The following is a 72,089-nucleotide window of genomic DNA, read 5'->3' as shown; positions in this document are numbered from 1 at the left end:
CCATAATACACTGGGCAGCTCCTCTGGCCAGGTGTGTCGAGCTTTCTCCAGTGGCGCCAATAAGCGCTTCTTAATGCCGTTGCAGATGATTCCATTAGCTTTCTCGACTTGGCCATTGGTCTGGGTGCAGAATCGACGCAAAGTGTAACTTTATACCCACTTCTTCGCAATAATCTTTAAACTCGTGGGATGTGAAGTTACTGACATTGTCTGTGACAATGCTGTGGGGCACTCCAAATCTGAAGACGAGGCCTTTTATGAATTTTACTGCAGATGCTCCGTCTGGTGAATTTATCGGCTTCGCTTCTATCCACTTTGTAAATTTGTCAACAGCTACTAGCATGTACTCCTTTCCTCCTGGCCAGGATTTGTGTAACTTGCCCACCATATCAAGTCCCCATTGGGCAAAAGGCCACGACAATGGTATTGGTGTTAGTTCTGCTACTGGAGAGTGAGGTTTTGCGGCAAACCTTTGACACGCGTTGCAAGTTCTTACTATTTCCTTGGCGTCCTCGATTGCTGTCAACCAGTAGAATCCTGCCCGAAATACCTTGGCTGCAATAGCTCGACTACTTGCGTGGTGGCCACATATTCCTTCGTGTACATCCTTCAGAATTATTCTTCCTTCTTCGGGTGTGACACACCTTTGCAGGACGCCTGAAATACTTCGCTTGTACAATTCTCCTTTGACCACCGTGAAAGCTTTGGAGCGTCGAATTACTCGCCTTGCCTCAACTGGGTCATCTGGTATTTCTTTCTTGAGGATGTACGATATGTACGTCTGCATCCATGGTATCTGTATCACCATGACCAGGTCCTGATCTTCTTCTTCCTCTTGCTCTTCCTTGGTAGCCCCCGAGGGTTTTTTCTCCTTCTTTTTTGATTTTGTCGATTTTGTAGATCTCTCTGTTATCTCTTCCCAAAATACACCTGGCGGAACTGCAAGGCATTGCGACCCGATGTTTGCAAGAACGTCGGCTTCGTCGTTGCTCAATCTACTAATATGATTTACTTCGCATCCATCAAACAACTTTTCGAGCTCGTTGTACACCTCCTTGTATGCTATCATGCTATCATTGACTGCGTCACATTGGTTCATGACTTGCTGAGCCACCACTTGTGAGTCGCCAAAGATTTTTAATCGAGTTGCACCGCAAGCTTTCGCCATCTTCATCCCGTGTATGAGGGCTTCATATTCTGCTTCATTGTTAGATGCGTTAGGGAACGTCATCCGAAGGATGTACTTCAACTTGTCGCCTTCAGGTGATATGAGTACTACTCCTGCGCCAGCTCCTTCTAGTCTTTTGGACCCATCAAAGTTCATGGTCCAGGTTCTCGACAGGTCTGGAGGTCCTGTGTTCTGCAACTCCATCCACTCTGCGATGAAGTCCGGCAGAACTTGCGACTTGATTGCTTTTCTTTTTTCATACGTGATGTCCCGAGGGGAAAGTTCTATTCTCCAAAGGGAGACACGACCCGTAGCTTCTGGATTGTTTAGTATATTTGACAAGGGAGCTTCATTGACCACTATGATCGGGTGTGCCGAAAAATAGTGGCGCAATTTTCGTGCTGCTGTGAACACTCCATATGCTAGCTTTTGGTACTGAGGGTACCTTTGTTTTGAGGGCGATAAAACTTCGCTGACGAAGTATACTGGCCTCTGCACGCCGTGGAGTTTTCCTTCTTCCTCCCTTTCGACAACTAGCACCGTGCTCACCACTTGGGGCGTGGCTGCGATATACAGCAGGAGAGGTTCCTTTTCCTTCGGCGCCACCAAAATTGGTGGTGTCGAGATTGTGCGCTTCAAATCCTCGAAAGCTCTGTCGGCCTCTTCGTTCCACTGGAATTTATCTCCTTGCTTTATCAGAGCGTAGAATGGTAACGCTTTTTCTCCCAGCCTGGCGACGAATCTGCTCAAAGCTGCGACTCGCCCCGTTAGCTGTTGTATTTCTTTCAACTTTGTTGGCTTCCTCATTGTTACGATAGCTTGTATTTTATCGGGATTTGCTTCAATCTCTCTTGCTGAGACTAGAAACCCCAGAAGTTCTCCTGCTGGGACGCCAAAAGAACACTTCGTCGGGTTCAACTTCAGGCAAAATTTGTCGAGGTTGTCAAAAGTTTCCTTGAGATCCTCGATCAGTGTTGTCCCCTTTTTTGACGTTATGACAACATCGTCGATGTATACTTGCACAATTTTCCCAATCTGTGTCGCCAAACACTTCTGCATCATCCTCTGATATGTTGCTCCCGCATTTTTTAGACCGAAGGGCATTGTTCTGTAGCAAAACACGCCGTAAGGTGTAATAAACGCGGTCTTTACTTCATCTTCTTCTTTCAATCTGATCTGGTTATAACCAGAATATGCGTCCAGGAAGGAAAGACGTTCACATCCAGCCGTGGAGTCGATAATTTGATCGATCCTCGGGAGGGGAAAGTGATCCTTTGGACAATGTTTATTGAGACACGTAAAGTCGACGCACATGCGAAGGACGTTAGTGTTTTTCTTCGGCACCAACACAGGATTTGCTACCCATGTGGCTTCTGTGAATATCTCTTTGATAAAACCAGCTTCTCGTAGTCGATTGATTTCTGACAGCATGGCTTTGCGGTTTGGTTCCGAAAAACGCCGCAAAGGTTGTTTGATTGGTCTCGCTATTGGATCCAAGTTTAGGTGGTGCTCGGCAAGTTCCCTGGGTACTCCTGGCATGTCAGCTGGACACCATGCGAAGATTTTCCAGTTCTCACGGAGGAACTTGACGAGCGCGCTTTCCTATGCGATATCCATGTCGTTTGCGATAGATGTCGTCTTTTTCGGGTCTGTCGGGTGAATCTGCACCTCCTTAGAATTTTTCTCGGTATTGAAAGTTGATTCTTTGTTTGGCCTTCCAACGTCTGGCAGTACGTCGTAATCAGTCATGCTTTTTGATGCCAAATACTCAGCTTGCATCCCGAAAGTTTCTGACAGTCGGTGAAAATCCTTGTCACACTTATCGGCTAAGGCAAAGCTTCCTTTGACTGTGATTGGTCCCTTTGGTCCAGGCAACCTCCACAACAGGTATGTATAGTGTGGCACCGCCATAAATCTAGCATATGCTGGTCGTCCCAACAGAGCGTGGTATTGCGACGGAAAATCCACGACTTCAAATTCCAGCCTCTCGATTCTATAATTTTCTCGGGTCCCAAACTGAACGTCGAGATTGATCTTCCCCAATGGATAGCTTGGTTTCTCCAGTGTGATGCCGTGGAACCTTGTGTCTGTTGGTTTCAAGTTTGCTAAGGATATGTTCATCTTCCTCAATGTATCTGCATACATAAGGTTTAAGCTGCTGCCGCCATCTATGAACACCCGAGAGACATCAAATCCCGCGATAACTGCTGGCAGAATAAGTGCTGACTGCCCTGGTCGAGGAACTTGCTGTGGATGATCTGCTATGGTGAAGCCAATATCTTGTCCTGACCAATTAAGATACTCAACTGTTGGTGGAGGCATTTTTTCTGCCATAAACACCTATCGTGAGATTACTTTCTGAGCTCTATTGGACGGCCTTCCCTTCTGAATCATCGACACCGCTCCGTTGGAGTTAGGATCAACATAAGGTGGTGGTGGGGGTGCTGCCGCTATTCTGAGCTGATGCCGATTGTCGTCTGTAATCGCGGGAGGAGGTGGCAAGTGAATCTCGCTTCTGGGTTCTCGAGGATTTCTCTGTGTTGCCCGTGCGTTAGCGTGCTCCGCATACCTTAGCATTGCCTGAAAATTTCGACAGTCTTTTTGCAGGTGTCCTGACTGTCTTTTACCGTTGTTGTCGAGAAAAAAGTGCATTTGACACGGCCCATTCATCATCTCTTCAGGGGACACGAAAGGCCTTGGGAACCTAAGCCCGCTATTTTGCCTGTTGTTGCGAGAATCATCCCTGTTATCACCTCGTTGTTCACTGCTTCTCTGATAATCATCTCTGTTGCTTCCGCCTGTGTTTGACCGAAAACCTGCCGAAATTTGCCCTGGGGCGTCATAGTTCGGGTACTGCCGAGGGAATCGTCGCCTCGGTTGATAGTTTCGACCACGGTCCTCCTCTGGCGACCTGTGTCGTTTGTTGTGGACAGCATCTTCTCCATCTGCCCATCTGTTTGCTATCTCCATTAACGCGGATACTGTCTTTGGATTGGTCCTTCCCAAGTCCTCTACAAAATCTCCACGCCTGATTCCTGCGACAAATGCATCTATTGCTCTCTCGTCAGATATATTTTCTGCCGAGTTTTTGATGATATTCCACCTTTGGATGTACTTTCTCATTGACTCATCTGGCTTTTGTCGTCATGCTCTCAACTCCTCTAACGACGCAGGTTTTTTGCACGTGGATCTGAAGTTCTTGACGAACACATCCTCGAAACTTTCCCAGCTGTCGATAGATCCTGGAGTGAGTTTCTTTATCCAAGATCGTGCGGCTCCACTCAAATGCACCTGGATGCTTTGCATAGCTGTTGCCCTGGTTCCTCCTGTGAGCTTCACTGTCTCGAGATAATCCACTAGCCAATCCTCTGGATCTTGAAGGCCGTCGAATTTCTTGAAGTTGTCGGGTAACTTGAATCCTGAGGGGACTCGAGTTTTTTGGACTCTCCTCGTGAAACATGGTAAGCCGCACATATCTTCGTCGTTCAGCTCCGGAGATTGCCGATGATCTCTTCTGCTTTGCCACGCTCTGTCGACCCTTGCTTGTGCTGCTGTGTCTCTTGCTCCACTTGGTCCTTCAGGTGCTGCCGCTGTTGCTGCTGCAGGTCGTGGACTATTTTGCCTTGCCGCTCCTTCGGGAGGCGTTGATACAAACGCTGTCCCCATAGCTCCAACTCCTGCTACCGCCATATTGTACAGTGTTTCCCTTGGATCACCTGGAGGTGGTTTAGATGCGAGGATAAAAGCATGTGTCGCCATATACCCAGCCTCTGGTGTCTTAGGGATGATATTTCCTCTTGTATCTATCGACATGAAGGACATGTCGAGGTTTTGGATCAAGTGCTCTCTTTCTGCTTCGGGTATATGTTGCAACCTTGATCTTGCTCTGTTCCGCGCCTCCCTGTGGCTATCACCCGAAGTTCTAGATTGTCGACTTAGATCTGCCCTCCTCCTGCTAGATGCAGAAGCTGCCTTCTTTCTTCTGTTTAACTCAGCTGTCTGTTTTTCCAATTCTCTTGCAGCTCGTGCGAGCCTATATTGATATGCTTGCAATTCCTCTGGTGTGGCTGTGGTGGCCATTGGTTCTGAACCGTTCATAGCCCTCGTGGCTCTGTCCCACGCTGCTTGCGAAAGCTGAACTCTGTCTCGCGGCTGCGGCCCGACGTATTTATTGCCCAGGCCTTGTCGCAGATTGGAGGGATCGACGTATGGATTTCCCAGATCGTCGAAAGCCTCAGATGTTTCCTCTTGATCTTCAATGGCATAAATCTGATGATACTTTGCGCTCAGATCTATGTTGGGTTTGGTGACATCATCGTTGAGATTGATGAAGACCTTGCCCACTGTGATAGATTTGTCGATGAAGTCGTAACTGTCGACATCGCTTGAGCCATCGCTTATATATGAGTCCGCAGATGACTCAAACGACATGTCGTTGAAGATCTTGGCGAGTTTCTCCCTTGCTCTGGTGCTGACGTAGCGTGTCGACGAAGTTTCTTCTTCTCCTGACTCGGTTGACGATGTATAGCTTGAAAAATTGGAGTCGACCGCTGACGATCCCGACGAAATCGGAATCTCGACACGATACGATCCCTCCTTCTCGACGCGAAAGTGAAACCTTCCGAACGTCATCTCCATGGGCTCCGCCAGATACGCATATGCATCCAAACGGGAGGGTGGGTGAGGAACAAAATCGACAAGACCAGCAGCGATCTGTTTACCTCGATCCATTGTGTTGCTTGCGGTTGACGATGTCGAAGATCTTGAACGTGCCATCGAGATCAGATCCTTACGCCTCTAGTTCCCACAGACGGCGCCAATGTCACCTACCTTACAATTGGGTAGCTCCTCGACTCCTCTTTTGGATGATGTAAGTCCTTGAATACTTTCTGATGCTATCGATGTTTTCACTGTTTTCTCCCTTTCATTTTGTGCTATCGCACTTTTTCCCCTACCGATGCTTTCTTTCTCTATCTTTCTTTAACAGCCCTTGATTAAGGAATTCATCCGCTTCGGCGCCCAATTCGTTGGGTACCGCGAGTATGCTAGCAAAGCTGAAGGTAATGTCATTCTGCTTCTCTTTACCCTTGCCTTCTCACTCCTTTCTTGTCATGATTTTAACTAGATTTGACAATCTTGGCAGAAAAACTGGCGGAGGCCAACGAACGTGCCAACACACTTGCTCAAAAATTAGAGCAAAGTGAGGAGGCTCGTAAGAAGGCCGAATCAGATGCTAGTAAGGCTAGGGCAGAGGCTGACAAGGCCAAGGCCGACGCTGCTGGTGTCGAAGAACTTCAAAAGAGGCTTCATGATGCTGAGACTGCTTTGAGCGAGCATAAAACCGCACAATCTGCTCGTGAAGAAGCGATTACCAAGCGCTTGGAATCACAAAGCCGCCGCTTTGTCAGTAAGTGCCCGAGCTATTTTGCATTCTTTGGACTTGCTTTTCTTTACTTGTTTGTTGACAAATAATTTTTTTTGCCTCGACAGGGAAAACATCTCAAGAATATGAACTTGAAGATCCCGACAATGATCCTCTTCTTGACACACTTGCTTTCCTTGAGTTTCACGGAGAAGAAGCACGCGACGGCATTGATCAGGCCAAGGAAGGATTGTCGCGGCTCTTCCCCTACTTCTTCCCGAAGGAAAAGGAACCCGCGACTTTTCTTACTCTTGCCAAGTGCTTTAATCCCCCAGAAGATCTTGGACTGACGCTTCGCCAAGAAAATATGAAGGTTGCCATTGAAAGCACTGTCGCCCTGGTTGCTGACAGCCAGCAAAACATCGACTGGACCAAAGTTGGCGACACACAGGAGATGGAGACCACGAAGTGGTGATCGCTGATCAGGGCTGCGAAGCCCAACACAAAGAAGATCCTTGCTTATCTTGGATTCAAGCCTACTCCTGCTCCTAGCTCGTCAAAGCCGGAGGTCTAGTAGAATGCCCTATCTTTTTCTGTTTTTCATTTTTCTGTTTCTTTTGAGGTTGTCGCCATAGTAGCTTTGGCGACAACTGTTGTAGTAATTCTTTTGAAGACTCCTTCTGTAATATCTTGTATAAATGTCCCGAAGATCAATGGAATTATATTTTGCGCGACCATTGATACTGAAATTTTCTTTTCCAGTTGATATTTGATAACTACTCCGCAAATCCTCATCCTGCTGATACTTTTCCTGCTTCCTCCGTCTCGAAGAAGACACTTGTCGATGATGACCTTATTGAGGGTTCTTCAAGCAAACATTCCTCGCAAGATTTGCAAGAACTTCGCCAACAACTTCAGTCCATGAAAAGGCAAACTCTTGCGATGATGGAGCAATCCCGCAAAGCATCCGAAAGAGAGAAAATTGCCCTTCAACAAGCTAAAGAGGCCATAACTGCCAAGGAAGCTGCTATTTCGGAAGCTGAAAAAGCAACTACTCGAGAAAATAGTATGCTCGAGCTAATGACTGAAGCTAGTGTGGATATGTTAGGTATGCTTTTTCAACCCAGAATTTCTTCTGTCTTTTGCTGTACCCCCTTGTTTTTTGAATTTCTTGTTCTTTCGCTTGATAGGTTCTGTTCTCGACACTGCTGCTGAAGATGAAAGGGTTAATGTAAGAACGAACCTCCTCGTTAACCTTTCTCTTAACCATGGATGTCTATTCTGGGCCACTCCCGAGCGAACTCAACAGATTGTCAGGTTCCAAGACCGCGTCTGTCACGTTCGCGAATTCCTTAACTTCTGCACGAGAACCTTGACCCTTGTTTACAAGACTATGTTCCCTCGAGATGAAGCTCCCGATACTCTTCTTGGATTGATGGAAAAGTTTCGAGATGCCCCTCGTATTCATAACTTTGTACGAGCTCGGTTGACTGCTGGAGCAAGATTCACCATGATCATGATACATATTTGCCATCCAAAATTAGATCTGACGAAGATTGTCTCTGACTGCCTGGCCAAAAAATCGCGACGAAAGAATAACGTCGACAAAATTAATGATATGGTGACTCCTGTGGCCGAAGCGATGATGGATGAACTTCTTCGGATGGATTCTGAATTCTTCGTCAAGGGGAGCTATGCTGAGCAGAAGACAACTGCTGCAAATAACAAAGGTTTATCCATAGATAGTATATTAGGCCTTGACTGAGTTGTACTATATTGCAAAAAGTTATGTCTATATTTTTTTGTCGAATTCTTTGTATTGATGAATTTGTCTATATTGCAAAGTGTAATCTATATTGCGAAGCCCCCGAGCCTTTGGCTGGAGCTTATACTATTTTGTCTTCTCGAAGAATTTACTGTTTTGCGAGAATATATGTATTTTGCTGTCGTGGGTTATGAGCCCCCAAGCCTGTCGAAGAAAAAGGATGTATATCATCACTATCTTTTATTATATTGCAGCACCGCGAGCCCGCCTCATTAAAAACCTTTCCAGCCCCACTCGGTGCCCTGAAAAGGAAAAGAGTGCGTCTGAAAACTCACGGGCGTTTCAGTACATTGTATTTTTACAAAGGAGGACTATATTTCTGCTCTAAGCGTAGAACCGCCTGAGCTGCGCCACGTTCCAGGGGTTTTTCTCGGGAACCCCTGTCTTCTTGTCCTTGATCCTGTACGCTCCTCCTTCGATTACTTCTGTGACGACGTAAGGGCCCAGCCAAGGCGACTCGAGCTTTTCGGTACTTTGTTGATTGAGCCGTAGGACCAAATCTCCGACCTGGAAAGATCTTGGCCGCAATCGTCGACTGTGGTAGTTTTTTAGGTCTTGCTGGTACTTGGTAACCCGTGAAAGTACTTCATCTCGAGCTTCGTCGAGTGCATCTACATCGTCCTCCAAAGCTTTTCTTGAGGTTTCTTCATCATACTCTCTGACTCTTGGGGAGTCATGCTCTATTTCGATCGGTAGTACTGCCTCAGCTCCATGGACTAAGAAGAACGGAGTTTCTTGTGTCGCCGTGTTTGGTGTTGTTCGAATACTCCACAGGACACTTGGCAATTATTCTGGCCAGGTATGTCGAGCCTTTTCAAGCGGTCCTAGCAGGCGCTTTTTAATACCGTTGCAGATGATACCATTGGCTTTCTCGACTTGACCGTTAGTTTGCGCGTGCCCAACTGACGCGAAGTGCAATTTGATGCCTACTTCTGCGCAGTATGCCTTGAACTCCTTGGACGTAAAGTTACTATCATTGTCTGTGACGATGCTGTGAGGTACTCCAAACCGAAAAACGATGCCCTTCATGAATTTTATTGCTGATGCTGCATCTGGTGAATCTATCGGCTTTGCCTCTATCCACTTGGTGAATTTATCGACAGCAACCAACATGTACTCGTATCCTCCTGGCGAAGCCTTGTGTAATTTTCCCACCATATCGAGACCCCATTGGGCGAAGGGCCAAGACAATGGTATTGGCATCAACTCTGCTGCTGGAGAGTGGGGTCTTGCGGCGAATCTCTGGCACGCGTCGCAGGTCCGTACTATTTCTTTTACATCCTCGATTGCTGTCAACTAGTAAAATCCAGCCCAAAAAACCTTGGCCGCAATAGCTCGACTGCTCGCGTGGTGACCACATATTCCCTCGTGTACATCCTTTAAGAATATCCTTCCTTCTTCGGGTGTAACACACCTTTGCAGCACGCCCGAAATACTTCGCTTGTATAACTCCCCTTTGACCACTGTGAAAGCTTTGGATCGTCGAATAACTCGCCTTGCTTCAACTGGGTCGTCGGGTATTTCTTTCCTTAGGATATACGATATGTACGCTTGCATCCATGGGACTTCTATCATCATCACCAGCTCCTGGTCCTCTTCTTCGTCTGGAGCTTCTTTGAGAGGCGCCGAAGTTTTCTCCTCCTTCTTCTTCTTCTGCGCCTTCTTTGGCTTTGTAGATCTCTCAGCTATCTCTTCCCAGAACACACCTGGCGGGATTGCAAGGCACTGCGACCCGATGTTTGCAAGAACATCGGCTTCATCGTTGCTCAGCCTACTGATGTGATTTACTTCGCATCCATCAAACAGCTTCTCAAGCTCGTTGTACACTTCCTTGTATGCCACCATGCTATCATTGACTGCATCACATTGGTTCATAACCTGCTGAGCTACCAATTGTGAGTCGCCAAAGATTTTTAGTCGAGTTGCACCGCAAGCTTTCGCCATCTTCATCCCGTGTATAAGAGCTTCATATTCTGCTTCATTGTTAGATGCGTTTGGGAACGTCATCCGTAGGACATACTTTAATTTGTCGCCTTCAGGTGATATGAGTATCACTCCTGCGCCAGCTCCTTCTACTCTCTTGGATCCATCGAAGTTCATGGTCCAAGTTCTCGACAAATCTGGGGGTCCTGTATTTTGTAGCTCCATCCACTCTGCAATGAAATCTGGCAGAATTTGCGACTTGATTGCTTTTCTTTTTTCATACGTGATGTCCCGAGGGGAAAGTTCTATTCCCCAAAGGGAGACACGCCCTGTAGCTTCTGGATTGTTCAGTATATGTGATAGAGGTGCTTCATTGACCACTATTATCGGGTGTGCCGAAAAATAGTGGCGCAATTTTCTTGCTGTCGTGAATACTCCATATGCTAACTTCTGGTACTGCGGGTACCGCCGTTTGGAAGGCGATAAAACTTCACTGATAAAATATACCGGCCTTTGCACTCCATGGAGTTTCCCTTCTTCTTCTCTTTCGACGACTAGCGCCGTGCTAACCACCTGAGGTGTGGCTGCGATGTATAACAGGAGAGGTTCCTTTTCTTTTGGCGCCACCAAGATTGGTGGTGTCGAAATTGTGCGCTTCAAATCCTCGAAGGCTCTATCGGCCTCTTCGTTCCACTGGAATTTCTCTCCTTGCAATGATTAAAGCATAGAACGGTAACGCTTTTTCTCCCAGCCTGGCAACGAATCTGCTTAAAGCTGCGACTCGCCCAGTTAGCTGCTGTATTTCTTTCAACTTTGTTGGCTTCCTCATTGTTACGATAGCCTGGATTTTTTCAGGATTTGCTTCAATCCCTCTTGCTGAAACTAGAAAACCAAGAAGTTCTCCTGCAGGGACGCTAAAGGAACACTTCGTCGGGTTCAATTTGAGGCAAAACTTGTCGAGGTTGTCGAAAGTTTCCTTCAGATCCTCGATTAGCGTTGTCCCCTTTTTTGATGTTATGATGACATCGTCGATGTATACTTGTACATTTTTCCCAATCTGTGTTGCTAAGCACTTCTGCATCATCCTCTGGTATGTTGCTCCCACGTTTTTCAGACAAAAAGGCATTGTTCTATAGCAAAACACGCCATAAGGTGTGATGAACGCTGTTTTGACTTCATCTTCTTCTTTCAATCTGATCTGGTTGTAACCAGAATATGCATCCAAGGAGGAAAGACGTTCACATCCTGCCGTGGAGTCGATAATTTGATCGATCCTCGGGAGGGGAAATTGATCCTTTGGACAATGTTTATTGAGACACGTAAAGTCGACGCACATGCGAAGGACTTTAGTGTTTTTCTTCGGCACCAACACTGGGTTTGCTACCCATGTGGCCTCTGTATGCAGCTCCTTGATAAAACCAGCTTCTCTCAGTCGATTGATTTCTGACAGCATAGCTTTGCGGTTTGGCTCCGAAAAACGCCGCAAAGATTGTTTTATTGGCCTCGCTAATGGATCCAAGTTTAAGTGGTGCTCGGCAAGTTCCCTGGGTACTCCTGGCATGTCAGCTGGACACCATGCGAAGATTTTCCAGTGCTCACGGAGGAACTCGACGAGCGCGCTTTCCTATGCGAGGTCCATGTCGTTTGCAATGGACGTCGTCTTTTTCGGGTCTGTCGGGTGGATCTGCACCTCCTTAGAATTTTTCTCAGTGTTGAAAGTTGATTCTTTATTTGGCCTTCCTACATCTGGCAACACATCATAGTCAGTCGTGAGCCTTGACGCCATGTACTCTGCTTGCATCCCGAAGGTTTCTGACAGTCGATGAAAATCCTTATCACACTTATCGGCTAGCGCAAAGCTTCCTTTGACTGTGATTGGTCCCTTAGGTCCAGGCATCCTCCATAACAGGTACGTATAATGTGGTACCGCCATAAACCTAGCATATGCTGGGCGCCCCAACAAAGCGTGGTATTGTGATGGGAAATCCACGACTTCAAATTCCAGCTTCTCTATTATGTAGTTTTCTCGGGTCCCAAACTGGATGTCGAGATTAATCTTCCCCAGCGGATAACTTGGCTTCTCCGGTGTAATACCGTGGAATCGCGTGTCGGTTAGTTTCAGGTTTGCTAGGGATATATTCATCTTCCTTAATGTATCGGCATACATAAGGTTTAAACTGCTGCCGCCATCTATGAACACTCGAGATACCTCGAATCCTGCAATTACTGCTGGTAAGATAAGTGCTGATTGCCCTGGTCGAGGAACTTGTTGTGGATGATCCGCTATTGTGAATCCAATATCTTGCCCTGACCAATTTAGATACTCAACCGTTGGTGGAGGCATCTTTTCTGCCATGAACACCTGTCGCGAGATTACTTTCTGAGCTCTATTGGATGGCCTGCCTTTCTGAATCATCGAGACCGCTCCGTTGGAATTGGGATCAACATAAGGCGGTGGTGCAGGTGCTGCCGCAATTCTGAGCTGATGTCGATTATCGTCTGTAATTGCGGGAGGAGGTGGCAGGTGAATCTCACTCCTGGGTCCTTGAGGATTTCTGGGCGCTGCCTGAGCATTGGCATGCCCTGCCCACCTTAACATTGCCTGGAAATTTCGGCAATCCTTTTGCAAGTGTCCTGACTGTCTTTTTCCGTTATTGTCGAGATAAAAATGCATCTGACACGGTCCGTTCATCATCTCCTCGGGAGACACGAAAGGCCTCTGAAACCTTGACCCTGTATTTTGCCTGTTGTTTCGAGAGTCATCTCTGTTGTCGCCTCGCTGCTCGCTGCTCCTCTGATAATCATCTCTGTTGTTTCCTCCGGCGCTTGCTCGGAAGCCAGCCGAAATTTGCCCAGGAGCATCATAGCCCGAGTACTACCGAGGAAATCGTCGCCTATTTTGATAATTTCGGCCGCGGTCCTCCTCTGGTGACCTATGCCGTTTGTTGTGAACAGCATCTTCTCCATCTGCCCATCTGTTTGCTATCTCCATTAATGCGGATACTGTCTTTGGATTGGTTCTCCCCAAATCCTCGACAAAATCTCCTCGCCTGATTCCTGCGACAAACGCATCTATCGCTCTCTCGTCAGATATATTCTCTGCCGAGTTTTTAATGATATTCCACCTTTGGATGTATTTTCTCATTGATTCATCTGGCTTTTGTCGACACACCCTCGATTCCTCTAGCGATGCGGGTTTTTTGCAGGTGGACCGGAAGTTCTTGACGAACACGTCCTCGAAACTATCCCAGCTGTCGATAGATCCTGGAGGGAGCTTCTTTATCCAATATCGCGCGGCTCCACTTAAATGCACCTGGATGCTTTGCATAGCTGTTGCTCTGGTTCCTCCTGTGAGTTTCACCGTCTCGAGGTAATCAACTAGCCAATCCTCTGGATCTTGCAGGCCGTCGAATTTTTTGAAGTTATCAGGCAATTTAAACCCCGACGGGACTCGAGTTTTTCGGACTCTCCTCGTGAAGCATGGCAAACCGCACATATCCTCGTCGTTTAATTCTGGGGAATGCCGATGTTCCCTTCTACTTTGTCGTGCTCTGTCCACCCTTGCCTGCGCTGCCGTGTCTCTTGCTCCACTTGTTCCTTCGGGAGCCGCTACTGCTGCCGCAGGTCGTGGACTATTTTGCCTCGCTGCTCCTTCGGGAGGTGTTGATGCAAACGCCGTTCCCATGGCTCCGACTCCTGCCATTGCCATGTTGTACAATGCCTCCCTTGGATCTCCTGGAGGTGGCCTGGATGCAAGGATAAAGGCCTGTGTCGCCATATACCCAGCTTCTGGTGTCTTGGGGATAATATTCCCTCTCGTGTCTATCGACATAAAAGACATGTCGAGGTTTTGAACCAAGTGCTCTCTTTCTCCTTCAGGTATGTTTTGCAACCTTGATCTTGCTCTGTTCCGAGCTTCCCTGTGGCTATCTCCCGAAGTTCCAGATTGTCGACTCAGCTCTGCCCTTCGCCTTCTTGACGCGGAGGCTGCCTCCCTTCTTCTGTTCAGAGCAGCTGTCTGTTTTTCCAATTCCCTCGCAGCTCGTGTGAGCCTATATTGATATGCTTGCAACTCTTCTGGCGTGGCTGTTGTGGACATTGGTTCTGAGCCATCCATAGCTCTTGCGGCTCTATCCCATGCTGCTTGCGGGAGTTGAACCCTGACACGAGGCGTAGGTCCGACATATTTGTTGCCTAGACCTCGTCGTAAATCAGAGGGATCGACGTATGGATTTTCCAAATCGTCGAAAGCCTCAGACGTTTCCTCCTGATCGCGGCTTGGCTCTCCGATGGCATAAATCTGTTGGTATTTTGTATTCAGATCTGTGCTGGGTTTGGTGACACCATCATAAAGATTGGTGAAGACCTTGCCCACTGTAGTGGATTTGTCGATGAAGTTAAAGCTGTCGACACTGCTCGAGTCATCGCTTATATAGGAGTCCGCGGATGACTCGAAGGACATGTCGCTGAAGATCTTGGCGAGCTTTTCGCTTGCCCTGGTGCTGATGAAGCGTGGCGATGAAGTCTCCTCTTCGCCTGACTCGATTGATGATGTTGAGCTCGAAAAATCGGAATCGACTGCCGACAATCCCGACGAGATCGGAATTTCGAGACGATACGTTCCCTCTTTCTCGACGCGAAAGTGGAATCTTCCGAACATCATCTCCATAGGCTCCTCCAGATACGCATATGCATCCATCCGGGAGGGCGGGTGAGGAACAAAATCGACAGGACCAGTTGCGATATGTTTACCTCGATCCATCGCGTTGCTTGCTGTTGATGAAGTCGATGATCTTGAACGTGCCATCGAGATCAGGTCCTTGACGCCTCTAATTCCCACAGACGAAGCCAATTGACAAGGGATTAACTTGTCAATGCCTACGGGTTGTAGACTAGGGTTTAGTTGGAAGTAGAGGGCAAGTAGATCTCGAAGGTTTCAGCCGAAAAGTACTCGACGATATGAAAACTAGGGTTTGTGAAACAATGATTTGATGCTATCTTTGTCCCTCGACTCCCCCTTATATAGGAGTTGGAGCCGAGGGATTCGTATTGTACAAGTTACAGAGTCCGGGAGGGTTTCCAACTCATCCCGCAAGATTACAAATATTATCTCCTAATACAACTCTAGCTTTCCTTAATAACAACTTGGGCTTCCGATTCTTCTTATTCTTCGAGTCGTGGGCCTCCAGTAACCCCGGGTACTATCTTCGGCAGGCCCATTGGGGATGCCTATGTCAGGTAGTTCTCCACTAATAGGTTTAAACCACATGATGCAAGAGCTTAAACATGATATACTTGAGAGCTAAAAACAATTGCCAAGTATCAAATTATTCAAGACAACATACCAATTACCACATGAAGCATTTTCTGTTTCCAACCAAATAGCAATAAATGAATCGGCTTTCAACTTTCGCCATGAACATTAAAAGTAAAACTAAGAACACCAGTGTTCAATATGAAAAAGCGGAGCGTGTCTCTCTCCCACACAAGGAATGCTAGGATCCGAATTTATTCAAACACAAACAAAAATAAAAGCACACAGACGCTCCAAGTAAAGCACATAAGATGTCACCGAATAAAAATATAGTTTCACTAGAGGTGACCTGATAAGTGGTTGATGAAGAAGGGGATGCCTTGGGCATCCCCAAGCTTAGATGCTTGAGTCTTCTTAAAATATGCAGGGATGAACCACGGGGGCATCCCCAAGCTTAGACTTTTCACTCTTCTTGATCATATTATATCATCCTCCTCTCTTGATCCTTGAAAACTTCCTTCACACCAAACTCAAAACAATCTCATTAGAGGGTTAGTGCATAATCAAAAATTCACATGTTCAGCAAGGACACAATCATTCCCAACACTTCTGGAAATTACCCAAAGCTACTGAAATTTAATGGAGCAAAGAAATCCACTCAAACACAGTAAAGGAGGCAATGTGAAATAAAAGGCAGAATCTATCAAAACAGAACAGTCCGTAAAGACGAATTTTTTCGAGGCACTTAGCGTGCTCAGATGAAGAAGCTCAAATTGAATGAAAGTTGCGTACATATCTGAGGATTACTCATGAATTGTTTCAAGATTTTACGAATTTTCTACAGAGACAAAAACGCGAAACCGTGATAGATAGAAATCTGTTTCTGCGCAGAAATCCAAATCAAGTATCAACTTTCTATCAAAGACTTTACTTGGCACAACAATGCAATAAAGTAAAGATACAAAGGTATTGCTACAGTAGTAACAAGCACCTTGACTCAAATATAAAACAAAAATTGCATAAAATAAAATAATGGGTTGTCTCCCATAAGCGCTTTTCTTTAACGCCTTTCAGCTAGGCGCAGAAAGTGTAAATCAAGTAACATCAAGAGAAAAAGTATCAACATCATAATTTGTTATAATAATAGAATCAAAAGGCAACTTCAATCTATTTCTAGGGAAGTGTTCCATACCTTTCTTAAGAGGGAATTGATATTTTATATTTCCTTCTTTCATATCAATAATAGCACCAACAGTTCGAAGAAAGGGTCTTCCCAAAATAATAGGACAAGATGCATTGCATTCAATATCCAAGACAACAAAATCAACGGGGACAAGGTTATTATTAACCGTAATGTGAACATTGTCAATCCTCCCCAAAGGTTTCTTTATAGAATTATCAGCAAGATTAACATCCAAATAACAATATTTCAAAGGTGGCAAGTCAAGCATATCATAGAGTTTCTTGGGCATAACAAAAATACTTGCACTAAGATCACATAAAGCATTACAATCAAAATCATTGACCTTCATTTTAATGATGGGCTCCCAACCATCTTCTAACTTCCTAGGAATAGAAGCTTCAAGTTTTAATTCCTCTTCTCTAGCTTTAATGAGAGCATTTGTAATATGTTTTGTAAAGGCCAAGTTTACAGCACTAGCATTAGGAATTCTAGTAAGTTTTTGCAAGAACTTAATAACTTCAGAGATATGACAATTATCAAAATCAAAACCATTATGATCTAAAGCAATGGGATCATTGTCCCCAATACTCTGAAAAATTTCAGCACTTTTATCACAAACAGTTTCAGCAGTTTCAAACAATTTTGCATGCTTTGTATTAGAAGTAGAAACATTGCCAACACCAATTATTTTACCATTGATAGTAGGAGGTTTAGCAACATGTGAAGCATCAACATTACTAGTGGTAGTAAAAGTCCAAACTTTAGCTACATTATTCTCTTTAGCAAGTTTTTCTTCTCTTTCCCACCTAGCATGCAATTCAGCCATCATTCTAATATTGTCATTAATTCGAACTTGGATAGCGTTTGCTGTAGAAAATGACTTAATATCTTTAGTTTCATTACTCATAACTTTCAGTTTTAAAAGATCAACATCAGCAGCAAGACTATCAACCTTAGAAGCAAGAACATCAATTTTACCAAGCTTTTTCTCAACAGATTTGTTGAAAGCAGTTTGTGTACTAATAAATTCTTTAAGCACGACTTCAAGACCAGAGGGTACACTCCTACTATTATTGTAAGAATTACCATAACCATTACCATTATTAGAAGGATATGGCCTATAATTGTTGTTACCAAAATTATTCCTATAAGCATTGTTGTTGAAATTACTATTTTTAATGAAGTTCACATCAACATGCTCTTCTTGAGCAACCAATGAAGCTAAAGGAACATTATTAGGATCAACATGAGAGCTACCATTAACAAGCATAGACATAATAACATCAATCTTATCACTCAAGGAGGAGGTTTCTTCAACAAAATTTAACTTCTTACCTTGAGGAGTCCTTTCAGTGTGCCATTCAGAGTAGTTGATCATCATATCATCAAGAAGCTTTGTTGCAGCACCCAAAGTGATGGACATAAAAGTACCTCCAGCAGCTGAATCCAATAGGTTCCTCAAAGAAAAATTTAATCCTGCATAAAAGGTTTGGATGATCATCCAAGTAGTTAGTCCATGGGTAGGGCAATTCTTTACCGAAGATTTCATTCTTTCCCATGCTTGGGCAACATGTTTATTATCCAACTGCTTAAAATTGATAATGCTACTTCTCAAAGATATAATTTTAGCAGGAGGATAATATCTTGCAATGAAAGCATCTTTACATTTAGTCCATGAATCAATACTATTCTTAGGAAAGATAGCAACCAATCTTTAGCTCTTCCTCTTAAGGAGAAAGGAAACAATTTCAGTTTTATAATGTCCCCATCTACATCCTTATACTTTTGCATTTCACAAAGTTCAACAAAATTATTAAGATGGGCAGCAGCATCATCAGTATTAACACCAGAAAATTGCTCTCTCATAACAAGATTTAGTAAAGCAGGTTTAATTTCATAAAATTCTGCTGTAGTAGCAGGTGGAGCAATAGGTGTGCATATGAAATCATTATTATTGGTGCTAGTGAAGTCACACAACTTAGTGTTCTCAGGAGTATTCATTTTAACAATAATAAAAATAAGTAAAGCAAACCAAATTAAATAAAGTAATTCAAGTAACTATTTTTTTGTGTTTTTGATATAAAGAAAGCAAACAAGACAGAAAATAAAATAAAGCAAGACAATAAACAAAGTAAAGAGATTGGGTGTGAGAGACTCCCCTTGCAGCGTGTCTTGATCTCCCCGGCAATGGCGCCAGAAAAATAGCTTGATGACGCGTGAAGCACACGTCCGTTGGGAACCCCAAGAGTAAGGTGTGATGAGTACAACAACAAGTTTTCCCTCAGTAAGAAACCAAGGTTATCGAACCAGTAGGAGATGAAGGCCACGTGAAGGTTGTTGGTGAAGGAGTGTAGTGCGGCGCAACACAAGGGATTCCGGCGCCAACGTGGAACCTGCACAACACAATCAAAATATTTTGCCCCACCTTAACAGTGAGGTTGTCAATCTCACCGGCTTGCTGTAAACAAAGGATTAAACGTATGGTGTGGAGAATGATGTTTGCTTGCAAAGAACAACAGAGAACAATGATTGCAGTAGGTTGTATTTTAGATGTAAAAGAATGGACCGGGGTCCACAGTTCACTAGTGGTGTCTCTCCAATAAGATAAATAACATGTTGGGTGAACAAACTACAGTTGGGCAATTGACAAATAGAGAGGGCATAACAATGCACATACATATCATGATGACTACTATGAGATTTACTTAGGGCATTACAACAAAGAACATAGACCGCTATCCAGCATGCATCTATGCCTAAAAAGTCCACCTTCGGGTTAGCATCCGCACCCCTTCCAGTATTAAGTTGCAAAAGACAATTGCATTAAGTACTGTGCGTAATGTAAACAATACAAATATCCTTAGACAAAGCATTGATGTTTTATCCCTAGTGGCAACATCACATCCACAACCTTAGGACTTTCTGTCACTGTCCCAGATTCAATGGAGACATGAACCCACTATCGAGCATAAATACTCCCTCTTGGAGTTACAAGTATCAACTTGGCCAGAGCTTCTACTAGCAACGGAGAGCATGCAAGATCATAAACAACACATATATGATAGATCGATAATCAACTTGACATAGTATTCCATATTCATCGGATCCCAACAAACACAACATGTAGCATTACAAATAGATGATCTTAATCATGATAGGCAGCTCACAAGATCTAAACATGATAGCACAATAGGAGAAGACAACCATCTAGCTACTGCTATGGACCCATAGTCCAAGGATGAACTACTCACGCATCAGTCCGGAGGCGGGCATGGTGATGTAGAGCCCTCCGGTGATGATTCCCCTCTCCGGCAGGGTGCCAGAGGCGATCTTCAGAACCCCCCGAGATGGGGTTGACGGCGGCGGCGTCTCAGTAACTTTTCTCGTATCGTGGCTCTCGGTACTAGGGTTTTAGCGACGGAAGGATTATATTGGCGGAGGGACAGAGTCGAGGGACGCCCGAGGGGCCCACCCCATATGGCGGCGCGGCCAGGGGTGGGGCCGCGCCCCCCTATGGTGTGGCCGCCTCGTGGCCCCTCTTTGTATCCTCTTCGGTGTTCTAGAAGACTCCGTGGAAAATAAGACCGTGGACTTTTGTTCCGTCCAATTCCGAGAATATTTCCTGTGTACGATTTCTGAAACCAAAAACAGCAGAAAACAGGAACTAGATCTTCGGCATCTTGGTAATAGGTTAGTGCCGGAAAATGCATAAAAATGATATAAAGTGTATATAAAACATGTGAGTATTGTCATAAAATTAGCATGAAACATAAGAAATTATAGATACGTTTGAGACGTATCAAGTTACTCACTCGAGAACCCTCTTGATAGTACACCATATATCCTATAAACCGGTTTCCCAACTAAATCACAAGACCGGTAAGAAAGAAACCATATTATGAATAAACCTTGACCTTGTTTGAGCTAGATGATGAAGATCTTGACCACCTCAAGATGAAATACCTTTCTTGATTGAGCTTTCTTGATGAAGTCTTGCAGATTGCTCTCCATACTCCACAAAGGGAGAGCTTCTTCTTCGTCACATCTTCACATATCCATTATCATCGTATATATGGTAAGCTTCAAGCATATGATCTCTTCGAGATGGCTCATATTGAACTATCATTTTATTTCTTCTTTCTTCATAGTGTTGATGTCTTGAAGATATACGTGGGAGCCCACTATATCTTCTTCTTCAAGACATACTTGTTACTTTATCTTCTTCATTTCCTTGTTCATGTAACCTTGAAGCTAACATATGATTCAAGCATTTTTTATGGACAAATTCTACAACTATAACTCAATACAAACATTAGTTACTAAGAATTATCATGAATTAGCAAAATCACATGTGGAGGCTCCATGCACTTTTAGCGGCCGGCGTTCATGGCCACATTGTGGACCCCATCAAGCGGCCAGTTGATCTCATAGTCCGCTTCTTTGTGTCCAGTTTTTTCTCTCCCATGAATATTGATGTGGTCAAAATCCTCACTCTATTTGAGGTTTGTAAGGTTCCTATAAATTCTAAATACACAAGAACAAGTTTTCAGTTCAAACCTAAGTAAAGGAGGTAAAAATAATTCGGAAATCAATGTAAAACTATGATGGTGTTGCCTGCCAAAACCCACCGGCGAGCAGCGACGAGCAACACGAAGAGCCGGGAGGCTCCCAAGACTGCTGGTGGGCCCTGGTCCCTCGGGCGACGGCCCGCAAAACTCCGGCACACGTCCTAGCTGGTGCAAGGGCGTGCCACCTGACCTATACCTGGTCAGGAAGGTGATGGATTGCTTCGATTAATTTCCTGCATGGCAGACACGTAAACATTAAATTCGAGCCTCGATCGGCTCTCAGGTTATCCTGTGAATCGGCTCAAGGAGCCGATCCACCCATGATTCGTATTGGATCTACGATAACATGGTGGTCCTGCTTGATCAATACTAAGTTAAAACGATCTACGACGATTTAGGGTTTTCACCGTATAACCGGAACGTCTTACACGTAGTTGAGCCTGGTAGATACGAAAGGTAACAGAAAACCAACCCTAGCAAAGGCCTAAAAACCAACATAGAGTTGATTCCCGGAACATCTCTTCTAGGATCAGCAAACCGTACCTTACGCACTACTGGATCATCCAACCCGTTTGCAAGGCCTAACCATACGGATATCAAACTAATCCTTGAAGAACAAGGAACAACCATAACAGATCGAATCTACTAAATAAAGACTAAGCAAGATGCTGCCCTTACGCCTAAGATAGATGCAAGGGCAGCTAGATATCCAGGGGCAGCGTAACTAAGCAAATATACTAGAAAAGTATCGATGCTAGCCCTAACACATCTATGATAATGGTGTTACTCGCCATCAACAAGGCTTCAGTACGAGCAACACGAACAACGAATAAACAAGATGCTGCTCAGATCGCTAGATGCGATCTGGGCAGCATGGCGCTTACCCGGAAGAAACCCTCGAAACAAGGGGTGGCGATGCGCCTAGATTGGTTTGTTGTGAACGTGATCGTCCTCCTTTCTCAATAACCCTAGGTACATATTTATAGTCCGTGGACTTTCTATTTTCGGAATAAACCTAACTCCGTACGAACTAAACTCTATCTCTTAATTCTAAATCTACCATAATATACAGATACACGAGCAATTTAGCCCAAACTCTCGTAAAAGGCCGATTCAGATATATTTTACGTGCATATCCTCTAAGCCCATCTCAATCACGGCCCATCTCCCGACTTGGTTAAAATCTGGCGATAACACATGCCACCCTGGTTTTGATAATGATAATTCCAAAACCACTCTGTTTTTTCTTCGTCGGGTCACGTCGTGGCAGAGCAGAACCGCCACAGTATCTTTTCATCATGATGCCTTGCCTTCTCAACTTCTCTGTACTGCACGATTCGACAGTTTTTTGGCACCACCTCCTCGGAAACCGCCGCAGCATTGAATCATCTCCACTATATCACCTTTATTTAAACGCATCGAGCAGTTCGCCTCTTCATCCTCTTGCTCCGCACTAGCCATCGAAAAAAAACCCCTCCTCTGCAACCATGTCTTCCTCCTCCTCCTCTGCCTCATCGGGTCTTTCCTTCCAGTCCTCCTCCTCCAGCGAGCCGATGCCAGAGTACGACCAGATGGCGGCGTACGAGAAGCGCGCTCCCGAGTGGTGGGACGCGAGGGACTGGGATTTCACCGTCAGGAGAGACAACGCGCCCCTGACCGCCGTCGAGTCAGACGACGACGAACCCCTGACCGACGGGGAGGACGACCTCCGGTTCCTCGTCGACGGGGAATTGGAGGCGGAGAGTGAGGACGACCTCTTCTCCTGGGGCGACTTCACCTCCTCCGACGAGGAGGAGGAAGAGGAGGATGACACCTCCTCCGACGAGTACCCGCCGGCGAAGCACTTCCGCGCCGGGTCGGAGGACGACGATGACGACGAGGAAGAAGAAGCTCCTGCCGAGGGCTACGGCAGCAGCGACGAGGACTTCGCCGGCAGCAGCGCCGACGGCAGCTACGACGGCGACGACGAGGGCAGCGACGGCCCTTAGATTAGCATCTACTAGAATAGGACTAGTAGTAGTAGATTAAGTAGTAGATCCTTCTTTTGTTCTTCCTTTTGTGAGCAATCGGCTCTTCTCTGTAAAAAATCCTCTCCATCAATGAAGAATATTTTCAAGTTGATTTTGCCGATTGTCAAACTAGGTCAACGCTCAAAGAGCCGATGGCAACGCATCGGTCCTTTACCATAAAGCGCGAGTAAGGCCAAACTCAGTTGCCTATTCAAACGGTAACCTGCGACCCTTGTCTGAAGGAGCAAACTCAGATCCCCAAATCGCCCATCGAACAGATTCAACTCACAGCCACGCGAATCCCAGATCCCAATCGTGCAGATCCAACTCTGCAGTGAATCTGATGGCGGAATCATCCACCGCCAACGCTACGGTCTCTGGCCTGAAGGTAATCCTTAACTGCTCCTTATCATCCGAGCATAGTGTTTAGAATTAACAACAAACACCTGAATTAATGCCTTCTTTCACCATTAATTTTAGGTATCAGACATTCTGTTGCCGCATCCTTCTCTTCCAAATTCTCTTTGTCTTGGCCCCCGTTCTATTGAGAGTCCTGCTCATTTGATTTCTTGCGAGGCCAATAGGATTCCCTTCGTGAACCAAAATTTAGATCCAACCTCTTGGGCCGACTGCTTACGAGCCTGGCCTAACCCTCCTGAAGATTGGGTGTCATGGTACAGTAGAGTATCCAAGACTCACCAAGCTAAATGGGAAACCACATGAATAGCCGATGCTTTAGATTTATCACTGTCTCCCCTTGAGAAGCATGAAAACCTTCTGAAAACCATCGGCTACTTTTGGTCTGATGCTCTGAACTGTTTCATGTTTGGCCACGGTCCCATGACACCAACTCTACTAGATGTGGCCATGATCACTGGTCTAGACATTTCATCCCCCAGCCCCTGTGCTTTTATGCTGCCAAAGGTCCCTTTCAAACTCTCCTCCAAAACAGAGTGCACAAACTGGGGTGCCTACCTTAGACGCCACATGAAAAACAAAGGCCCCTATGTGAGAGAAAGAACACACGGCCTTCTTGAATTTCTGGTTGGAACACTTCATATTCTGTGGCCCTTCACTTGCTCCAACCAAGAACTACCTTTCCTTGGCCTATGAACTTGCCAGAGGTACCCAGCTTGGCATCGGCAAACTGTTCCTAGGAGAGGTCTATCGATATCTCCAACTGATGTCTGTCAATCTGTTTTCCCAAAAGACAGTCAAAACAGGAGGTCCCTGGTGGTTTATTCAGCTATGGGCTCGGCTGTATTTCCAGAACTACATCCCAAACTTCCCACCTTTGGCCACCTGCACCTTTCCAGATACCAATGGGAAGCAAATCCGATGCACTAGCTACGGCCAAGCTTTATATAGCCTTTCAGGTAGTAAACTGATCCCCAAGGAAGCATCAGAGTGGTTCAGAATTTTCTTCCAAGGCCTGGACAATCCCCTGTTCTTTCCTTACACTGAATCTGGAAATTTTGAAAATCTAGTGTCCTTCAGGCTAGACAGCTTTGCCGATGACCCCAGCACCCGGCACTTGTATTCCATCATGATCCGTCCTTGCTTCCTTCCAGTTGGCATGAGCACCTCAAACAGGATCATCAAACCTGGTTATGAGTGTTATCAGCCGGTCGTAGCAGCCCGGCAGTTTGGTCTTGGGCAGGTGTCTCCACACTTCTTCCTCCACCACTTGACAGAAAGCAGAGCTGATTTGCCCGATGTCCTCACCGGTCAGAGATGTTACTCCTTCTTTGATGCTCTGGCCATCCCAGTCCCTCACAACCTCTCTTTCACTTCATCAACTGATGGTTTTGAGAGCTGGTGGCCAATGTGGAAGACCCATGCCTTCAGGAGAGCTCTGGGACCGTTGCTGAAACAACTTGATGTTGAATATGACATCCCTGCAGAACAGGTACCACCACTCACAAATTTTCTTGCAGTGGCTTACAATGATTTTTTTATAACCTTGCTTTGTTTCCTTAAAGCAACAAGATGGTCCAGAACCTGTACATGATGACGGCTCCCCCTTCAAATTCCTCCCACCAGCTCCGGTGGTCCTCTTCTGCAAAAACTCACCACCCTTGAAAAAGGTTGTGATGCAGAAAAGTATCTTCCAGGCCAGCTGCCCCCCGAGCCTCAATCAAGGCGAGAACGGCAGTGAGGAAAGTAGCTGCCAGGAAGACCTTGAAGCGCCAAAACCCTACCCCAGCTCAAGAGAGTTTGCACGTAAGCTTATCCATGCCTTGACTGATTTTATCTACCCTCATGGGCTTCTGTAAATATGCTGGGGCTTACTAACTCCTCTTTTATAGGCCTCCACTGAGGACAACTCCAGCGAGGAAACCCAATCTAGTCGAGGGAATTCGAGTTCGGGCAACTCTGTGAAAATCACCATGCAAAGCCAGCCAGATTTGCCACCATCGGCTTCCAAGAAAAGGTCAGTTCCTGAACCTGCTGCTTCCCAAGCTCCAACCAAAGTACGCACAAAGAGCCGATGCATCAAGAGAGCTCGAAAGGAGCTGCAACCCCCTTCATCAAACCAAGAGGCTTCAAATGTAATTACTCTCCCTGGCTCGTTTTTTATGCTAATCCACTGCTGTTCACATCAGCTAACCACTTCCTTTGCAGACTAATGACACTTCTAGTGGGGAAGTCGAGGAAGTACTGATGCCCTCCACAGACCTGGATGTAGCAACCTCTAAAGATGTCGCTGACAAGGTTGCCAACTTGGCCAAGCCCCAAGCAGAAACTCAAGAACCGATTGCTTCATCATCGGCTGTTCCCCTGGTCTTAGGAGAGGTATACTCCCTTTGTTTGGCTTGCCCTACCCTTTTGCTGCATACTGACACTGCTCTTTGTTGTTTGTCAGGGTTGTGACCTCTCAGGCTTGCTATCGTTCGACCCTGAATCCATCGAACCAGCTCCTTCGACGGCATGCGATGAACCAGGACCCAGCGCTATCCTTGGTCAATTCCAGCATCTCAAAGCCCTGCTTTCCTCCCCGATCGAGACATTGGTTGAAGATCCCGAGGAAGTGAAGAGCGTTCTTGAAGAAATTCAGCCTCATCTCCCGGTAACGCTGCAGGTGAAACTCTGGCCAGTTATGACTTTGTCTGCCTACAGGTCAAGGGTGAAGTTGGCTCGTCAGAGAATCGACCTACGCCACGCCCAACTTTCGCTGAAAGCCGATATTGCAGACAAATGTCAGCGGCTCAATGAGAAAAAGGCGGCCTTGGATGCCAAAACCGACACCTCTGTCAGCACCGCCGAACTTGAGGCCTTGCGAAAGGAATTGGAGGAGCTTGAAGGGAGGGTCCGAGCAACCAAGCAGCTCATCCACGACAAGGAAGCTCTCATTGCCCACTCCCAAGAGGAAGCAGAAGGCCTCAAAGCTGAACTGAAGACTGATCTGGCCGAAATACGTGCCCTGAACAAACAGCTGGTCACGGGTAAGGACGAAGATGACGAGGCCGAGATCGCCGAGGTGGATCGTGTCCGTGCTGACGCCCTCCGTGCCTTCGAGGCATTCCTTCAATAGAGCCTATCCATGTAACCTGATAACTGTTCGTAACTGTTTGTACCTCTAGAGTCGATGGCTGTGCATCGGCTTTATTCTGAAGTCGATGTCTGTGCATCGGCTGTACTTTGTATGTATATTATTTATATTTTTTTATTGGACGATTTCATGCATCGGCCCCCATATTTCACTGTCCGTCATCCCACATGCTTGGGAAATATTTCTTGAGATGCTGACCATTGACAGCTACTGGGAATTTCACACCGCTTAGCTCCTCGAGCATGTATGCGTTACCCTTTAAAACTTGGTCTACTCTGTACGGCCCATGCCAATTAGGAGACCATTTACCATACATCTTATCCTTAGTTCCTAATGGCAATACAGCTTCCCATACTAGATCACCAACGTGGAACTCCTTAGGTCTCACCTTCTTATATATGCGCGAGCTACCTTGGCTTTGTTCAAGCGACCAAAGTCTGAGTTCCGTTAGATCCTCAATGCTATCACTCATCAGGGCTGCATATTCTTCAGTTGTTAGATCATTCTGAAACGTAACACGTCTCGAGCCAGCCGTAATTTCCCAGGGCAATAACGGCTTCTTGTCCATAGACCAGATGGTATGGCGAGGTTTTTATAGCTCCATGACATGACATACGATAAGCCCACAAAGCTTCTGATAATACCTCATGCCAACGTCTAGGGTGCTCGTCGACTTTCCTCTTAATCAGCTTGATAAGGCTTTGGTTGGACGCTTCAGCTTGCCCATTTGCTTGAGCATAGTATGGAGACGATTGGATCAACTTAATTCCCATGTCGTCGCAGAACTTTCTAAACTCTTTAGAAATGAAGACCGAACCTCCATCGGTCGTGATAGTCTGGGGGATCCCGAATCTATGAATGACATGTTCTTTAACGAAATTGATAACATCTTTCGATGCCACTGACTTCATAGGGACGGCTTCCACCCATTTAGTGAAATAATCTGTAATGGCCAAAATCCACTCGTGGCCTTTGCTCGATGGAGGATGGATTTTGCCGATCATATCCATGCCCCAACCTCGAAATGGCCAAGGCTTGATGATGGGGTTCATTGCTGATGCGGGTACCATCTGAATTTTCCCAAACCTCTGACACGCTTGACACCCTTTATAATACTTAAAACAATCCTCAAGCATGGTAGGCCAATAAAACCCCGATCGCCTGATCAGCCATTTCATCTTATGAGCCGATTGGTGAGTTCCACAGGCACCTTCGTGTACCTCGTGTAAGAGCCAATTCGACTCGGATGGTCCCAGGCATTTGAGAAGTAACCCCTCCAAAGTCCTGTAGAACATGTCATCTCATATAAGGACATATTTCATGGCCTTGTATCTTATCCGTTTAGGTGCCCCCCCCCCCCCCCGAGCCGGATCTTTCAAGTAATTGAAGATATCGGCTCTCCAGTCATCTGGTTCCAGGAACTGTACCTGAACATCGGCTCCTTCTGCCACGTCCTTGTAGCCTGACGCCATCTGTGCGAGATCGTTTGCCTCGGTATTTTGCGACCTCGGGATCCAATTGAAGTTTATGTACCTAAATTGTGCCATCAACTCATGGCAGTGCATCCATAATGGGAAGAGCGACTCGCTCTCACACTTTTCCTCCGTGAGTTGGGAAATCACCAATTTTGAGTCCCCAAAAAGTTCCACTGCTTCTGCCCCGGCTTCCAATAGCAACTCCATTCCCTTGCGTATATACTCAGCGACATTGTTGGTGCAAGGGGTAGGTAACCTGATGGAGAAGGAATATGTTGCCCCCCGGGGCGACACGAGTAGAATGCCGATGCCGCAACCATCGTCACAAACCGATCCATCGAAAAACATGGCCCATGCACGTACCGATAGTGCTGCTATATCAGTGTTAATCCGTTCAGCAATAAGATCGGCCAATGCTTGTCCCTTGACTGCCTTCGCAGGCTGATACCGGAGATCAAATTCCGATAATGGCCTTTCAGCACAGGAGCCGACAACATATGTTTGACGACGTCCGACTTGCATATGATGACAATTTCTGCTGACAACAAGACGTGACGAAGCTTGGTGCAGGTAAAAAATAGGCAGAGGCACAACTTATCAATCTCAGGGTACCTCGTTTCTGCATCCAACATCCTTCTGCTGAGGTAGAAAGCGACTCTCTCCAGACCATCATAAAGTTGCACCACCACTGAGGCGATGGAAGTGTCAGCTACTGATAAGTAAATATAGAATGGCCTGTCTTGCTGGGGTGGAACCAACACAGGTGGCTTCGTCAGATATTCTTTAATCTCGTCAAACGCTCGCTGTTGCTCTACCCCCCAGCGAAACTCCTCATCATATTTAATTTTTACCAGTCCCATGAACGGCTCGATTCGCCCTAACAGATTGGAAATGAACCTTCTGACGAAGTTGATTTTTCCGATGAGAGACTGGAGTTCTTTCTTCGTTGTAGGTGGCTGCATTGTTCGCACTGCCTCCTGATTTTTCAAGCCGATCTCAATTCCGCGCTCATGAACCAAGAAACCCAAGAATTGACCGGCCGTTACTCCAAAGGCACACTTCTTTGGATTCATTCTTAGTCCGAATTTTCTAGTTCGGTCCAGGATGCGTCACAAGTCCTCCAAATGTTCTTCTTGTGATACAGACTTGACTACCACGTCATCGATGTATATCTCCACCAACTTGCCGATCAGATCATGAAAGATGTAATTCATGGCTCTTTGGTATGTTGCGCCGGCATTTTTCAGTCCAAATGTCATGACTACATATTCAAACAAGCCAACCGAACCTGGCACTCTGAAAGCAGTCTTGTGTATATCTTCTGGAGCCATAAAAATTTGGTTGTAGCCGGCATTGCCATCCATGAAGCTTAAAACCTTATGACCAGCAGCTGCATTGATCAATGTCTCTGCTACCGGCATGGGATATTCATCTTTTGGAGTGGCTCTATTGAGATCCCGAAAATCTATGGCGACGCGCCATCGGCCATCCTTTTTCTACACAGGTACGATACTAGAAATCCACTCAGCATACCTGCATGGCCTGATGAACCCGGCGGTCAACATTTTCTCGATATCTTTCTTGACTTCTTCTAAAATTTCGGCCTTCATTTGACGTGCTCGCTGCTGGAACGGCCGAAATCCTTTCTTGAGAGGGAGCCGATGCTCAATGATGCTCCTGTCTAACCCGGGCATCTCTGTGTAATCCCAAGCAAAACAATCCGGGTATTCTTTCAACAAAGCTATCATCAGGTCCCTCAGACGCGGATCTAACTTTTTGCTGATAAATGTTGGTCGTGGCTTATCCCCAGGACCAATGTCAATCTCTTCTAGCTCATCAGCCGATGTAAACCCATACCCTAGCTTTCCGTCGCCTGCTAGATCAATGCTGAACACAGACAAAACATATGGAGAGGATAATTTGGGCCGATTGCTGGAATCGGCCCCCTTTTTGATTGCATTGCTCAATGAAGGTTTACAACTTGTTTGTGCTCTACTACGGGAGAGAGTCTCCCTGCTAAGACTACGTGACATGTTTGAGGTGATATCATTGCTTTTTATTTTTTGGGGCCGATCGCAGGGATCGGCCTTGCCACGTACGTCCATTGGCTTTGCACTTGCTAGTCTGTCAGACCGGTGGATAAGACCAGCCTCACCCCATTTTTTGTAGCTTTGATGCGCTCACAGCAGTCCAAACTGACTCCAGAGAGTGGCCCTTGGTCTTCCGCGTCCCAAATATTCATGCCAGCTATTGAGATCTCGATCGAGTCATCTGCATGAACGACCTCCACTTCATCTCCATCCCACTGTATCAGGCATTGGTGCATTGTGTATGGAATGCAGCAGTTGGCGTGAATCCAATCCCTTCCTAGCAGGACAACGTAGGTGCTTTTGCTATCGACGATGAAGAATAACGTAGGGATGGTTTTCCGGCCTATGGTTAGATCCACGTTCAGAACGCCTTGCGTCTCTGATGCTTGGCCGTTGAAGTCGCTTAGTGTGACGTTGGTTTTGATCAGATCTTCTTTAGAGCGTCCCAAACGCCATAGCATGGAGTACGACATTATATTAACTGCCGCTCCCGTATCAACCAACATCTTGCTGACAGGCTGCCCATTGATATAACCTTTCAGGTACAGGGCCTTCAAATGTTTGTAGCCCTTCTCTCGGGGCTTTTCAAAGATAACTGGTCGTGGGCCGCAGTCAAGCTGTGCTACCGGCGCTTCTTCGTTTCTGGGAGCACAAAACTCCGATGGAAGTATGAACACCATATTTGTGCCAGCCGATGCCTTCTCATCGGCTTTCGCTTGTTTGGGGCGCCATTCTTTCTTCTGTGGACGAGTCTCCGCGTCCAAAGTTTGCTGAATTTTCACGGCCAGATCGGGCCGCGCTTTCCTCAATGTGTGCAGGTATTGCCTCTCGGCTTCCTCCAAGCTACGTTGCCGCTGCACCCTACGCTTTTGGGAGTGACTGAGTCCATCAGGGCACCACCTTGGCCGGTGGTAATTATCTTCTTCTTCTTCATCTTCTGACTCCTCGAGATCTTCCACGCTAGATGACTCAGCTCGCCTGCTCTGTGATGGGAGAGGCCCTAGACGTTTGAACACTGACACATCACTTGTGTCCTCCTTCTTCTATCTACACTCCGGGCAGTTGTCGATTGTAGGCAGTCGGCTCATTCCTGAATCCCAGCAGTGCTTAAAGAAAGGACAATCCCAGTGTCTGTCCATGTCTTCCTGCTCCCTTGACTTTCCCTTAGCGCGGCGCTCATACCCTTCGTCGTCTCTATCATACCGACGATATTTTCTGTTGTCTACGTTAGATCGATGATATTTCTCGTCGTCTACGTCGTACCGCTGGTGTCGATCGTACTGACGCTCATATTTGTTCAAGAGATGGTCGGAGAGCGGTCGTTGGTACCGCACGTTTCTCACTTGTTCCTCTGTGATGTACCGTCTGTCATCATATCGGGGCCGGTCGCGTGGGCCGGCTTCCTCTTTTTCCTTGCCACGAGAGCGACTGCTCTCTTCTTTATCCCTGCCATGGTGGTATGCAGGCCCTGCCATGTTAATATTGAACGAGAAGTCTGGCTGACGCCTTACGGAGTGATTGCATTCCACCATGTTAACGCCAGGAAATGGTTGCGTGTCCACTTTCATGGCAAACTGAACAAAGATCAGACGGCCTTGTTCTATCGCCAATTGGATCTGCTGACGTAACACTTTGCAGTCGTTGGTGATATGGGTGAACGAGTGATGCCACTTGCAGTACGGTCTCCCGTTCAGCTCTTGCACCGTAGGGATTTTATGGCCTTCGGGTAACTTCAGCTGTTTCTCCTTAAGCAGGAAATCAAATATCTGCTCAGCCTTGCTTACGTCGAAGTCAAACCCTTTTGCAGGCCCTTGTTGTTTCACCCATTTGTAGGACACGGGGTTTGCCCCTCGAGCCCATTCAGCCACAGCTACTTCCTGGTCTTCTGCAGAGTCTTCAACTTCTTCTGCCTCGACCAGGCCTATCGGGCGTTTGAACTTGTCTTGGTACAATTCTGGGTGGCGCTGCTCATACAATGTTAATTTCTGAGCCATGTGCGCCAGTGAATTGTATTCCACTTGGAAAGCCAAATCCTTGAACGGTGCAGCGAGGCCCGACACTGCCAGCTCGACTGCTTCTTTCTCATTCAAACGAGCCGAATAGCATCGGTTCTTGACAGCCCTGAAACGTTGAATGTATTCCGACACCGTTTCGCCCCGCTTCTGCCGTACCTGCGCCAGATCGGCAATGCCAGCCTCGTTAGCTTCTGAATGATATTGCATGTGAAACTGCTCTTCCAGTTGCTTTCAGGTCCGGACTGAATCTGGTGGCAACGAGGTGTACCACCCAAAAGCTGGTCCTGTGAGAAACTGTGCGAAAAACCTCACACGCAACTGGTCTGATGCTGAAATCATGCCCAACTGTGCCAAATACCGACTCACATGCTCAATTGAGCTAGACCCTTCTGCTCCGTTGAATTTTGAGAACTCAGGGAGCCGATACTTGGGCGGCAGCGGAATCAGATCATACTCGTTGGGGTACGGCTTGGAATAGCCGATTGTTCTTCTCTTTGGCACGATGCCGAACTGGTCTCTCAAGATTGTACTGATTTGTTCCACGGTATGAGCTGCAGGGGTTGAGCTTTCATGACTCGTTCTGGTGACGTATTTAGCTAGCCACGCCTGTTTATCGGCGTCCACTCCAGAGATCCCTCCTGCTGCTCCTGAAATCCCTCCTGCTGTAATCTGGTTCGTGCGCGCCAAGTTATTGCAGTCTGGTACGTACGTGCACACGTATCCATGCGGGATTTCTTTAGGTGGTTCATGCAGGAACTGGTAATCACCAGGATCGCCTCCAACCTTGTAGACGACGTACGCCGGTGAACCCGGTGGCTCTGGAGCTGCAAGCGAGAACGGCAGCTGCGGTCTGGTCTGGAACGGTATTTCTCCCTGGTGAGTCCCTAGGGCAGGTCCTGACGGAGAGTACTGATGCTTCATGATTTCCTGAACCACGCGAACCGCAACGCTCTCGAAAGCGTTCACCAGGCTCTCAGAATGACGGTGTAGCGAATGAGCCACCATGTAATTAACTTCCTGGCGCAGAGCTCTGGTGCGTTCCTCCGAAGAGAGAGACAGATCTACTTCATCGAGAGCGCCTTCGGGTGAGAACCCTTTCCACCTAATGCCATGTGTACGAGTCCTCTCGAAAGAGCCGATGAGATCGGCTTCGAAGAGAGCTTTAAGCTCATCATACTTCTTCTTGAATTCCTCAGACAGCTCTTCGTATGTGACTGGTGCTTTCTCCACCATCTCAGCTGCAGATACTGACGCAGTTGATGTAGAGAGTCCCACCGGGTGTGCCAGAATGTGTTGCCTGCCAAAACCCACCGGCGAGCAGCGACGAGCAACACGAAGAGACGGGAGGCTCCCAGGACTGCTGGTGGGCCCTGGTCCCTCGGGCGACGGCCCGCAAAACTCCGGCACACGTCCTAGCTGGTGCAAGGGCGTGCCACCTGACTTATACCTGGTCAGGAAGGTGATGGATTGCTTCGATTAATTTCCTGCATGGCAGACACGTAAACATTAAATTCGAGCCTCGATCGGCTCTCAGGTTATCCTGTGAATCGGCTCAAGGAGCCGATCCACCCATGATTCGTATTGGATCTACGATAACATGGTGGTCCTGCTTGATCAATACTAAGTTAAAACGATCTACGACGATTTAGGGTTTTCACCGTATAACCGGAACGTCTTACACGTAGTTGAGCCTGGCAGATACGAAAGGTAACAGAAAACCAGCCCTAGCAAAGGCCTAAAAACCAACATAGAGTTGATTCCCGGAACATCTCTTATAGGATCAGCAAACCGTACCTTACGCACTACTGAATCATCCAACCCGTTTGCAAGGCCTAACCATACGGATATCAAACTAATCCTTGAAGAACAAGGAACAACCATAACAGATCGAATCTACTAAATAAAGACTAAGCAAGATGCTGTCCTTACGCCTAAGATAGATGCAAGGGCAGCTAGATATCCAGGGGCAGCGTAACTAAGCAAATATACTAGAAAAGTATCGATGCTAGCCCTAACACATCTATGATAATGGTGTTACTCGCCATCAACAAGGCTTCAAAGATCTGAGCAACACGAACAACGAATAAACAAGATGCTGCTCAGATCGCTAGATGCGATCTGGGCAGCATGGCGCTTACCCGGAAGAAACCCTCGAAACAAGGGGTGGCGATGCGCCTAGATTGGTTTGTTGTGAACGTGATCGTCCTCCTTTCTCAATAACCCTAGGTACATATTTATAGTCCATGGACTTTCTATTTTCGGAATAAACCTAACTCCGTACGAACTAAACTCTATCTCTTAATTCTAAATCTACCATAATATACAGATACACGGGCAATTTAGCCCAAACTCTCGTAAAAGGCCGATTCAGAAATATTTTACGTGCATATCCTCTAAGCCCATCTCAATCACGGCCCATCTCCCGACTTGGTTAAAATCTGGCGATAACAAATGGCACCTTTTATTATTATAATTCAAATATCAAATATGACACAATAAACTATAAAATTTATGGTTACATTTTACGGATAGTGATGTTGTATGCTAGTATATCTAAACCGACTGAACTAAAACATGATTTAATTGGTAGGACAATACCATTTGCGCCACTTTTGTCTAGGCGATAGGCATCTCGATGATACTGGCTTTAAATTAACACCAAGTTGAATAATAGCAATAGATTAGGACACCTGAGATCGAATCAGTAACTGGACGGTCTACAAATGGCATCTACGGCTTAGCAAAATATATCTAGCTAGCTTCTTGCTTAAGGTAGAACATAAAGGCGATAAGCATCTTACTCAATTCTGAAAAATACTAATCAAGTGGAATGCATATATTCCAAGACCTATACGATATTAACATCATATATGCAAAGGCAGCCAATTGCAAATTATGTATGCACACCATATTCAATGCAGCGAGGCTGATAATTAAGGCAGTCAAGCTTTTTTTTTTAATGAAACACAATATAGATGCATATGACTCACAAATACATATATATACTCAACTCTATGAACGCACACATACCTTACCTCTATAAGCACATTCAAAAGATTATGTCTAAACAATGATCGGGTGAATTTTAAGATTGACGAAGTCACCACAAACGTCTCACTATCAACGAGCATGTCACCTCCCACGCAAAGAATTTTACGCATTTCTAAGACACCAAAATCCCAAACCACTGCCCCCTCCTTTCATCCAACCACAGTTTTGTTTTACACAGCTGGTAACCTCATGTACGTGATTGAGGCTAGGATTTTGCATGAGTTAGAATTTATAGATTTTTTTTTAAAAAAAATTCGTACTTGCTTATATAAATGGAGACTTCGCACGCATCGACCTATGCACCTATGCATGCATGCAGGGTACAGGAATACGGAGACTTCGATTAGACACCTCCGCCCATCATGTCAGCGACAAAACCCCCGCATATCGTCCTGCTGGTGAGCCCCGGGGCTGGGGCCGGGCACCTCCGCCCGGTGGCCGAGCTTGCTAGGCGCCTCGCCGCGGACAACGGTTTCACTGCCACGATCGTCACCTACACCAACCACTCCTCGCCCACCCAGTACTCCGTCCTCTCCTCCCTCCCGCCGTCCATCACCACCACCGCGCTACCCGAGGTGCCCACCGACGATCTTCCGAACCACGCGCGTATCGAGACCCGCCTCATCACCGTCGTCCGCCGCACCTTGCCTCACCTCCGCGAGCTACTGCGCTCCCTCAGCGACGCCCCCGCTGGCGTCGCGGCCTTCTTGGCGGACGTGTTCTGCCCGTCGGCGCTCCAGGTCGCCGCGGAGCTCGGCATCCCCCGCTACGTCGTCTTCACCGCCAACCTCATGGCGCTCGCGTCATTTCTCTACCTCCCGGAGCAAGACAGCGCCACGACCTGCGAATACCGGGACCTCCCGGAGGCCGTCCTCCTCCCGGGGTGCGTGCCGCTGCGCGGCGCCGATCTCATCGAGCCCATCCAGGACCGCGCCAACCCAGCGTACCCGCTCATGGTGGATCTTGGGCGCCAATACCTCCTCGCCGATGGCTTCATCGTCAACACCTTCGACGGCATGGAGCACGATGCCATTAGCGCGTTCCAGGAGCTCTCTGACAAAGGCGTCTACCCTCCGGTTTACCCAGTGGGTCCCATTACCCGTCAGTGCTCCGACGAAGATGCCCAGCACGGCTGCTTACGCTGGCTGGACGGCCATGCAGCCGGCTCTGTACTGTACGTGTGCTTCGGCAGCGGCGGGGCGCTGTCCGTGGAGCAAACCTTGGAGCTGGCAGCCGGGCTGGAGGCCAGCGGGCAAAGGTTCCTGTGGGTGGTGTGTTTCCCCAGCGACAAGGACTGCAGCGCGGGCTATCTCGGGTCGCCTGCCGACAACCACGGCGATGACCCCCTGAGCTACCTGCCGGAAGGATTCGTGGAGATGACGAGCGGCTGGGGGCTCGCCGTGCCGCTGTGGGCGCCGCAGGTGGAGATCCTGAACCACCCCGCCGTGGGAGGGTTCCTGTCGCACTGCGGGTGGAACTCCACGCTCGAGAGCGCGGCGGCCGGCGTGCCGATGGCGGCGTGGCCGCTGTTCGCGGAGCAGAGGATGAACGCTGTGATGCTGGAAGAGAGGACCGGGATGGCGCTGCCGCTCAAGGCAAGGGAGGACGACGGCGTGGTGCCGAAGGAGGAGGTGGCGGCGGCCGTGAAGGAGCTGATGACAGGGGAGAAGGGAGAGGCGGCAAGGTTGAAGGCGAGAGAGATGCGGGACGCCGTGGCCGTGGCGTTGGCGCCGGATGGGCCAGCTCGCAGGGCGCTGGAGGCGGTGGCCAGCAAGTGGAAGAGCACAGATGGCACGGGCGAATGAACTGAGCAAGTATGAGTGCGTGCCAAGAATGACAAGAATTCGTGGAAAATCTGGCTTGTCCGAGGTTTGTGCTGCCGCACAACCTGCCGGTCTCCTAAAAGTATCATGTGTCAGAGAAATAAAAAAAAACTCAAAACAGAAAATGTCCTTTTGCATTTTCTATCAAAACTCAAAATAGAGGGAACAAAATTGTCCTGCTTGTGTACGTGCAGTGTTTGATAATTTTCACATACAAAAGCTTAAGCTCTCATAAAGTAATCACTTTTGAACGTTCAGGTGCCACTCTCATATACCCTTAACACAACTCACTTCGAAAATCAAAATCAAAACAGAGGCATAAGCCGTTCAACTTGTGGTAGTATTACCAACAGACCTACTTGCTTGTATGGTAGCAATTCTAAAAAAGGCTTTGTCCCATTAGGTAATGCTGCTACATCAACTGTGCCGTACCAAAAATTTTGTCTGCTAAAACAACATTACCAGGTGCTGCTTCAGGCATCATTTGCACCCTGGAAATGGCATCTGCTGCAACATCTCGCGTTGCAATAGTCTCGAGTGCGCATCACTCACGTCAAAACTACACCACAGACAAAATAACCCAGCAAAACTCGTGGAGTACAAAACATTCTAGCCGTCTCATCATCGAGAGCCGCCCCGGTCGTAACATGGTAATGCTAAACCACAACACCTTGTATAGTTCAGTGTTTCAGGGATCTAGTTCATCGCTTCTTGTGCGCCCGCCACTGTCTCAGGACGTACTGGAAGACTTCTTTCAGTGTAGCTTTGCGTCCCTCCTTGTAATTCCACAGCTCTGGTACAGCACAGCGGCCACTCGGGTTGTACTCGTTAAGTTCAAGAAGCGCCTTCGTTACCAAAGCATACACTTCTTCACCATACTCTTCCTTCAGAGCATGAAGCTTCTCATCATCCTCACAGAGAAGTTCCTACACCAAACCACACACGATAAGATAACAATACTTCTCCCACCCTAAAAAATGAAAGATGAACAAATAATTATTTGACAATGATCGTTATCAAATATCTTTGCCTCCAACTTAACGAAGTATTCATAGACGAACTGCAGAGTCTACAAATGTTGTCAGAACCACAGCTTAGCACAATATTTTGAGAGGGAAATGTTTATGCATGTTATGATCAACTCAAGACATGCCTAATTCATTATATAGTAATACAGCATTGCAGAAACTGTAAAAAATTTACAACAGGAGCTTTCCATGCCTTTGGTAGAAGTGAATTGCAGAAAGTTCAGGAAAACATATTACGGGCTTCAAACCCCAGGAATCATTTCATAAATGTCAAACAAACAAGACCCAATATATATCCAAGTTACCCAGCACAGAACTAAAAATGAGCACTTAATGATGAAGGAAAACTTGCCTCAGTTGAGTCAAGAACAGAGAACACAATATACTTGGAAATGTCATAAACTTTTAAAATAGTAGTAGTCAGCCCACAAACAATGTGAGCGCCAAGTGAAGCTTAAGAAATATCAGGTGATTCAATGTGCATGCTGTAAGAATTCTATAGGAAAATAGTTTGATTGCTCCACATATAGGTCCACAAGCAAATGCTAGATGCACTGAAAAACGACGATTAACTATAATTGGTATAGACGTGACCATCAGCTTCAGAGGAAGTCTTCATCAGAAAGAAAATCACTATTATTCGATTATATTGTATAGATCTCAATCAGAAGCTGCTAACAGTAACATAAAGTCTTCACATCTCAATAGAATTGCTTCCCAATACTAAATTAGCAAGGGGTCTATGAATCAGATGAACACTCTACAACTACAAGGTAACAAATGTTTTTGTATGACATTACATCAGTAAATCTACCTTAGGTAACGTGGTATTATCGGTATACATATGGTATATGTTTAAATTTCAAGATTCAGCGATCAAGCATCCATTGAATACTTACATATTTTACAAACAAAAAAAATGTATTATGCAACCTATTTGAGCTGCTTATGGATTAATTTTAAAATATGCATGTGCTAGCTTAGATATGCAGCATACAAGGACAAACAGGGTTCTTTAACAGAACACGGAAATGTAGCCCTTTGCTTGCTGTCAGAGGGATAGTTGTAATGCAGTAGGACTCTACTATGTATTTCCTTTGTGTTAAAATACTATCTTATCTCCTTGTTTGTACCTGTATATATATTAGCGTTGAGCCCATGGAATAGATCAATTAATATTCCACATTTATGGGGGACCAGGGAAAGAACACACTTTTGTACTAGATGAAGAAAAAGGGCAAGGATCCGGGTTAGTAATGTTACCAAACATTTTTTAGACAGACACAAATATAACAGGTTTTGGGTAGCATGAAAATATTCAGAGCAGGTTACCATGAGTCTGATTTTTGTACTATGGTCATATACTTTTTCAATTGTCATCTACCATTGATAAACTTTGATCAATATATACTAGGTATTTTCCATGTTTATGATTGATGCATGAATTTCCTTTTTCCTTTTTACATTAGTTTCGGAATCTAAAAGGGAGTAATTAAACTTGGTGCCTCTAATTGTCACCATGAGTTATTCATAAATAGAGATGTACATTGAAATGTTTCCAAAAAGGAAGTACAAATGACTCTATCTTACAAGTTATTATGGGTAAAAGGAGTGTAGAAAAGGAAAAGAAATTCGTACCGTTTTTTTTCCATCAACCATAACAACCCTAAAAGGGTGCCATTCTAGGTTTTCAATCTCAGCCTGCCACTTTGAACAAAGTATGGCAGCAGTAACTTCTGCATCTTCTATTGAAAATTTACTCTTGAGAGCGACTACAAATGATTTCAGATTAAGCTCGCCCATACTTTTAATGCCAATATTTGCTCGGCCAGTTGTAATATTCTGCAAACCCTGCAGAGTATGCAACAGACCAATAATGATCCTGGATGTTATACAAACAGTAGTGGACAAGTGCAAGTGCTCAATCAACGAGAGAACTTACATATATCAGCTTCTTCCGAGCATCTTGCAGCTCCTCGTTGCTCTTCTGTTCCTTGATAAGCAGAGTACGGTGGAGCGATTCCATTCCATCCATTTCATCATACTTGTCTTGTAACTCCTCACTGAGCTCATCTATTTTCTTCTTTGATTCAGATTCTTCCTCACCTGGCATATGCTTCATTACTTCCAGTTTACCCTGAAGCTGTTTTATTTCTAACTCGAGCTTCTGCTTGGCATCCAGTTGCTGCTCCAACTTGATAATCTTATCTAGAGCGGCTTGTTTCTCCAACTGAATTTCACCATTTATTCACAGTAAGACACTTATATAAATCATGTTAAAAAAATCAAGTGAAACACTATACTAGGCCTAAACCTTGTGTTTTTCCACAAGCTTGAGCACATTTTCATCAGCCCTCTGTTGCTCCAGTGTTGCCATCTTCAGGTGATTTGTTTTAACACCGTTCTGCATCCACATAACACAGCCCATAAGTTATACGCATATCCCAAAAAAGAGAAATTTACCTAACAGTGTCCAACATTTTGTCCCCACTCCCCAGCAACATGAACTCACTAAGTAAGAACATGTGCCCTGCATTTTACCCAAATTACCATGGTACTAAACCCTCTGCACTGTATTATTCGAAAAGACAATGTACGGTGGCAAATCAAAATACAATGATAGACACCAGAGATAAATAGCTATGTAAAGATCAAAGACCACAGGAACGAGCAACCATCCTGCCTAAATGGGAAAGAAAAAAAAAGAGCGAATAGAAAACAGAGTTCCATAATTCTGTATGAGATAAAGTCATAACAGAAACAAGACATTGCAGACCTTTTCCTTCTCGTGCTCAAGTTTCCTTCTATCAGAGACACTACGAGCAGCTAACTCGTCGAGCTGCTTGGATCTTGAGTCAAGGTCCTGCATCTTGGATTCCAGTTCTGAACGTCGCTTTTGATTCTCATCAATTATCCTCTGTGAATGGGCACGAGCAATTTGCTGCATCCTGTGTATTTCTGGTAAAAGAGTCAGTTCAAAAGAACATTAAATAAATGAGATCCAAACATGTTAAAAAGGATAGAAATGCATATGCTGATAGTTATACCATTGCAGAGCATATAAATGGCAAGAGATCAACACAAACCTTCAGTGTATTCACGGAGGATCTGATCCTTTTGCTCCATCATCATGTCAAGTGTGGTGGTCGTCTCATTGTACTTGCATTTAAGTTCTTCCACATGCCTTCTCTTTAGCTCAATCTCGCCAGCTAGATTAGCTACCAGTTTGTCGGTTTTGCGTGTTTCTTCATCCTCAACATCAGAGATAGTTTTCAAGTCACCATTTTTTTGAAGATATTCTCCGATTGGCCCTGGAGATTTCTGATCATCAGCTCTTGCAATCCAACCAAACATCTCTGATCCTCGAGGTTTGCGCATCTTCCAATCCAGCTTGCCATATCCTTCTGACTCAAAGTGATTTTCAAAGGCAAGCGCGCTATTGAAGCCAATCCAGTCTTTTCCAAATTCAACAATAGCATTCCCTGTGTGGCCTCTATAATTCCACAAAGGAATAACCTTCTGAGGGCAAAAGCACGAGAGCCTCTCCTTCAACCGGTTCCCACTCTCTCCAACATGGCGCCCATTTTTCCATTCAGTAGGTACATTGACCAGAACACCCATCCAGGGCCAGACGAACTGGTCATCTCTATTCTGAACATGCTGAGGATCCATAGCCGTTAGCTGGGACTGGCGGGTCACGTTGTCTCTCCCCTGCCGATAAGCTGCGGAACCTACTCCAGTTGTATGCTGCTGAAATAGGCTATCCGTACTCTGATTGCTTTTCCTAGAAGCTCTTTCCTTGTGAAACCTACTGACATGGAAAAACAAAAAACACTAAGGGCCCGTTCGGGAATCATAAAAAATTCTACACCTGTAAATCACATATTCTATATTGTCCTATGTAATTAGTAAAACAAATAATCTTAAACAACTGTTTGTGCACAAGGAAAATTTTGCAGGGAAATCTGGTGTAGTGGATCGATTTCATTCACTAGATCGGCTCTGAAAACTGAACTAGCGCAACCAATCAATTTCATCCACTGGGCCGACTGGCCATTTTCATTCGGTAAATCGTCTGAACACTGAACTTAACCATGAAGTAGCTGCAGTAATTTAATTTTCACTATAGTGGGCTGAAGTAGAGCGAAACATAATCAAGAAAGCACAAGACCAAAACATTGATGATCTTTCCAATAAAGTTTGAAGAGCCTTCTGAATTATACAGATGAAAGCACCAGCTGACAGATAACAAACCGGCACATGAAAGCACCAACATGATAGGCTGCAACTTGTTCTGAACAGTAGTCATATCAAAGATACAATATCATCAAAGTCAATTGCATAGAAACTTTCCAATATTGTCAAAACAATCCATCGTATATGCCTCAGGCACACATTTAAACTTCATGCAGGTTCAAAATCTGTGATCGAAAATAACACCACATGACTCGTATCCTATCCAATGAGATGAGCATTCATATATGTGCAGGTTAGCTGGCGAGATGAAAGTACTGGTACCGTAATGCAGGCACGTATGGATAGCTCACAGGACTAGCTAGCCTGTACAAAAACTGGAGCTAGTAGTTAACAAAGTGCACAGAACCATATCAGAAGGAGCCAAATAAACACACCATTGATCAAACTTAATGATTAATTATTCAGCATATGCATGCCCAAAGCAGCATAACTTAACTGCCGAAACCCATTTTTTAAGAGTGTCGAGTTATGTGGTCATTTTTTAAGGCTAGTTAGTAGCATTGAAGCAACACACAATAATATGCATCATAAATGCAGCTTGCAGTTTTTCATGTCTATAAGATGACAGACAGCATATACAATTAACAGATTCCAGATATATCGAAGCTATATAGCAACTGAGCAACATGAAACAGCATATTTGCATTTCTTAAAATATAAATAATAGTGTTCATTTCCGAAGTATCCACACAGACAAGCATGCAAATGTGAACTCAGATGCCAAAGCTCTTATCAGAAGGAGCCAAATAAACACGCCATTGATGAAACTTAATGATTAATTATTCAGCATATGCATGCCCAAAGCAGCATAACTTAACTGCCGAACACATTTTTTAAGAGTATAGATTTGATTCCACTGTATCTTCGAGTTATGAGGTCAGTTTTATCTAGAATAACAGTATAGCATTAAAGCAACACACAATAATATGCATCATAAATGCAGCTTGCAGTTTTTCAAATGCAATAAGATGACAGAGAGCATATACAATTAACAGATTCCAGATATATCGAATCTGTACAGCAACTGAGCAACACGAAATAACATACTTCCATTTGTTAGAAAATAAAGAATAGTGTTCATTTCCGAAGTATCCAGACAGACAAGCATGCAGATGTGAACTCAGATGCCAAAGCTCTTTAAAAACATGTTGAATTCGTAGATATTCTAGTCCAGCTCTGTGAACGTGCAACAGATGCCAAAGCTTGTCTACGTCTAAGTCAAATAGAAAAATAAGTTTTGCATCCATGTAATTAACCATGAAGACAAGGAAAATTGCCAACCCACAGGAGCTACCGCTGCTATTAGTTCACAGAACCTCGCAGATCTGAAGTTTGCTTCTCTAACTAAGATACTGCCACCACGGATATGTACTGTGGCCGAAGCACACTGGACGCTAATAATCAGCGAATCCAGACTCTGCGCGCGCCTTGTGCCTAGCGAAGTCCTAACCATCTTGAGATAGCAAGTTCGTAGTACGTTTCGTCCCAATCGTCTTCACGCTGCCACGAGGTACATGATTCAAGCACGCAATCGATAATCGCAGAGCAGAGCACGAGTACGGGCATACAAAATCATCGTCAGAGCAGCACGTATCGCTACCATCGTGGCCTCGTGGGTACGGAAAATTCGGGGGTGAAATCAGTGAGGGGGAGAAGATTCGGGATCGCATACCCATCAGGGGCCTCGCTGTCGCTGGTGTACATAGCGGCCCGCCGCGGCCGCCCACCCGCGCGCCTGCCTGCCGACCGCGCGCGCCGTCACCAGCCAACCTAGGGTTCCAAGCAGTCCACACGGATCAGCCCAATGTCGCTGAAACAGAAGGTGGGGAAGGGGTCGAAGCACGACGGGGAAGAAGGGAGCGAATCGTAGGGTTTGGGCTCACCTCGCCGCGCGCGGCGCCGACGTTGGCGGAGGGGCGTGCGTGGCCGCTGTTGGGTTCGGAGATTCGAGTGAGTGAGCGGAGAAGGACGTGATCAGCCAATCAGGGCATCTGGGGGTTGGGGCCAGGCCAACTTGTGGAGCGATCGAGTGACACAGTGAACACAAATCACCACGAACGACAAGGTCCAGCCAGACCGCTTATCCGGAAGTCCGGACCCAAACCAGGGAGGTCATTTTTTTTTCTTTCTTTCTTGAGAGAGGGGTCTTTTATTTGTTCTGTTTTAAAATGCAACTTACACATATTTTGAAATTATAAAAAATTGAGATAAAAAAACGCACGAACATCCGTGCTACGCGCTCAAAAAGTCTTTTCATGAAAAAACGACGTTTCATGTGACGTGTGTAAAAAAGACAAAATTCAGCGCTAAAAATAATATTTTCACAAGATAATTTTTCTCCTTTTTACATAGACCACAAGAAATAATGTTTTTTCGTCAAACTTGACGAACGACACATATATTATGAAGATGTACATGTAGATTTTTTTTTCAAAAAAAAAATTGACACTTCGAAATATGATTTTTTTTTGTGAAGGGAGCACATCCACCCAGGAGCCGAATTAAATTTCCGAACGCCCATAGTTCAATTGCTTTCTTTAAAATTTATTTATTTACTAGCAAACGGTCCTAAAATAATTTAATATATGCTAACAAATCTAGAAACAATGTGGTACGGTGTAACTTGTAGCGGTCAAAAAATCTTATACTCCACATTGTACCATTTGAAATAATTTATATTTTGCTTTAGATTTAGTTCCCTTGTTGTTGTACATCAATCCTCTTGGAAGAGAAATAAAAACTCCACACCTAATTTCTCTTTCTTGTGTGCATGGTTATCTAGAAGTACAAAATATCATGTGCATCACGCAAAAAAAAAATAGTATACTGTTAAATCAGTCATGTTAAATTTTTCTAAATTACATGGTAAAAGCAATAAATAAACTATATTTTAAATCCACGTTAAATAATGCTCACATGTACTTTATTCAAATCTAAGAGGGGCACCTCTTAGACATAGTTTGTTCACTTAAGTGTGGTGCTTTGTTAGATGAACCGGCCCTATGATACTCATGATTCCATCACTTGTGAGATAATCCTTCGTGCCACAAAAGAAAATAAAAATTAGAGAACGCTGAAAAGCATGAAAATATTTGTTTTCTCTTCTAGTTTTGTTTCCACCAGGTTCATAAGGAAGGATACCACCGGACACAACAAGTAATATTCATTAAAGAAAAGGTCAATGTCCATCGAAGGTGAGGTTATTTGTTCCTCAATGATACCACCCTCGCTTCAATCAAGCTGGGGAGGTAACCACTTCTTACACTCTCTTTTAATAATTGTAATCTCTCTTTTATTTTTGCATGCGTAGAGTCTTGTGCAATGTTCTACATCTCATACATAGTCATGCAACCATTTATCCCACTGTTTTGACATGATTGCTTAGATAAGTTTTGTTCATACTTATGTGAGGGATACACTAGCTCATGTTGGACCCCATAAGAGGCAAGTTAGAACTTTGATGCACCTTGTTAAAATTATATCTAGCTTGTGATATCATTTGTGATCCTCTTATAAGCATTGCCATGAACTCTATATTTAAAAAATAAATAAATAAATAAATAAAGTAGAACACGAGAAAGAGTGTTCCAATGATGACTAGGGTGTTGTAGTAATTGTCTTAAGTATTTATCCTTAGAAGTAAACTCAGCCCCATAGAAGTTAATAATAGAATTAAAGATATTGTTTGAAGTTAGTTATTTGATTGAACCTTGTTTTGCGGTAACTGAGATTCATGCCAAAAACAGCTAAATAAAATGAGATATTGCTTTATGTGTATCTTGCCCCCAGTGCCATATAATGGACAACTTTGCTGACCTTTAAACGATCTGCCACGAGAGAAATCTCAAATTTTGTCCATGAGTTGATTAAACGTCGGCAACAGAAAACTTATGACGAGTAAAATACCTACACGGGCATCTTTGCACAACAAATTCAAATGCTCCTCAAAAGAGTATTCTTAGTTCTTCTAAGCTAGGTTTACAACTTTTTGGCATGGTCTCATTACTAATAAGTGTGAGTTCTTGAAAGACAATAAACTGAATAAGGTATTAGAAAGCTCATACGTTGCAAACGTATCTATAATTTTTGATGTTCCATGCTTATTTTACACCAATTTATATATGTATTGCTTACACTTCGTTGCACTTTTATATATTTTCCGATACTAACTTATTGACAAGATGCCACGGTGCTAGTTCTCTGTTTTCTGCTGTTTTGTATTTTAGAAAAGTTGTACAGAAAATATTCTCGGAATTGGACCAAACAAAAGCCGAAGATCTTATTTTTCTGTAACGAAGACCAGAGGGGGACGAAGAAGCGCCACGGGGCGGCCATGGCCGTGCCTAGGGGTGATCTGGGGCCCCCTGGCCTCCACCGGCCTCGCCCTTCCGCCTATAAGAAGCCTCCCGACGCGTGAACCCTAAATCAACCCGCCTCCATCCATGAAAAGTTTTGTAGCTCCGCCGCCGCCGAAGACAAGATCCGGGGGACAGAAGTCTCTGTTTCAGCACCCTGCTGGGACGGGGAATTGCCCCCGGAGCCATCTCCATCGACTCGACCGCCATCTTTATCGCCATTGCTGACTCCCATGATGAGGAGTGAGTAGTTCTCCCCCGAGGCTGGGGGCTTTACCGGTAGCTATGTGGTCTATCTATCTCTCCATGTATGATATGTATGTGAGCATGAGCTTTGTAATGTAGTTGAATAAGTAGATGTTATTCTTCAACTATTGTGCTACTCAAGTGGTTTTATTATGTGATCTTCGGGGACACTTTGTCCAACAGTGTGAAGGTGACAGTGTGCACACCGTGTTTGTTTCCTAAGCTTAATTTACATAAATACTTATGAATTGTGGTGTCTAATTAGTACCATCTTTGTATGCTCAAGGTGATAGTGTGGGGCGTCCATAGATTTGGGAATGCGAACTTTAAGGAATGCTTATGCAACCCTACGCAGTGAATTTGTGTTTATTATCAAATCGGAGAGTGGTTCAGAGTAGCATAGTGAAGTGATAATATCTATGTATTCAATTATGGTATAATTGTTGAGAGTGTTCAATAGTGAAAATATGATCCATAGGCCTTGTTTCCAAGCATTGAAATACCGTTTAGAACCAGTTTTGCTACATGTTTGTCTGCTGCCATTTTATTTCAGATTGCAGCTTCCACTCATAATCATCCATATTACTTGTATTTCACTATCTCTTCGCCGAACTAGTACACCTATACACCTGACAAGTGTATTGGGTGTGTTGGGGACACAAGAGACTTCTTGTATCGTAATTGCAGGGTTGCTTGAGAGGGATATCTTTGACCTCTACCTCCCCAAGTTCGATAAAGCTTGGGTGATCCACTTGAGGGAAACTTGCTGCTGTTCTACAAACCTCTGCACTTGAAGGCACAACACTGTCTACAAGAATAGAAGCGTGCGTAGACATCAAAAGCCATGAGTTAATAAGTGGGAGTTGAAAATAAGTTACTCTATTGATATGCTTCTTTTGACATGTCCTCTCACTCTTAATTGTTTTAAGTCCTGAATGTTAAAAAGAGGAGAGATAAAAATGCAATAGGAGGATCAAAAGTTTTCTTTCAAGATAGATTTGAACTTTGACATGGGGCATAGAAGTATTGATGAATCTCTATACATATACCTGAGCTTGTGATGCCTTGTATAAATATGAGCAATCTTATTTTGAGCTGGCAGGAAAAATAATGATACAGGGCATCACTGTTCATCGGTAAGCTAGATGAAAGCATGAATTTATAAACCATCTTGCTTGGTACGAGCAAGGGTTTAGTTGGGGATGTTTATGAGTCCAAAAAGCAACATGTCTTTCATTACATAAACATATACTTTTTGTCTCATTTCATGATGTACCTAGCTCTGACTATATCCTAAAATGCATGATTACAAGTACTGCTTCATTTTCATGAGAGATTTGCACAACTAGTAGTTTTAATAGGAGTGTGTAGGTGTTCATAACGTTTATGGACAATGCACAAGGAAATGAGCCAAAGGGAGGCAATATGGAGGAGCTATAGGCACCAAGACTTTGCCATTTTAAGGGTAAAAATGAGTCAATTTTTCCATCACAAGATAATAAAGATCCAAGAGTATGGTGTTGTATACCTCATCCATATGAATCCAACGAGTCGAAGAACACTTCAGTTGGAGTTTGCATGAAGAAATGGCGCTCAAATTACTGTAGAAGTCCAAAATATTTAACGATTTGTGGTACGGTCATTACCGTATACCCATACCACTCTCCTTCGGGACCGTTTCTTCAAACCAAACAATAATTGTAAAGACTTGAAGGCCATATATGGTGCGGGGGTTACCCAAAACATGAAACCGACCTTAAAGAGCCAATATAAGGAGGGGGAAACCCTAGCCGCCATCAACAATATCATTCCCATCTTGGCACGTTGTAGCCCTGCTGCCATCCCACCGCCATAGATCTTCACCAACACCACCATCGCACCATTAAAGGGATAAGTTAAGGAGACTTGGGAGAAGGAGGCACCAACATCTATTTCAATCAACACCAACATCATCCATGTGTCCATCATCGATTCCTCCTTTCATCTTGTTGTAATCCAGAACCTGATTGTGGTTTTGTACTTTTATTCCTTCATACATTCATACACCTTTCATCTCATTGTCATGATATTGCCTTGTATGTCTATATGTGAGTAGTCTCTTAGTTCTTGGGAGATGGAGGAACCCTAGCACCTCTGTGATTCGAAATAAAGATTTATGTGTTTAGTTGAATATGTGAAAGTGGTGGTTGTATTTGGTGATGTTGTATGTCGTGCATCATGCACTATTTTCTATTAGGGACATTGAAGGCAATCTTCGTTAAGCATGGTTGGAGGTACGTGTCATACAGGTGACAGCTATCCGCCATCTCTTTCAATATGTCTTAGCATGGAGTAAGAGGTATAAGGGCATATGACCATAGCCACGGGAAGGCCCTTAATTACTAGACATACGCGGCATGTGATGGGAGAAGTTAGTGGTTATGAGGGTGTAGAACAGCTGGTAGCACCTTTATTTGCGCATATCCCCACTTCGCAAACATGTAGCAACAAACATATTGAATCATAATCAACATATATAGTACCCATGCTAGTGGTGAATCCGTGTTTCCCCAAGAGCTCCTTTTATTCCATTGTAGTTCATCTTAATATCATATGCATGTTCTTAATTTACTTATAGCATTTGCTTTACCTTGTTTAAATTATTATTCTTATTCACAACTTCTTCAAACTATATGGTAGATTACAGTAGTTCCGTAGCAACCTATAGAATAGGCTATTTTCTTAATTAGGTGTGAACGTGGCTGCATTGCAACGCAGTCCCGGGGTTGTTTAGATTCCATTCTACAAACCTCTCATGAAATATATCTTTTAAATAAATATTTGATGTTGTTAAGTACAACAAAAACCCTATGGTGCTGCGGGAAATGAGACATCACCCTCATGGAAAATCATTTGAAAAATGAGAAATGATTGCTTCTCTTAGATACTATAACACCAAGGTACATGAACTCAATTTTATTGTATTAAACATGGATTAGTCTTCTACTCCTGATGTCTCTTTCATTTTACTCCCAACTATGGTTAATTTATGTTTCCATTTGCATGGGTGTTAAGTTTTGGTTCCTTTGTTTATTTACCTCTAAAGACCATGCTGCGACAATTCTCAGCTTATGTAGATGATGATTTTAGCTTTCCTTCATTATGTTGCTCTTGACAGACTCATCAAATGTTAGTTACTCTAATAAATTCTCTCCTTTTTCCTAGTTGTATATGAATGTTTGTTAGTTTGTCTGTAATTTCATGTGATTCACTACCTTTTATAAGACATAAGAAAAGCATTATCACCTTTCCATCTATATCCATTTCTAAAAAAAAAAACCTTTCCATCTATATATGAGTTTTATGGGGATCATGCACCAAGGCGCACTTCAAAATATAGTGACGCATAAGAGCACCGCGAACGGTCATGACAAGCTCAGAACTTTTTTTTTTGCGAAAGACAAGCTCAGAACTCGTCACCCCACTGTCGTACACGTCCATGTCTTACGAAAATCATACTCCCTCTATCATAGAAAAATGTTGCAGATTTATCTAGACACATAAATATCTAGCTAGGTAAATCCGTGACATCTTTTTTGAAACTAGGAGAGTACTCCGTATTTCTAGCAGCAGAAACGTGCAACGACATAATGTTCGTGTATCCGGCATACATCGACTTTTTTTTTTTTGAGAACACGGTACAACGCAGACGCTCACAAATACGCACGTACAAACACCCCTATGAACGCACGCACGCACACCCTACCCCTATGAGCACCTCCGAGGGACTGAGCTGGCATATCTTGAGGTTGACGAAGTCACCACTGACGCCTCGCTGTTGACGGGCACGTCACCTACCATCGACTTCTTTGGAAGGTAATGAACCATGATCGCTCTAACGTGTTCCACCAGGCACATAAGAACATCTCCAACAGGCGTGCTATATAAACCGTCGATTTGCAGCACGCGGAGACGGAATCAACCCTCTAGCAGGCGCTGCAAAAAAAATTAGGGCGCGGCTTTTTGCACTATCCCAAGCGCCATATGTGAGGCGTCGGCTACATCGCGCGGCATCGCTGCGGACACGCGCGAATACCCAAAGGCTGAAAATCCCCCCCCGCCCCCCCCCCCCCCCCCGCCCACGCCCTCCATTTTCCCACCGTGCCGCCGCCGCGAAATTCTGCCACCGTCGATCGATTCTGCTGCCAGCCCCGCTGTTGCTCGCCATCGCGTCGTAGATCCGCCTTGCCCGCGCCTCGTGCCATCAATACCGGTTGCTCCGCCGCACTGTACCGACCGGGCACCGTCGCCACCGACGGGCACAAGGCCGGCGCTTCTCCCCGCCTCGCCCACGCTATCTCCGCTCCATAACCCGTGCCGTCGTCACCATGTCGCCGTCGTCGAGCCTACTGTCAACATGGTGCAGCCAAGATGCTTGCAAGGTATGCGCCTCCGCCGGTCGGCCGCCATCATTTTGTCAATTTCTTTTGCTAGTAGCTAGTTGTAGTGAAGTCATTTCATATGTATGTTTGTAGAGTTCATCATACGATTCATCGGATGACGAGTACGACCAAGAGGAAGAAGAGAACATATCCTTACTATTAGCATACCGAGCCGTCAAGAAGCCAAAATTAGGTGGATCGGTGTTCGGTAGACAGAAATTGTGGAGAGAAAGGATTGAAGGGCATGAGAAGTTGATGCGGTCGTATTTCAATGAGAATCTGATATTTCTCGAAAGCTAATTTCGGCGGCGTTTTCGGATGAGCATTGACTTGTTCAAGCACATCGCAACGGAGGTGACCAAGTATGGTCAGTTCTTTGAGCAAAGGAGAAATGCCGCCGGAGAACTTGGTCATAGCACATATCAGAAGGATACCGCCGCCTTGCGTATGTTGGCATATGGTATACCGGCGGATCTAATTGATGATCATTTGGCCATGGGAGAGAGCACTTCTATCTTGTGTGTGAAGCGCTTTGTCGTGGCAATTGTGAATGTTTTCGGATCCACATACTTCAGATCCCCCAATGCTCAAGACACGGCAAGACTTTTGGAGTTCAACGCCGACCGGGGATTTCCAGGTATGCTTGCCTTAATTGATTGTATGCATTGGAGTTGGAAGAAACCGCTGGACAATTCAAAGGGTACAAGAAGGATGCCACTATAGTCCTTGAAGCGGTCGCCGATCATGAGACTTGGATATGGCATGCATTTTTTAAAATGCCCGGGTCTTGCAATGACATCAATGTTCTTCAACGGTCACCACTAATGAAAAGATTTGCAATGTGGGAAGGTCCATTGGTGGAGTTTGAAGCAAATGGCCACAAGTACAACTATGGCTACTTCCTCGCCCAAGGCATATATGCAAGGTGGCAAACATTTGTGAAGCCAGTTATTCAACCATGAGGTAAGAAGCAAACACAATTTCACAATGCACAAGCGGTGGCTAGGAAAGATGTAGAGAGAGCATTTGGGATTTTCCAAGCTCAATTTGCAATCGTGAGGGGACTGGCTAGATTTTGGGACCCAGAGTGCCTTTGGTATATCATGACCTCTTGTGTCATCATGCATAACATGATTATAGAGGATGAGTGTGGGAAAGATGTGGATCATACCCACTACGGGTTGATGGAGGTTCCCGTGCAAGTGAGGAGGTCCGCACATAGGATTGTCCATTTCATTGCCTCGTACCATGCCATTCGCTCCAACGACACACATGATGAGCTCCAAAAAGATCTCATGGAAGAATGGTGGAATTGGCATGGACAACAATAGTTGCATACTTGTTGTATTTGTTTGAAAACTATATGTTGTATTGTCTCAAAACTATGTTGTATTGTTGTATGTTGATCCCTAAACTTGTTGTATTTGGTGTGAACAATTTGATGTACTTGTTGTGAATAATTTGTTGTATTTGTATGGTACATTTTATTTGTGAATTTATGAAGCTTGTTTGATCTTTTTTGTTAGTTGTGTGTGATTGTTGTTTGCGCCGCGCTGCGCGCTGCATAATGGAGCGCCCGGCGGAGGAACATTTTTAGCGCCCGAACACGTTCTGCATAGTAGAGCATCCGGTAGGGGGAAATTCAGCGCAACGCGCGGCAAACGTTTACAGCGCGGTCACAGCGATATATAGTGCGCCAAATTTTAGTGCGCATGTTGGAGATACGCTAAAAAGTAGGGTTTTCTATTTCCGTGCCCTCGGGTTCTTAGTTGTACTCAGTTTTCCCCAGCTCGTTAGTTTTTCCTCAGTTTTCCCCTCCCTCTAGTTTGAAACCCCTCACAGACGCTGGAACGGCCGGTTGCCGTCTGGTCAGAGGCCTTGACCGTTAATCTAATGGGTGGGGCTGCACATGGGCAGTTCCTCCCTGACCGTCTCGTGCTGACGTGTAGGGTCAGGAGACACATCGGAGCAGCCATCCATCTATCGCTGACGTGTGGGCCGTTTTATTTCCTGATTGTATACGCGGTGCTGCCAATGACAAATGGGGCCGCTATATAGGGTTGCTGCAGCCAATGACCAGTGAGGTCGTGTATTTTTCAGGAAAAGACATATATTGCCGCTCTATGGAGCTACCGCAGCAAATGACCAGTGGGGTCATGTATTTTCTGGAAAAGATATATATTGCCGCTCTGTGGGGCTGTCGCAGCCAATGACCAGTGGGGTCATCTATTTATTTAGAGAAAATCATATATCTCCACCGACAGCCCCCAAATAGTATTTTGAAATTTAAAATTTGGGAATGATGCTCCCACACCGGCGCCCCCATACGCCAGGCCCGATAGATTTTGAAATTTAAAATGATATTTAAAAGGGAACCCAAATTCATACAAAAGTAGCTCGAATTTAAACATAACTAAAACTTAAACACCCGAAACTTAATCCTGATCTACTGCCCGTCGGTTGGGGAGCCCTGCCTCATCGTCGTTCTTCGCCATTGCCGCTTGCGTCCATGCTCGCTTCTCCTTCCTTGCTTCGCGTATCTAGCGGTGGAGCATGGCGGCTGACGTCGCAGGGCTTGCCGGCGGCTCTGTTCCCGCGCTTCCAGCCTTTCCTCAGAAGCTTCGATCTTGGCGCGGCTCGCGTGCTGGCGGGTGAACACCTTGTAGTGGCGATGAGCATTGAGCTCTGCGAGCTTCTGTCGCTCCACCTCCATGAGGCGTCGTCCCGCCTCCTGCGTGGCCGCTCGCTGACGCGAGATATGGAGGACGTGCTCGAGATTCGTGTCGTTGACGAACTCGCGTTGGTCCTCCTTCAACCGCTAGTATCGTTGTGCGTTCAGCGATGCGAGGATCGCCGCCTGCTCCAGGTGGGCGGGGGCCTGCGGCGGCTCGCCCGACTGCGCTGCCTCCGTCGCCGCCTCTGCTTCCGCGTGTGCGACATAGGCCTCATGCCACGCCGCGGACCGTGGGTCCTCATCCTCGTCGGAGTTGTACTCCGCGTCAGCCTGCGGCTCCGGCTCCAGCTGCGGTGGTGGTGGAGGCAGCGCGCGGCCGTTCAGACCAAGCATCGAGTAGGTGGTCTTCAGACGGCGTGGCATTTTGATGTGGAGAGGAGAGAATGGAGTGGCGGTGGTGGAGATGAGAGGAGAGAATGGATCGATTGGTTGTGGCCGATGCGAACCGTCGCGTCCTCTCGCAGACAAGGCGTCCTCTCCCTCCGTCCATAAATAGATGCCAAAAATTTATTTAAATTCGGATGTATCTATACACTAAATTATGTCTAGATACATTCAAATTTAGGTAAATTTTTGGCATCTATTTATGGACAGAGGTAGTACTATATTTTGATGTGGCTGTAACCACTGTATTTTGGCGTACAATTTCCTAGTTGTGCTATAATTTTAGCATGCATGAGCATCTTATAAAAGTGAAGGGATCCCAAAAGTGAAAGCATGTACCAGACTCTCGGATTAAATACATATCAATATTCCCAATCAAGTTGGGATAGAATTCAAATCATACATCGATAAATTGGAGAAGCTTTTTTTGAGATGGAGGTAGTAGTTCGAACAAATTTATCATAATTTATCCCAATTTGCGGCGTCGAACACGCCCGCGCAGCGATGGGCTGGATCTACGGCTTCGCAACCACTCTTGGCACCGGTGCCATCTTGGTGTACTTCATCAGCGACGGATCTGAGGAGGGCGATATGTCGCAGCGACGTTGTAGGCGATGACTTCAATGTTCTTGGCATCGATGACCACTGTCGGCACGGCCACCGTCTTGGTGTTCTTCATCAGCAACGGATCTGAGGAGGGCGGTGGAAGTGAGATATCGGCAGGCTCCGACATTGAAGGCTGGATCTGAGGAGGGCGATACGTCGCAGTGATGTTATACGCGATGGATTCAATGTTCTTGGCATCGATGACCACTGTCGGCACGGCCACCATCTTGGTGTTCTTCATCAGCGACGGATCTGAGGAGTGCTGGATCGGCGGATTCGCAGCGTGGTTGTAGACGATGGCTTCAATCGTCTTGGCATCGATTCGCACGGCCGTCGTCGAAGCGATGTTGTAGGCGATGTCTTCAATGTTCTTGGCATCGATGACCACTGTCGGCACGGCCGCCATCTTGGTGTTCTTCATCATCAACAGATCTGAGAAGAGAAACGAAAGTGAGGTAGAGAGAGACATTTCAACTATTTCTGAGGGTTAGATCCTCACCGGCACTCTTAGATCCACGCCGCCGCACGCACGGTTAGATCTGCGCCGCCGCGACCGCTGGAGTAAGAGAGGAAATAGGAGAAAGGATGATGCAACTGGAATATGCGACTGCCAGGGTTGGTAGGTATGTGCTCTGCTCTTCTCCCCGTATGCGTACATCGTGGTAGAGAGAGATATACAGGCCGTCCAATCATAAATGATCGAACGGTGCAAGCGTACATTGAGCTTTCAACCAACCAAGATCCGTGTGACATACATCTCGACCAATCAGAGATCAGCCAGTGAGTACAAGTGAGGAAAACTGAGTAGAACTAAGAGGGGGGAAAGTGAGGAAATGTTTATCGGAAGGGCAAAACTGAGTAGGACTGAGTAAAACAAGTGGGCCCGGAGGGGGGAAACTGAGTAACACTAAGTAAAAAAGGGGCACCCAAATAATAAAGGGGGTAAGGGAAATTGAAGCTTTTGGCATAAAAATTGTAAAATTGTGTTATTTGAACAGTATAGTACATTTTGGCCGACGTGATATTGTTTGCAATTAAAAGATACACAAGTGTGACGAATTTGGACTCATTTGGATAAAGTTTGTAAGCATAGTGGGTATTTGAGAGGTGTGTTGAGTAGAAAGCCCTGCATCTTCATAGCTAATAGCTCATGGACTAGTGTAACATCCCAACCTTGTTTATTTAAGTAAATGAGTGTTCATGTGCATCTCATGCATGTAGTTTGAGTTTGAACAAAATTTGCATTTCCATTTTTGAATTATGCAAATCCCTCTCTATCTCTTTCTCATTCAAATCTTCCAAGTTTTTAATACTAAGCAACATGGTTTTGTTGTTATTCAATAAGCCCATGTGTGCTTTGAAATATCTTAGAAAAAAATTGAGTTCCAAAAAGTATTAAAACAGTTTTGAAATTTTGAATTGGAGTTGGAGTTTTAAAAACCAGAAAAAAAATAGAGAGAGAAGTCTCTTCTTTTCCCTGGGCTCAGCCCATCTCTCCTTCCCTCTCCCCTATCTCTGGCCGCAGCCCAACTCGGCCCAACAGCAACCCACCACAGTCCAAACCATCCCCGAAATCTTTCCAGGGGGTTATCTGCAAAATGGTCGGGGTCATCCCCTTCCTCCGTTCGAGCAAGCAGCTCGCTGTCGAGCTTCGGACGCTCGCCGGCGCCAAGATGCGTGCCGCCGCCCCCGGTGGCCTATAAGACCCTCCGTGCCACCGTCGAGGCCAACCCTAGCCTCGCCACCTCTTTTTCCCCCTCCGTTTTCTCTCACGCACGCAGGAGGCCGAAACCCCGGCGGACAGTACCGCGCGCCCCCATCGATTCCAGCCTCCCCGAGCTCCGGCGAGTCCACCGTTGGGACCGCCTCGTCCTCCTCTTCATCTCCATCGTCGCGCGCATCCGGGGGAGCAAGGAATCGGGCTAATCGAGCCCTTCTTCACCGTCACCGGCCGTCGCCTCCGCCGAAGCTCCCGTTGCCGTCGAGCCTCCCCCGCGCCCGCCGTCACCTCCATCGGCATCAGGGTGAGCAGGCCAATCTCCCGGTGTCCTCGCCTCGCCCCCTAACCCTCTCTAGCTCCTCCCCCCACGTGCACCTGCCCCGGCCGTCGTCGGGCTTCGTCTCCGGCGAAGCTCCGGCGACCATTCGCTGGCGGCTCCACCGCCAAACGGCTCAGTGCGCCGAGCCGCACCATTCCCCCACCCGCACGCCTCCTATCGGCCCCCAAATCGCCGGATTGAATTGCCACCGGAGCTCAATTGCAAGCTCATGGCCAGCTGATGTCAGCATGACGTCATGCTGACGCCATATTCCTTTTTTATGTATTTTATGTATTTTTTGATATTAATTTCTGTATTTCTTTAAATAGGAAATAATATGACATGTGGGTCCCCTGGTCAGGATTTTAATAATTTCTTAAATGTTTATAAAAGAATAAAATTATGACATGTGGGTCCAACTTTTATTATTTTTATATAATTTTCTGAAATTGATTTAAAATGAATTAAACTTGGGAAATTCATAATTAATTCATTTTAAATCAGAAAAATATAAAATCATATATCAAAATGATCAGAAAAACATTTCCTAATTGTTTATCCATGTTTCATACATGCTTGAACCAATTAAATGTGAGCCTTAGAAGAAACCCTAAATCGACCCCTCTCATATGTCGGGATCGATGCCGAACCCCTTTAATTTCAGTCGATGCACCTAGGGTTACCCAAACCCCTTTAATATGACATGTCATCATATTGTATGTGCATTGCATTATACCATGTCTTGATTGTGCTCTTCCTTTCCGGTATTTGGTTCTTCTCGATAGGGACCGAACGCGAACCTGAGATCAACGCCACCGAAGAGCAGCACCAGAACAACGAGGGACAAGGCAAGCCCTAACCTGGTTCATATATGGTTTCAAAATGCTTTTACTTCTGGTTCTTACATATTGCATCCGCTTCAAATATGTTTTATCGGCAGTGGTAGATATCCTATGTGTGTATATTCCATCTTTGTAGCCCAAAGTTCCTGATCCACCGCTCCCAGCAAAACTAGGTTGAGCTTTGTTTGCATCGCTAGAGCCATATATATAATATGCTTAGCCATGCTTAGCTGTTGAAGTCTGGTCCATCCGGTTGATGAATCAGAGCTACGAATGAACCTAGTTTGACAGGATGACGTGGTAAGATCAGTGATCATGTTAATAAACATGCTAAAGGCTTGGATGGGCCGCCACATGGGGATGTGGTGATTTGACTCGTTCTCGCCGATACTAGGACCTGAGTTCTTGCCTCTGGAACCAAGACTGAGCGTACAGCCACACGGGGCCCATGGGAACCCCTTGGCCCGAACTTACCTAGCTTACCCATGAGTCAATTAGTTTGCGAGTTCCATTTGCCATACGCATGGGGAAAGGTGGAAAAGGTTTTCAAAGTGCATCATACAGGGCGTGGCTAGGGTGAAGGATGCTGGAGGCATTGAACTGGATCCCCTGCGCATAATGACCGGGACCGCCTTGGAGAGTGGCTACCTACGATGACGGAGCTCCCCAGTTAGTTTGACTCATGGAATAGGCGAAGTAAGGGAAAGGTTTTGGTCGACCACTGATGTCTACGTTCCCCCTCCTTTCCTGTAGACAGTGTTGGGCCTCCAAGAGCAGAGGTTTGTAGAACAGCAGCAAGTTTTCCCTTAAGTGGATACCCAAGGTTTATCGAACTCAGGGAGGAAGAGGTCAAAGATATCCCTCTCATGCAACCCTGCAACCACAAAGCAAGAAGTCTCTTGTGTCCCCAACACACCTAATAGGTGCACTAGTTCGGCGAAGAGATAGTGAAATACAGGTGGTATGAATATATATGAGCAGTAGCAACGGTGCCAGAAAATAGCTTGCTGGCGTGTAGTTGATGGTGGTAGTATTGCAGCAGTAGTAACACAGTAAAACAGTAAACAAGCAGCGATAGCAGTATTTAGGAACAAGGCCTAGGGATTACACTTTCACTAGTGGACACTCTCAACATTGATCACATAACAGAATAGATAAATGCATACTCTACACTTTTGTTGGATGATGAACACATTGCGTAGGATTACACGAACCCTCAATGCCGGAGTTAACAAGCTCCACAATTTGTTCATATTTAAGTAACCTTATAGTGTAAGATAGATCAACAGACTAAACCAAGTACTAACATAGCATGCACACTGTCACCTTCATGCATATGTAGGAGGAATAGATCACATCAATATTATCATAGCAATAGTTAACTTCGCAATCTACAAGAGATCATGATCATAGCATAAACCAAGTACTAACACGGTGCACACACTGTCACCTTTACACACGTGCAGGAGGAATAGAACTACTTTAATAACTTTGCTAGAGTAGCACATAGATAGTAGTGATACAAAACTCATATGAATCTCAATCATGTAAAGCAGCTCATGAGATTATTGTATTGAGGTACATGGAGAGAGATTAACCACATAGCTACCGGTACAGCCCCGAGCCTCGATGGAGAACTACTCCCTCCTCATGGGAGCAGCAGCGGTGATGAAGATGGCGGTGGAGATGGCAGCGGTGTCGATGGAGAAGCCTTCCGGGGGCACTTCCCCGCTCCGGCAGCGTGCCGGAACAGAGACTCCTGTCCCCCAGATCTTGGCCTCGCGATGGCGGCGGCTCTGGAAGGTTTCTGTGGTTTTCGTCAATTGGTATCAGGGTTTTCGCGACGGAGGCTTTAAATAGGCGAAGAGGCGGCGCAGGAGGGCTTCTGGGGGGCCCACACTATAGGGCGGCGCGGCCCCCCCTCTGGCCGCGCCAGCCTATGGTCTGGGGGCCCAGTGCCCCCCCTCTGGTCCTTCTCGTGTGTTCTGGATGCTTCCGGTGAAAATAGGAACCTGGGCGTTGATTTCGTCCGATTCCGAGAATATTTCGTTACTAGGATTTCTGAAACCAAAAACAACAGAAAACAGGAACTGGCACTTCGGCATCTTGTTAATAGGTTAGTTCCAGAAAATGCAGGAATATGACATAAAGTGTGCATAAAACATGTAGATAACTTCAATAATGTGGCATGGAACACAAGAAATTATCGATACGTCGGAGACGTATCAGCATCCCCAAGCTTAGTTCTGCTCGTCCCGAGCAGGTAAAACGATAACACGTATAATTTGCGGAGTGACATGCCATCATAACCTTGATCATACTATTTGTAAAGCATATGTAGTGAATGCAGCGATCAAAACAATATATATGACATGAGTAAACAAGTGAATCATATAGCAAAGACTTTTCATGAATAGCACTTCAAGACAAGCATCAATAAGTCTTGCATAGAGTTAACTCATAAAGCAATAATTCAAAGTAGAGATATTGAAGCAACACAAAAGAAGATTAAGTTTCAGCGGTTGCTTTCAACTTGTAACATGTATATCTCATGGATATTGTCAACATAGAGTAATATAATAAGTGCAATATGCAAGTATGTAGGAATCAATGCACAGTTCACACAAGTGTTTGCTTCTTGAGGTGGAGAGAAATAGGTGAACTGACTCAACATTGAAAGTAAAAGAATGGTCCTCCATAGAGGAAAAGCATCGATTGCTATATTTGTGCTAGAGCTTTGATTTTGAAAACATGAAACAATTTTGTCAACGGTAGTAATAAAGCATATGTATCATGTAAATTATATCTTATAAGTTGCAAGCCTCATGCATAGTGTACTAATAGTGCCCGCACCTTGTCCTAATTAGCTTGGACTACCGGATCATCACAATGCACATGTTTTGACCAAGTGTCACAAAGGGGTACCTCTATGCCGCCTGTACAAAGGTCTAAGGAGAAAGCTCGCATTGGATTTCTCGCTATTGATTATTCTTCAACTTAGACATCCATACCGGGACAACATAGACAACAGATAATGGACTCCTCTTTTATGCATAAGCATGTAACAACAATTAATAATTTTCTCATTTGAGATTGAGGATATATGTCCAAAACTGAAACTTCCACCATGGATCATGGCTTTAGTTAGCGGCCCAATGTTCTTCTCTAACAATATGCATGCTTAACCATAAGGTGGTAGATCTCTCTTACTTCAGACAAGACGGACATGCATAGCAACTCACATGATATTCAACAATGAATAGTTGATGGCGTCCCCAGTGAACATGGTTATCGCGCAACAAGCAACTTAATAAGAGATAAAGTGCATAATTACATATTCAATACCACAATAGTTTTTAAGCTATTTGTCCCATGAGCTATATATTGCAAAGGTGAAGAATGGAATTTTAAAGGTAGCACTCAAGCAATTTACTTTGGAATGGCGGGAAAATACCATGTAGTAGGTAGGTATGGTGGACACAAATGGCATAGTGTTGTTTGGCTCAAGGATTTGGATGCATGAGAAGTATTCCCTCTCGATACAAGGTTTAGGCTAGCAAGGTTATTTGAAACAAACACAAGGATGAACCGGTGCAGCAAAACTCACATAAAAGACATATTGTAAACATTATAAGACTCTACACCGTCTTCCTTGTTGTTCAAACTCAATACTAGAAATTATCTAGACCTTAGAGAGACCAATTATGCAAACCAAATTTTAGCATGCTCTATGTATTTCTTCATTAATGGGTGCAAAGTATATGATGCAAGAGCTTAAACATGAGCACAACAATTGCCAAGTATCACATTACCCAAGACATTAATAGCAATTACTACATGTATCATTTTCCAATTCTAACCATATAACAATTTAACGAAGAAGAAACTTCGCCATGAATATTAAAAGCTAAGAACACATGTGTTCATATGCAACAGCGGAGCGTGTCTCTCTCCCACACAAACATTTATTCAAACAAAAACAAAAACAAAAACAAACCGACGCTCCAAGTAAAGCACATAAGATGTGACCGAATAAAAATATAGTTTCAAGGGAGGAACCTGATAATGTTGTCGATGAAGAAGGGGATGCCTTGGGCATCCCCAAGCTTAGACGCTTGAGTCTTCTTGATATATGCAGGGGTGAACCACCGGGGCATCCCCAAGCTTAGAGCTTTCACTCTCCTTGATCATGTTGCATCATACTCCTCTCTTGATCCTTGAAAACTTCCTCCACACCAAACTCGAAACAACTCATTAGAGGGTTAGTGCACAATATAAATTGACATATTCAGAGGTGACACAATCATTCTTAACACTTCTGGACATTGCATAATGCTACTGGACATTAGTAGATCAAAGAAATTCATCCAACATAGCAAAAGAGGCAATGCGAAATAAAAGGCAGAATCTGTCAAAACAGAACAGTTCGTATTGACGAATTTTAAAATGGCACCAGACTTGCTCAGATGAAAATTCTCAAATTGAATGAAAGTTGCGTACATATCTGAGGATCATGCACGTAAATTGGCATAATTTTCTGAGCTACCTACAGGGAGGTGGACCCAGATTCGTGACAGCAAGGAAATCTGGAACTGCGCAGTAATCCAAATCTAGTACTTACTTTTCTATCAACGGCTTAACTTGGCACAACAAAACACAAAACTAAGATAAGGAGAGGTTGCTACAGTAGTAAACAACTTCCAAGACACAAATATAAAACAAAGTACTGTAGCAAAATAACACATGGGTTATCTCCCAAGAAGTTCTTTCTTTATAGCCATTAAGATGGGCTCAGCAGTTTTAATGATGCACTCATAAGAAATAGTAGTTGAAGCGAAAGAGAGCATCCAGATAAACAAGTTCATGAAGATCAAAGTAACAAGCATAGGAAGATAAAACAAGTGTAGCTTCAAAAATTTCAGCACATAGAGAGGTGTTTTAGTAACATGAAAATTTCTACAACCATATTTTCCTCTCTCATAATAACTTTCAGTAGCAACATGAGCAAACTCAACAATATAACTATCACATAAAGTATTCTTATCATGAGTCTCATGCATAAAATTATTACTACTCCCAACATAAGCATAGTTATTCTTATTAATTGTAGTAGGAGCAACTTCAACAAAGTAGCTATCATTATTATTCTCATCAAGTGTAGGAGGCATAGTATTATCATCATAAAAATTACTCTCCATAGTAGGCGGCACTAAAAGACCAATATCATTATAATCATCATAAATAGGAGGCAAAGTATCATCAAAGAAAATTTTCTCCTCAATGCTTGGGGGACTAAAAATATCATGCTCATCAAAGCCAGCTTCCCCAAGCTTAGAATTTTCCATATCATTAGCAACAATGGTGTTCAAAGCGTTCATACTAATATCATTGCTACTAGCATGCAAATGAGATTCCATAGGTTTTTTAATTTTCGCATTAAACCATTCATGTCTTGACTCAGGAAATAGAATAAAAAGCTCACAGATGTTTTCCATTATGCCTTACTAGTGTAAACAAGAAACAAAAAGTTGCAATTGCAGGATCTAAAGGAAATAGCTTCGAGTACTTACAACGGCGGGAAATAGCTTGGTAGCTGAGGTCCGGAGTGTGAGTACCTTTTACCTTTCCTCCCCGGCAACGGCGCCAGAAAAGTGCTTGATGTCTACGTTCCCCCTCCTTTCCTGTAGACAGTGTTGGGCCTCCAAGAGCAGAGGTTTGTAGAACAGCAGCAAGTTTTCCCTTAAGTGGATACCCAAGGTTTATCGAACTCAGGGAGGAAGAGGTCAAAGATATCCCTCTCATGCAACCCTGCAACCACAAAGCAAGAAGTCTCTTGTGTCCCCAACACACCTAATAGGTGCACTAGTTCGGCGAAGAGATAGTGAAATACAGGTGGTATGAATATATATGAGCAGTAGCAACGGTGCCAGAAAATAGCTTGCTGGCGTGTAGTTGATGGTGGTAGTATTGCAGCAGTAGTAACACAGTAAAACAGTAAACAAGCAGCGATAGCAGTATTTAGGAACAAGGCCTAGGGATTACACTTTCACTAGTGGACACTCTCAACATTGATCACATAACAGAATAGATAAATGCATACTCTACACTTTTGTTGGATGATGAACGCATTGCGTAGGATTACACGAACCCTCAATGCCAGAGTTAACAAGCTCCACAATTTGTTCATATTTAAATAACCTTATAGTGTAAGATAGATCAACAGACTAAACCAAGTACTAACATAGCATGCACACTGTCACCTTCATGCATATGTAGGAGGAATAGATCACATCAATATTATCATAGCAATAGTTAACTTCGCAATCTACAAGAGATCATGATCATAGCATAAACCAAGTACTAACACGGTGCACACACTGTCACCTTTACACACGTGCAGGAGGAATAGAACTACTTTAATAACTTTGCTAGAGTAGCACATAGATAGTAGTGATACAAAACTCATATGAATCTCAATCATGTAAAGCAGCTCATGAGATTATTGTATTGAGGTACATGGAGAGAGATTAACCACATAGCTACCGGTACAGCCCCGAGCCTCGATGGAGAACTACTCCCTCCTCATGGGAGCAGCAGCGGTGATGAAGATGGCGGTGGAGATGACAGCGGTGTCGATGGAGAAGCCTTCCGGGGGCACTTCCCCGCTCCGGCAGCGTGCCGGAACAGAGACTCCTGTCCCCCAGATCTTGGCCTCGCGATGGCGGCGGCTCTGGAAGGTTTCTGTGGTTTTCGTCAATTGGTATCAGGGTTTTCGCGACGGAGGCTTTAAATAGGCGAAGAGGCGGCGCAGGAGGGCTTCTGGGGGGCCCACACTATAGGGCGGCGCGGCCCCCCCTCTGGCCGCGCCAGCCTATGGTCTGGGGGCCCAGTGCCCCCCTCTGGTCCTTCTCGTGTGTTCTGGATGCTTCCGGTGAAAATAGGAACCTGGGCGTTGATTTCGTCCGATTCCGAGAATATTTCGTTACTAGGATTTCTGAAACCAAAAACAGCAGAAAACAGGAACTGGCACTTCGGCATCTTGTTAATAGGTTAGTTCCAGAAAATGCACGAATATGACATAAAGTGTGCATAAAACATGTAGATAACATCAATAATGTGGCATGGAACACAAGAAATTATCGATACGTCGGAGACGTATCAAACACCCTCTGCCAGCACACCAAGGAAGTGTGTTATACTAGTGGCACTAAGAGTCGGTCGGCGCGTGTGGGTAAAGTTGTACACCCCTGCAGGGTAAATCTTTTCGAAAAGCCGTGTCCACGGTTAAGGACGACTTGGGAAAGGATGTGATGATCATAGACAACTTGAACCTAATCGTAAAACTTGCTGTCAATGTGTGATAAGGATTCCTTCTCAGGGTGTCGAGGGGGTGATCCTAGGTAACAGGTTCAGGTGATGATGAAGATTCGGTGGATTCAACATGATGAACTTAGAGCTAGAGTTGATATCGCTCTCTTACCCCTTTTGAAAATGGTCTGAATAGACGAGTGATACGTCCAATTTGCATCACTATTTTATATCATAACTTGCTGTTATTCATTGATATATTTCATATTTGAACATAATACTTATGTTATTTCATCTATTTTGCATGTTTCATGATTATTGGAGGATCGAGCACCGGAGCCAGGATTCTGCTGGAAAAAGCACCGTCAGAATGCAATATTTCGGAAGATCAACAGTTGATGGAAATTATACCAAAAATCCTATTTTTCCAGATGACGAAGTGAGCCAGAAGGGGGAGCTGAGGGGACTCGAGGTGGGCCCACCCCATAGGCCGGCGCGGCCCAAGGCCTGGCCGCGCCGCCCTGTGAGGAGGGGGCCCACAGCCCCCTCTCGCCTCCTTTTCTTCGCGAACGCCTTCGTCCTGAAAAACTAATCTCCAGAGGGTACCTCGCGAAGAGTTACAGCCGCCTCTGCGAGGCGGAGAACACCAGAGAGAAAAGAGCTCTCCGGTGGGCTGAGATCCACCGGGGAAATTCCCTCCCGGAGGGGGAAATTGACGCCATCGTCACCGCCATCGAGTTGGACATCATCTCCATCACCATCATCATCATCTCCATCATCATCACCGCCGTCTCCACCGTTGCACATCATCACCGCTGTAACAATTTGGGTTTGATCTTGATTGTTTGATAGGGGAAACTCTCCCGGTGTTGATTTCTACTAGTTATTGATGCTATTGAGTGAAACCGTTGAACCAAGGTTTATGTTCAGATTGTTATTCATCATCATATCACCTCTGATCGTGTTCCATATGATGTCTCGTGAGTAGTTCGTTTAGTTCTTGAGGACATGGGTGAAGTCTAAATGTTAGTAGTGAAGTATGGTTGAGTAATATTCAATGTTATGATATTTAAGTTGTGGTGTTATTCTTCTAGTGGTGTCATGTGAACGTCGACTACACGACACTTCACCTTTATGGGCCTAGGGGAATGCATCTTGTACTCGTTTGCCAATTGCGGGGTTGCCGGAGTGACAGAAACCTGAGCCCCCGTTGGTATATCGATGCAGGAGGGATAGCAGGATCTCAGAGTTTAAGGCTGTGGTTAGATTTATCTTAATTACTTTCTTGTAGTTGCAGATGCTTGCAAGGGGTATAATCACGAGTATGTATTAGTCCTAGGAAGGGCGGTACATTAGCATAGGTTCACCCACACAACACTTATCAAAACAATGAAGATTAATTAGCCGTATGTAGCGAAAGCACTAGACTAAAATCCCGTGTGTCCTCGAGAACGTTTGGTCATTATAAGTAAACAAACCGCCTTGTCCTTTGTGCTAAAAAGGATTGGGCCACTCGCTGCAATTGATACTCTCGCACTTTACTTACTCGTACTTTATTCATCTGTTACATCAAAACCCCCTGAATACTTGTCTGTGAGCATTTACAGTGAATCCTTCATCGAAACTGCTTGTCAACACCTTCTGCTCCTCGTTGGGATCGACATTCTTACTTATCGAAGATACTACGATACACCCCCTATACTTGTGGGTCATCAAGACTATTTTAAGCGCCGTTGCCGGGGAGTGAAGCGCTATTGGTAAGTGGAATTGGTAAGGGAAATCTCTACTGTTTGTGCTGATTTTGTTTCTGCCTGCTGCCATAATTCATTATGGAGAGATCTTCTCTTGAGTTTTTATTTGGAAAATCTGCTACTACTGCAAAGTTAGTGGATGAGGCGCCAGGTGAGGAAGAGATACCATACAAAATACCTATGAAAATTATTGAACGTGTAGTGGATAACCGTTATACAGGGGATGGAACTGTCCACCCTGGAGATCATTTACTGTTTTTACATGAATTATGCGGTTTATTCAAGTGTGCAGGTATTTCTATGGATGAAGTGAGGAAGAAACTATTCTCTATATCGCTGTCTGGTAAAGCGGCGCATTGGTATAAATTACTGGATAATGGGGATTCTCTTGAATGGAATGATATTGTGCCCCGGTTTTATTCTAAGTTCTATCCTCCAAGTGAAATTCACAAGGATCGGAACCGCATATATAATTTTTGGCCTCATGATGGAGAGAGTATTGCCCAAGCTTGGGGGAGATTGAAGTCTTTAATGCTCAAATGCCCCATTCATGAGCTTCCTGGTAATGTTATTATTGATAATTTCTATGCAAGACTTTCTTTTGAAGACAAGACCTTGCTGGATACCTCTTGTTCTGGATCATTCACACGCAACAAGGAAGAGTTTAAAAGGGACCTTCTTAATCGGATCCAGGAAAATACTGAAGGATGGGAGAACGACAAAGATAGAGAATCAGGTATAAATTATGATTATAAATGCATTAAAGCTTTTATGGATACTGATAAATTTCGTAATATGAGTGCTACTTATGGTCTTGATTCTCAAGTTGCTGCAAATCTTTATAAAGCTTTTGCCTCTCATTATGAATTGCCTAAGAAGAATTTTGATAAGTATCATGAACCGTATAAAGATAAAATTGATTCATCTATTAATAAATGTGTTGTAGTTGAAACTGTTGATCATGTTATTCCTGAAGCTTATATTGAAAAAACTCCTTTCCCTGCTAAAATGAAAGAGTACTCCTGTTATAAATAGTGCGGTTCATAAAAGTGAAAAGAAACCTATGGAACCTGAAGAACAAATAAAAGTTGAACCTGCTGTTGCAATAGTTAAAGATCTTGTGACTGAAAATGTGGAGGATGGTCATATTATTTTCTGTGAAGATGCTTCTAATATTGTTTCACATCCTAATAAGTCCAAGCAAGCTAGTGTTCCTATGCTATCTGTTAGAATTGGTGATCATTGTTATTATGGTTTATGTGATATTGGTGAAAGTATTAGTGCTATTCCTTATGAGCTTTACACGGAGATTATGCACGAAATTGGTTCTTGCGAACTTGAAGATATTGATGTGGTTATTCAGCTGGCTAATAGAGAAACTATTTCTCCAATTGGTATTGTTCGAGATGTGGAAGTTCTATGCGGTAAGATTAAATATCCTGCTGACTTTTTGGTACTTGGTTCTGCTGCTAGTAAATATTGTCCTATCATTTTTGGTAGACCTTTTCTAAATACTTGTGGATCTATTATAGATTGCAAGAAAGAGAAAATTTTGACTAAATTTGCTGGTGAATCTTATGAGTTTAACTTCTCTAAATTTACCAAAACTCCTTATAAAGCTGATTTGCCTAATAATGAGTTTAAAGTTGAACAGTGTGCATCTATTGTTCTTGCTCCTAATAATCCCTTGCAGCAACATTTGGAGAATAGTGAGAGTGAAGTTTTTAGGGAAGAAAGAGATGAGCTTGATGAAATTTTTCTTCGCCAACCTATTCTTAAGCATGATTTACCGGTGGAAGATCTGGGTACAACACCACCACCAAAGGAAGATCCTGTCTTTGATTTAAAACCATTGCCTGATAATCTTAAATATGCTCATATTGATGATAAGAAAATATATCCTGTTATTATTAGTTCTAAGCTTTCAGAGTTTGAAGAAGAAAGGCTATTGGAAATACTGAAGAAGCACCGAGGAGCTATTGGCTACACTCTTGATGACTTGAAGGGGATTTCTCCCTCTATTTGCCAACACGCCATTAATATGGAAGATGATGCGAAGCCTGTTGTTGAACCTCAGCGTCGTCTAATTCCTAAGATGAAGGATGTGGTAAGAAATGAGGTATTAAGACTTCTTGAAGCTGGTATTATATATCCTATTGCTGATAGTAGATGGGTTAGTCCTGTGCATTGTGTTCCTAAGAAAGGAGGAATGACTGTTGTGCCTAATGATAATGATGAGCTCATACCTCAAAGAGTAGTTGTAGGGTATAGAATGTGCATTGATTATCGAAAAGTTAATAAAGTTACTAAAAAAGATCATTACCCTTTGCCTTTTATTGATCAAATGTTAGAAAGGTTATCTAAAAATACTCATTTTTGCTTTCTTGATGGTTATTCTGGGTTTTCACAAATTGCTGTTAAAACTAAGGATCAAGAGAAAACCACTTTCACTTGTCCCTATGGAACTTATGCTTATAGACGTATGCCTTTTGGTTTATGTAATGCTCCTGCTACTTTTCAAAGATGCATGTCTGCTATTTTTCATGGCTTTTACGAGAGTATTGTAGAGGTATTCATGGATGATTTTTCTGTCTATGGGAATTCTTTTGATAATTGCTTGCGGAACCTTGATAAAGTTTTGCAGAGATGTGAAGAAACTAACCTTGTTCTTAATTGGGAGAAATGCCACTTTATGGTTAATGAAGGAATTGTATTGGGACATAAAATTTCCGAGAGAGGTATTGAAGTTGATAGAGCTAAAGTTGAAGCAATTGAGAAGATGCCCTATCCTAGGGATGTTAAAGGTATTCGTAGTGTTCTTGGTCATGTTGGGTTTTATAGGAGGTTTATTAAAGACTTCTCCAAGATTTCAAAGCCTCTTACTAATCTTCTTCAAAAAGATGTACCTTTTGTTTTTGATGATGATTGTAAGGAAGCTTTTGAAACTCTAAAGAAAGCCTTAACAACTGCTCCTATAGTTGAACCTCCTGATTGGAACTTACCATTTGAAATAATGTGCGATGCTAGTGATTTTGCTGTAGGCGCTGTTCTTGGACAGCGAGTAAACAAAAAATTGAATGTTATTCATTATGCTAGTAAAACTCTTGATGCTGCTCAAAGAAATTATGCTACTACTGAAAAAGAATTGTTAGCTGTAGTCTTTGCTTGTGATAAGTTTAGATCTTATATTGTTGATTCAAAAGTTACTATACATACTGATCATGTTGCAATCAGATACCTTATGCAAAAGAAAGATGCGAAGCCAAGGCTTATTAGATGGGTACTTCTGTTGCAAGAATTTGATTTACATATTGTAGATAGGAAAGGTGCTGATAATCCTGTTGCTGATAATTTGTCTAGATTGGAAAATATTGCTTATGATCCTGTTCCTGTTAATGATAGTTTTCCAAATGAACAATTGGCTGTAATAAAGGTGAGCTCGCGAGACAGTCCTTTGTATGCTGATTATGCTAACTTTATTGTTTCCAAGTACTTGCCTCCAACCTTTTCAGCTCAGCAAAGGAGGAAATTCTTTTATGACTTGAGGCATTATTTCTGGGATGACCCACATTTATATAAAGAAGGAGTGGATGGTATTCTGCGAAGATGTGTTCCCGAATATAAACAACAAGAGATATTGAGTAAATGTCATGGTAGTGCTTATGGAGGACATCACACCGGAGATAGAACCGCGCAAAAAGTTCTACAATCAGGTTTTTATTGGCCGACTCTCTTCAAAGATGCAAGGAAGTTTATTTTATCCTGTGATGAATGTCAAAGGGTTGGTAATATCTCCAAACGCAATGAAATACCTATGAATTATACTCTTGTTATTGAACCGTTTGATTGTTGGGGATTTGACTTCATGGGACCTTTTCCCTCTTCAGAAGGTAACACTCATATACTTGTTACTGTTGATTATGTTACTAAATGGGTGGAGGCCATACCTACAAAAAGTGCTGATGGTGAGACCTCTTTAAGAATGCTTTTAGATATTATTTTTCCTAGATTTGGAGTTCCTAGATATATTATGACTGATGGAGGTTCTCATTTTATTCATGGTGGTTTTAGAAAAACTCTTGCTAAATAGCAACAACACTTTGAGGTTTAAGTAGAAAAGAGGAATACATGTAGTTGTTTCATTGTCTTTCTTTCTTGTTAGCTCATAGCTTATTATTCTGAAGTTAAAACTGTTTGTGCTTACAAGGAAGATGCATGATTATCTCTATCACATGTATATTTGTTTGTTTCCTTCAACTCTTATGCTTGCTAATTAACCTTGCTAGCCAAAGACCTGTACTGAGAGGGAATACTTCTCGTGCATCCAAACCTTAACCCAAACCTATGTCATTTGTGTCCACCATATCTACCTACTACATGGTATTTCCTGCCATTCCAAGTAAATACTTCGTGTGCTACCTTTAGATAATTCAAAATTTACTATCTCTTATTTGTGTCAATGTTTTATAGCTCATGAGGAAGTATGTGGTGTTTTATCTTTCAATCTTGTTGGGCAACTTTCACCAATGGACTAGTGGCTTCATCCGCTTATCCAATAATTTTGCAAAAAGAGCTGGCAATGGGATTCCCAGTCCCAAATTAATTAATCTAAATAGACACTCCTCCATGGTATGTGATTGATGGACGGCACCCGAAGGATTCGGTTAGCCATGGCTTGTGTAAGCAAAGGTTGGGGGGAGTGTCATCATAATAAAACTAAAATAAAAAGGCACTCCTTCATGGTATGAGATTGTTGGCAGGCACCCGAGGATTCGGTTAGCCATGGTTTGTGAAAGAAAGGTTGGAAGGAGTGCCACAC

The 72,089-nt window shown here is 44.5% G+C and overlaps 2 protein-coding genes across 3 annotated transcripts; one reads left to right on the top strand and one right to left on the bottom strand.

Annotated features, from left to right (window-relative positions):
- Window positions 1-35,772: 35,772 nt before the first annotated feature.
- LOC127342986 (hydroquinone glucosyltransferase-like) lies at window positions 35,773-37,569 on the top strand. Its single transcript, XM_051369051.2, has one exon. It carries the CDS (start codon window positions 35,839-35,841, stop codon window positions 37,279-37,281), a length of 1,443 nt encoding a protein of 480 aa, XP_051225011.1. The 5' UTR covers window positions 35,773-35,838; the 3' UTR covers window positions 37,282-37,569.
- Window positions 37,570-37,662: 93 nt separating this feature from the next.
- LOC127342985 (factor of DNA methylation 1) lies at window positions 37,663-44,595 on the bottom strand. 2 transcript variants are annotated; one of them, XM_051369049.1, is made up of 8 exons: window positions 44,468-44,595; window positions 44,257-44,354; window positions 41,414-42,138; window positions 41,104-41,285; window positions 40,642-40,731; window positions 40,270-40,557; window positions 39,966-40,178; window positions 37,663-38,225 (listed from the first exon to the last, which is right to left on the bottom strand). In XM_051369049.1, the coding sequence occupies exons 2-8, from the start codon at window positions 44,286-44,288 to the stop codon at window positions 38,001-38,003; spliced, it is 1,755 nt and encodes a 584-aa protein (XP_051225009.1). In that variant the 5' UTR covers window positions 44,289-44,354; window positions 44,468-44,595; the 3' UTR covers window positions 37,663-38,000. The 2 variants fall into 2 exon arrangements, with proteins under 2 accessions (XP_051225009.1, XP_051225010.1); XM_051369050.1 differs by having other exon boundaries at window positions 41,414-42,135.
- Between the last annotated feature and the right edge of the window lie 27,494 nt (window positions 44,596-72,089).

The sequence above is a fragment of the Lolium perenne genome, chromosome 3, assembly GCF_019359855.2.
Source record: "Lolium perenne isolate Kyuss_39 chromosome 3, Kyuss_2.0, whole genome shotgun sequence".
In the NCBI taxonomy this organism is placed as follows: domain Eukaryota; kingdom Viridiplantae; phylum Streptophyta; class Magnoliopsida; order Poales; family Poaceae; genus Lolium; species Lolium perenne.
The sequence above is the reverse complement of the archived record's forward strand: the minus strand, read 5'-3'. Positions and strand labels throughout refer to the sequence as shown.

Coding starts and splice junctions, on each gene's coding strand:
- LOC127342986 (XM_051369051.2), top strand. CDS start 35,839: ATGTCAGCGACAAAACCCCCGCATATCGTCCTGCTGGTGAGCCCCGGG.
- LOC127342985 (XM_051369049.1), bottom strand. CDS start 44,288: ATGTACACCAGCGACAGCGAGGCCCCTGATGG. Junction 41,286..41,413: donor CCTCCGTGAATACACTGAAG/GTTTGTGTTGAT, acceptor CTCTTTTACCAG/AAATACACAGGATGCAGCAA. Junction 40,732..41,103: donor TTGAGCACGAGAAGGAAAAG/GTCTGCAATGTC, acceptor ATGTGGATGCAG/AACGGTGTTAAAACAAATCA.